General features: G+C 41.1%; 3 pseudogenes, besides 5 other annotated features; all 3 read right to left on the reverse strand.

Annotated features, from left to right (window-relative positions):
• Positions 9,707-12,510, reverse strand: TSPY5P (testis specific protein Y-linked 5, pseudogene; annotated as a pseudogene).
• Positions 14,642-15,232: an enhancer, noted in NCBI's record as "OCT4-NANOG hESC enhancer chrY:9908937-9909527 (GRCh37/hg19 assembly coordinates)". NCBI's record gives its function as "activates a minimal SCP1, AML or CMV promoter by ChIP-STARR-seq in primed H9 embryonic stem cells {active_cell/tissue: H9 hESC(primed)}" and the evidence as "EXISTENCE:reporter gene assay evidence [ECO:0000049][PMID:30033119]".
• Positions 26,624-27,125: an enhancer, noted in NCBI's record as "NANOG hESC enhancer chrY:9920919-9921420 (GRCh37/hg19 assembly coordinates)". NCBI's record gives its function as "activates a minimal SCP1, AML or CMV promoter by ChIP-STARR-seq in naive H9 embryonic stem cells {active_cell/tissue: H9 hESC(naive)}" and the evidence as "EXISTENCE:reporter gene assay evidence [ECO:0000049][PMID:30033119]".
• Positions 29,383-29,979: an enhancer, noted in NCBI's record as "OCT4-NANOG hESC enhancer chrY:9923678-9924274 (GRCh37/hg19 assembly coordinates)". NCBI's record gives its function as "activates a minimal SCP1, AML or CMV promoter by ChIP-STARR-seq in primed H9 embryonic stem cells {active_cell/tissue: H9 hESC(primed)}" and the evidence as "EXISTENCE:reporter gene assay evidence [ECO:0000049][PMID:30033119]".
• Positions 29,980-30,576: an enhancer, noted in NCBI's record as "OCT4-NANOG hESC enhancer chrY:9924275-9924871 (GRCh37/hg19 assembly coordinates)". NCBI's record gives its function as "activates a minimal SCP1, AML or CMV promoter by ChIP-STARR-seq in primed H9 embryonic stem cells {active_cell/tissue: H9 hESC(primed)}" and the evidence as "EXISTENCE:reporter gene assay evidence [ECO:0000049][PMID:30033119]".
• On the reverse strand, positions 33,724-33,842 carry RNA5SP518 (RNA, 5S ribosomal pseudogene 518; annotated as a pseudogene).
• Positions 36,189-36,307, reverse strand: RNA5SP519 (RNA, 5S ribosomal pseudogene 519; annotated as a pseudogene).
• Positions 59,074-59,575: an enhancer, noted in NCBI's record as "NANOG hESC enhancer chrY:9953369-9953870 (GRCh37/hg19 assembly coordinates)". NCBI's record gives its function as "activates a minimal SCP1, AML or CMV promoter by ChIP-STARR-seq in naive H9 embryonic stem cells {active_cell/tissue: H9 hESC(naive)}" and the evidence as "EXISTENCE:reporter gene assay evidence [ECO:0000049][PMID:30033119]".

Here is a 60,948-nt window from a genome sequence, read left to right on the forward strand (position 1 = left end):
CAATTTCCATCTAAGGATTTTACAGTCAGATTCCAGTTCTGGGCAACAGTGATTAACATAATGGTTATTAATGAGAAGAGATTTTGAGACATCCAGGCTTGTTTAGATATCAGTGCCTTGAAGGGATAGGTTTGGCATATTAATAAGAAAGATTGCATTGGACTGGACACTAAGAAATGTATTGAATTGTTTTTTTTTTGTCCTCTATAACATGAAAGGTCAATTAGACATATAGAAACAATGGAACATTTCACAGCATGGCCTGACATTTCACTGCACTTTTATCCTTTTAACCATGTAAAAAGTCTATTAAATATGCAAAGGTAGGACTGCTATAGGAAGAAAGAGGAGGAGTTAGAGGTCACAATCCACAGCAAGGTGACAGTCTGTTGTGGATCACACCCTGAGAGCTAATTAGAGTGAAAATGAACTTTCAGGTTGCCAACAGGGAACAAGGAAAATGAAGCTATCAGCAGTTAACATTATTGGATTAATTGAAATGAATGTTGACAGAGATTTTGTTGTTCTCCATCAAATTGAGTATAAAATAATGTGACCGCTTATCAAATTTCACACATATAAAATTGTGGATTAAAATGTTACATAACCCATACATTATAAGTATATCATATAAATGTATACGTACATGTGCAAACTCACAGTGTGCAAATATGTGTCTATATCTAAATATATACAAATCCATTGACCAACAGTTAGCAAGTTAGAAATTATTCTCCCATTTTACCATTCCCTTTCCTAGAGTTTTGTCACAAATATAATTTTTCCACCTGTTTGAATCCTACTTTATGGAGGTATGTACAGTAAAGCCATGAGATATCGCAGTGTTTGTATCATAGAAAACAATAACACTGGTATTATAAGAGACCCATTGTGAGGAGAAAGTTATACCTCACATTACTACAAATACAGAAGTATGATTTCATCAAAAGCTGAAATCAGACAATATAATTTGTTTTTAATGTTTTATTTAAAATACTTCATTTCAAAAGGATTACTCAAGTAGAAGAGTGGCATTGGTAATAAATAATGATGAAGAATTCCCTTTAATTTGTTGATTATTTAAAATGTAAGTAAAATACTGAAAAGTACTGTACGATGTAGTTTCATGAAGCATTCTTTACGGTTTTTGTAAAATTAATACTCTCAATGGAATATTTTAAGACTGAGAAAGTTCCATATATCATTGTACTATACTTTCACTTTATTACTTGCTTACAGGTCATAATTGATGGAAATAAAAATATTTATATTTACACATATACAGAACATGGATTTTTATGTTTTCTAGTGAGATAAAGTTACCAATAATTTTATTTATATAGGAAAAATTTTACAAGCCCAAAGTTCATAACTTTCTTTTCTTTTGAAGTTTCATATTTCAGTCTAGGTATGAGATAGAATTGACTGTGATCATTCTTTGATTTCACTATGAATACTGAGTTTCTGATACAGTGTTAGGAATGTATAGACTTTAAAGCTTGCTTTCTTCTTCTTCTTCAACTCCCTTTGGACCTGTATATGTGATTTCTCCAGTAACCTGCATCGTTATCTGACATGTGGTTGCTGAAACATATAAGCATAAATAGAATTCTTAGTTTCAGTGAATCATTAGGAACAGACAAGTAAAACAGAAAGATTATTATGAATGTAAGTAAGCAGTTTATCAAAGAGGTACAACAAGTGTGAAAATAAATGTAAAAATATGTGCCCCATCCAAAACATGAGACAGTAAAAATGAAAAATTTAATTTGACATAAAGAACAATTTAAAAGTTATGATTATTTCTGGTGAGAGTAAGAAGCTCAGAAACCATGAAGAAGTCCAGCAAAGCTACATGATAGACTTGCAGGTCAGGATGGGGAGCATGGGAGAGGGTCCCAAGGTCCTGGTCAGGTTGAGGTCATCCTGGGGCATGGGGGTGTCTCAGTGGGAGAGCTGGAAAGGGGAAACGCATGCTTCACCCCAGCTAGCAGGCCACCTCAGCCCACCTAGATGAAATTGTCCCTTGACCATCCTCTTTCTCCTTCTTGGACAGGCAGGTGGAGGAACTCAGCCATCCTGACTACCAGCAGCAGGATGAAGTTTGCCTTTCCTCACAACATTTACTTCCACAATGAAGTGATCATTAAGGAGTATTGTGTTGGCATCCTCAATAAAGAGTGCCTCCCAGCATGGTAGAGGGGGTGGCCTGTGGGAAGCTAGGCCTGGCATGAGCCTTCCTGACTCCTCTCCCTCCAGGATACAGGGCGACTGGCTCCACTGCAGTCCAGTGGTTCTAGGGTCATGCAGGTGAAGGTCCCAGTTTTAGGCAGGGCACCACCTAACTGAGCTTCTTCAGTTGGTTGACTGACGGTGGGTATTGCCCAGGCTATGGCAGGATTGCTGAGGTGGGGTGACTGTGATGTGTCATGTAAAAGGGTCTTGCAGATTGTTCCTTGACATTGGAGGAACTGGCTTTGAACCAGAACCTGACCTGTCATGACCACTTTGCCCAGTCCCCCAGATCATCAGCCAGGGCCTGTGGCTCCATCTCCTGCAGCACTAACCGAGGGAGTTAGGCCCTCAGAGAGGGAAGAGAGAGGAGGCTGGGGAGCACCCCAGGGCTGGGGGCTGAGAGGCCTGTGGGTCCTGGAGCTAGGCCAAGGCTCAGGGAGGAGACTGCAGTAAGAAAACTCAGGCCATCATGGGCTGGTGGAGAAAGACCCAGCAGGGAACTGTAGTACTCACATTTCAGGACTGGGGAACCTTAAGCTGCTTAAGAGGCATAAGTAGCTGAGGTCAATGTGTAAGAAGTCAGGCTCAAGAGATAGCTGCCTCATCATTCCTTGCTACCTCCCTTCCCTGCCCTGAGGCCTGCTTTCACCGGGGGCTCAGTTTGGACTCAACCAGGGTGCTCTCACCCTCCAGGCAGATTCCCTCCTGAGGCCCATCTAGGTCTACATCCTCTCAGAATGGCTCTCTCAGGCCTGTCAAGTTCTGTTTCAATGACCCCAGGCTTCCCTGACATGCTTTTTCCCCTCTGCCATCTTCATTCACCCAGCCTCTGCCCACCCCCAGAAAAGACAGGCCACCACACAGGGAATCTGGAGGACCACAGCGGGCTCACAGGGGAGAAAATGTGAAAAGACAGCAAAACAGAAGGGGACCTTCTGTGTGTGTCCAGGAAGGCAATCTGGCTGGACATTAAGGCCCACCTCACTATTGGTGAAGACACCCAGTGTCTCTTGTCCCTGAGCATGTGCACACAAACACACACATTGTCTAAATGGCATTGACATAAATACTACCTCAGTGATCTACAAAATCTACACAACCCTTGTAAAAATATCAATGACCCATTCTTCATAGAAAACCAACCTGAAAATAATAGATTTGCTATGAAATGGCAAAAGGTCCTGAGGACCCAGAGCAATCCAGTAAAAAGCACAAAGCTGAAGGCATCACACTACCTAACTTCACAATATACTACAAAGTTTTTCATACCAAAATATAACAGCACTGCTAGAAAAGCAGAGACATGAGCTAATGAAAAACAGTAGAGGCTCAGAACTAAGTCACTGCATTTATAGCTCATGACCTTTTCCCAAAGAAGCAAAAACACACAGTGCAAAATCCAGTATCTTCTATAAACTAGGTTGGGGAAAACCTGAATATCCATATACAAGATTTTAAAAGTAGATTATTTCTCACCAAACTCCAATGTCAGACCTGAAACGATAAAAATACCAGAAGAAATCACAAGGAAGAAGTTCCATGACATCGGTGAGGGCAGATGGCCTCAATGGGACTGCAAAAGCACAGTAAACACAATCAAAAATAGAGAATGGTGTTATATCAAACTAAAGTGCTTTGGCACACCACAGGAAACTAAACAGAGGAAAGGGACATTCTACAGGATGGGAGAAATCATTGGCTCACCATACATCTGTTAATGGGTGAATACAGTACTTAAGGAACTCCAACAACTCAATAGCATGAAAACAAATGGGCTAAGGATGTGAATACTCATTTGTGAAACTAAGACATACAGTTGCCCAGCAGACACACTAAAAAGTGCTCATCATCCCTAATCCATCAGGAAAATGCAAATCAAAACCACAATGAGATTTCATCTCATGTCAGTCAGAATGCCTATTTTCCAAAAGCCTGAAACAAAAAACAAATAACAAAAAACAACAACAACAAAAACACACACACACCTCATTTCTGGTGAGGATGCAGAGAAAAGGAAATCCTTGCACACTTTTGGTGGGAATGTAAATTAGTGCAGGATTACAAGAAGCTTTATGGATTTTATTTAATTATAAAGAGTCTTCAGAAATCTACAAGTAGAACCACCCACCATATGATCCAGCAAATCAGAATACCGGGGCACACTCATAAGTATACAAATCAGTATGTTGAAGCAGTGCATGCACCCATGCAATTATTGCTGCATGCTTTACATTTTCACTATAACCAAAATATGGAAGCAACCTGAGTGTCCCTCAGTTGAAGAGTGGACAAAAAAATGGGGCATATATGCACAATGGAAAAATCTGCTGCAATAACAAAGAAGGAAATCCTGCCAGTTGTGACAATACATCTGAATCTGCTGAATGTGTACATGCCACTTTGTTAAGTGACACAAGCCAGGTATCAGAAAGGCAAATAGCACATGACCTCATTCCTATAAAAAATCTAAAAAATGGACCTCACATAGGTAGTGACTCCAGTGGTTGGGGTGGTGTTTAATGGAGAGGGTGCACTGAGGAGACGTTGGATCAAGAACACATATTTCTAGTTAGAAAGGAGGAATGCTTAAAAACCTTTTCTACAGCATGCTGACTATAACTAGTGATTTACATATTCTTTCTCTAAACAATCCTAAGACAATGTATGTCAAGTTTTATCACCACAAAAATGAAAAATATGTGAGGTCATATATGTGCTATTAGCTGGATATATCTAATGCCTAATGTATATGAGTTTTTGAACTTCAACTTTTGAGTTACAAATATGTATCATTTCATAAGAAAATTTTAAAAATAAAATGGTATCTAATTAAACTAAAGAGCTTCTGTACAGCAAAAGAAACCACCGTCAGAGAGAATAGGAAAACTACAGAATGGGAGAAAATTTTTACAATATACCCATCTGACAAAGGGCTAATATCCAAAGTCTACAAAGAACTTAAACAAATTTACAAGAAAAAAATCAAACAACCCCATCAAAAAGTGGACAAAGGGTATGAACAGACACTTCTCAAAAGAAGACATTTATGCAGCCAACAGGCACATGAAAAAATGCTCATCATCACTGGCCATCAGAGAAATGCAAATCAAAACCACAATGAGATACCATCTCACACCAGTTGGAATGGTGATCATTAAAAAGTCAGGAAAGAACACGTGCTGGAGAGGATATGGAGAAACAGGATGCTTTTGCACTGCTGGTGGGACTGTAAACTAGTTCAAATATTGTGGAAGACAGTGTGGCAACTCCTCAAGGATCTAGAACTAGAAATAACATTTGACCCAGCCATCCCATTACTAGGCATATACCCAAAGGATTATAAATCATGCTGCTATAAAGACACAAGCACACGTACGTTTATTGCAGCACTATTCACAATAGCACAGACTTGGAATCAACCCAAATGTCCATCAGTGATAGACTGGATTAAGAAAATGTGGCACATATACACAACAGAATACTATGCAGCCATAAAAAAGGGTAAGTTCACGTCCTTTGTAGGGACATGGATGAAGCTAGAAACCATCATCCTGAGCAAACTATTGCAAGGATAGAAAACCAAACACCACATATTCTCACTCATAGGTGGGAATTGAACAATGAGAGCACCTGGACACAGGGTGGGGAACATCACACACCGGGACCTGTTGTGGGGTGGGGGGAGGGGAGAGGGATTGCCTTAGGAGATATACCTAATGTAAATGATGAGTTAATGGGTGCAGCACACCAACATGGCACATGTATGCATATGTGACAAACCTGCATGTTGTGCACATGTACCCTAGAACATAAAGTGTAATAATAAAAAATTGTAAAAATAAAAAAAATACAATTTTTAAAATTCCTTAAGAGAATAAATGTCTGTGAAGTATTTTCTTATAAAGAAGTGCCAATATATATACATATGTGTGTGTATATATATATGTGTATATATATATATAATATATATATCCCAATGTAAATGATCAATTGAAATATAGAAATTACAGGCCTGGAGACTATAGTCCATGAATTGAAACCTTCACTGCATATTTCAAAAGAAGACATGAGGAGGCAGAAGGAAAAAGAAAACATCTCAAAGCCATTTTGGGGCCCTGGGTCACGCCTGTAATCCCAGCACTTTAAGAGGGTGAGGTGGGAGGACTGCTTGCACTCAAGAGTTCCAGACCAGCCTGGGGCAACATGGGCCCACCTCTAAAAAGTAACTAATTAATTAATTAATATGTAGCTGGGAGGGGTGGCATGCATCTCTAGTGTCAGCTGTGTGAGAGTCTGAGTTGAGAGGATCACATGAGTGTGGGGTGTCCAGGCTGCAGTGGGCTGAGATCATGGTTTTGTTCTCTAACCTAGGATCCAGAGTAAGACCCATTCTCAGAAAACAAAACAACAAAAAAGAGTCAAATTAGGTAAATTAAAACTATGTAGTGTGAAGATAATAAAAATAAACAAAACATCATTAGAGCCTATGTGACCCAATGAAAGAAACCAGCTTTCAAATAACAGCCCCAGTTGGGGAGAACAATAAGAACGGGCAGAGAGAACACTGTAAGTAGTAATACACCTAACTCCTCAAATGAGTTAAAAGACAGGAATGTACAAAGAGTACTTCCTTTGGCCTCAAAGCCCTTAATAACAAGTGTCTTTTTCTGAATCCCTGACATAGATTCAGCTCACCTGAACCTCTTGGTGAGGTTCTCAGTCTATGATCTGCCCTTTCTATATGTTCTCATCTTATTTCACATCACTTATCTATGGCAGTTCATAGTCATTCATGATTCTTTGACATTGTTTGACACAATGAAGAACTCAGATATAAGTTCATTAAACAATAATTTATGACTTCATGAAGAAATTCTGTATACACGATGTTTGTTAAAAGGATAATACAAAATAAAAACGTAGGGAGAAGCACATTTTCTCTGTTTCATCATTGCGCTTGTGTTTACACCACATGTATCTATGAACTACAGCTGCCTCCTGGAAAATGATCTTACACAATGTCTTGAAAGTTCTCTTTCCACTTTAGAGACCATAGGCATAACCCACTTTTTCACTTTTCCACCTTTTGGATATACTGAGTGGTTCAACTGGGGTCCATCTGACTTTTGGCTTTACTGTAATGCCCAGTTATTCTTTTTTTTTTTTAACACTGTCATTCCTAGATAGGCCTGAAATAAACGGTTCATTATGGCTCAAAAAAGAACTCATCTCCTTCACCTGAGATTCTTTATAAGAGGAATTTCATCCAGACATGAAAACAATAATCTGACGCCACTGCCCACAGATTCAGAATTACAAAGTAAATTCAGAAGAGGATAGGAAGATAGATGATGCAGATGGAGAGAGGGGAGTGGGTAAGAAAGGGAAGGAATAAAGGAGGGGTGTAAGGGAAGGAAAAGAACAAAGGAAGGGAGAGAGAGTGATAGATGTCCAAAGACACAAATAGAAAGTCTGTCATGGTTGTAGAGATAGGTGTGTACAAGTTAATACAGGCAGTGTGGAAACATGTCTGACAGACAGAGACATAGGTGGAGTCAGAGGAAAGATCCAAACCCATACAGATATACAGACAAACACTTGGCAGTTTAAACATGAAAAAACTCCAAGACCCTGATGCTAGAAATAACAGAGGTGTTTCAGAGTTACTGAGGCAGAATGCAAATTTGTCAGAGACCTTAGCATCTGTGGCCCATGTGAACAGATATTCAGTGGAAGCAGCATTAGACTGACTGTATAATTCAGCACGATCTCTGATAATGCCTAAACAATGGAGCACATGTGAAATCACTAGACTGAATTGCATGTAGGATATGAGGAAGAAGCCCAGTCAGCAGCGTTCACTCGGTTGGGTGGCCAATATGGCTCAGCCACCAGCTCATGGCAAGCCTATCATTGTAGACAGTTTCTAGTTTGCTGCCTGCCTTGGGAAAAGCTCTTCCCCTACCACCACTTTAAAACAGGCTAGCTCAAAAACTAGCCCTGGCATCTACTTACAGTCTTTTCCTTATCTATTTACCTCCTAGAAAAATCATTGCAAGACCATTTCCTCAACTTTTTCCTATGCATTAAATTTGGTGCAAGACCTTTTCAGACAACCTAATTATAAGCAAGTCCCCAGACATTTCCCAATCTGAGTTGCCCTGAGTGCGCACACCAATCTACTGCCCCACTCCCACTATAGCGTTACTGTAATGGACCACAGTGCCCTTCGACCAGCACACAGTAAGATAGAGGGCAGCTTGAGGGGGCCAAAGAGTTCCCACTGTTTTCAGGAATAATTTGCTGAGAAAACCTGTTTCTCATGTGTTTGTGGGTCATGGGGACAGTAGTCAGAAGAGGTCAAAACTCCTGCTCCAGAGGCCTCAGCTGTCTGCATGAGAGCAGGGGCAAAACTGAGCTATAGATTTTCAAAGCTCATCTGCTGATACCGAGCAGAAGGTGTGGAATGCATACTGAAGGCAGCACAATAGATTCATGAACTTCTGACTGTCAAACCCTCTTTCCTGAAACAATATAGCTCTTCTTACAGAAGCTGGGCTGACCAGTTCATATGGGACAGGAATGTTAGCACTCTATTAGTGTGTCTTTGACAGGGATGCTCATGTTGTATCTGTTTTATCTGGGAATGGGGAAGAAAGTTCTGCACCCAACTCTGAAATCCTCCTCCTCCATCCATGACAGAGGCCACCCCTTGTCCTGTGCATAGACACAGATGTTCCTGGCAAGCAGCCACCCCAGAGTCCATGCATGGATCCTCTGGCAATCTTCTATTACACAAATCCACCAACCTTCCCCTCACTTTTGCATGTTTGTGTTTTCCCATAGTCACCTATGCCAGAAAAAAAAAAATAAGGCGTACCCTGAATGCCTTCCCACATGCCTCTGTCACCTTTCCAATAGTCCCTCCAGACACCTTACATGCCCATTTCTTCTCACATTGATGGTACCCCTGGTCCTGAGAGGCTGATTGTTCCAGAAAAGGATTATGCATTCACCTTTAAAAGCAGAACATGTGATTTCAACATGAAAGTGAACTTTAAGATTTCCATCATCCTGTGCTATCTTAATGTGTTTGATGATACCCAAAATGAAGGATTTTGGAGTTACCTTATCCCAGCAAACTGGGTCCTGGATATCTTAGTGGCCACTAACCCCTTTCAATGAACTACCTCTGCTTCCGTAGGGTGAAGTAAGCCTCCAGGTAAACTGTCTTTTCTTTCTTGTATCTCCCCAACTCTGTATTGTAAGAAGAATCCCCAAACATTCTACACCCATTCACTCTACAACTTTAGAGGCCTAGCTCCAACACAGACTGGTCATTTCCATGAAAAGAATAAAACATATGGATTGATCAATTCATTGTGACACATGAATCCGGGATGAACATACCCACACACACAGATACACAGACACACACACACACACACACACACACACACAGAGTCACACATCCTTAATAGTGTTTATTTTTCATTCCATAAAATCCAAGTTTAACCCCTCTTCCTGTCTGCGTTTTTTTGTGCCTGGATCTGTTTTTCCTTTAGGTCGTGTGCATAAGACCATACTGAGTACTGACATCCTGCATACTGTAGTAACTTTGTAGGAGTTCTGCTGTTTCAGGTAAAGCCTGATGCTCCATCATATTCATCTCAAAATCCAGAAGTCCCCTAGAGAAACACAAACGCATGTCAAAATGCATTTCCTCTGAGCCATAATTTAAAATGTTTTAATTTTAGGTCCTGCTGAGTAAAGACTACCCCTTTCCCACTTTTGATCTCTTAAACTTCGTCCTACCATGTGTTACAAACTGTTCTCTGCAATACCTGCTCCATTCCCAGTATACTCTGTGATGGGATTCAGCTAACAAGATGCATTGTTCACAAAAAGCACACCGAATCATCAGGCAGTAGCTTAAGAAAATCCATCAATCTAAACAGTCTTGTGTGGTTTGTGGCAAGGATGACAAAGAGGCACATTCAGGGAGTTAAATCTTAAGGGGTTGATAGGATGACTGCCAGTGGGGCTGACAGCCATGGAATCAAGTGCCACAAATTGAAGTTAATGATTCAGCTTTACCTCTCAGTGAATCTGGACATGGACTATACTTCTCTGGGCTTAAGACTCCACAGTTATAACCTGCTATGCAGTGTAGTCTCTAAAGTGCCTTTTTCAGCTCAATGCCCTGAATGTCCTGGATTCTGTCCCTCTCTGTCTTCCTCTCAAGGAATTTCCACATTTATGAAATAAGCCTCAATTTCTACATTTCTGAAATGAGAGTCCAGGCTCCCTGAATAGTGAGGGGTGTCAACCCCCTCATAGTGGGCATCAAACAGCTCCAGTTCCAACTGAATGGCTTACCTGAAATCTCTGTTCCCTCTTCAGGTGGCTTCATCCTCTTGTAGTATTGCAGGGGATTGTGCCACAGGTCCTTACATAGGATCTGTCAGGGGAATCAATTGGGAAAGGCCTCATCAGGGCTCAGACTGGTGACCTAAGCAGCTGGGAACACACCAGGTCATTCCTGATGTTTCCCGGTGAGGATGCACCTCAGCAATCCTATTAGGTCCTGTGAAGTTGTGGTCAGAAAACCAGTTGAAGAAGTTAAGGCTGCTATTGTGGTGTCTGGGTCAATAAGTCTCAACTTCATAATCTGGATACTACTGAATTGGAGTGGAATGAGAAGCCCTGTATTCTACAGAGAGGATTTTATGTGAAGAGGGCTGGATCACATTGGCAATTATCCACCCATCATCTTCCTTCCACTACCCATCCTGGAAGCCACTTGTCACCTGTGACATTCCCAAGATATTCCTTGGTCACCATTTTATTCTGGAAGTAGGGGTTACTCCAAAATAACAACATGATCTTGCAGAGATGAATGGGATGTTTCACTTCTTTCACCTGTCAGAACAAGGTGGAGAAAGCTTAAACATCTTTTTGGGTGAGGTGCCCACTGTTGCTTACAGGAATGAATTATTTCCCTTACCCTCCCCCACTAAACCCTCTAGCCTCAGTCTTCCCAGCCTCACCTCCAAGTTGATCACGTAGCTCAGCATGTCTTCATCTTGGTCACTGATCAGGGCTGATATCAAGAGGTGGTTTGCCATCTGCTTTAGGTCAAAGAGCCTTTAGATGCAATGGAAGGAAAAGTTAGAAGCAAGAGGGAAGAAGACCTAGAGCACCCAGAGGCTTGGGTAAGGAATTTCTAAGATCTGCTTCCATGTATGACCTCCCTTTCTACTCTACCTCCCCCTGAATTAAGGCCTCTTGGGCTCATGGAGTGCATATAATTCTGAGGCTGACTGCACTGACACACGGAGGGGTGACTTGGGAAGAGTCGCTGGCGTCTGAGGAGTGGCAGAATATGCTTATAACCGAAGACGCCCATTCCCAGATCGGACTGGCAAGGGGCAGCAATCACACTCCCTTAACAATAGCTTGATTCACAGAAAAACCTGTTCTGGTGAGAACTCGCTTCTGCTCTCCAAAAAGATGCCCCAAACGTCTGCTGCTTGGCATCACGAAGGGTTTCTCTGCCGCATGCAGGAAAATAATACCCACGCCTGCTCCAGTTTACTACAGCCACATTTGTCCACGGCAACTCACTGTTGTTCCCCAAATAATCACATCGACGCCGAGCTGCCCATCAGTTACTTACACTTCCCCAAGAGCACCTCTCAACTAGAAAGGCAGAAGAAATACTGAAAAGGTTACAACATTGGCCCAGCAGCCAGGGATGTTCTGGATGATGGCGCCTGTGCAGTACAGGCGCGGCTTGTGCCTCCTCTCCAGCTTTTCCCACTGCTGAGAAAAGGCCTTCCTGGCTCAGGCATTAACTGGCTCCAGCTCCACCTGAATGGCCAGCAGCTCCTCCAGTGCAGACTCTGGGGTCATGGGCCCAGGGCCAGGCTGTGCCCGCTGGGCCTCCTCCTGCCACTCCACGAGGGCCTCCTCCTGGGCCACCACCTCCACCTCCACCTCCACCTCCACCTCCACCATTATGTCATCCAGCACTAGCACCACCTCCTCCCCGAAGGCCGCCGCCTTGCTCTGAGCCCCGGACGCCTCCTCCTGCAGAGACTCTATCCTGAAAATGGTGCCCTCTTTGGGACTCTCACAGACCACAGCCTGTGCCACCCGACCCACACCACAGGCACCCTGCTGCTGTGCTTACTGGAGCCTGTGGGCGGGTAGGCCCTCAGGGCACATGCCCCGGGCTTCCAGGAGCCCCCTAACGAACTGCACGCAAAGGGCGCTGGGAGCCGCGCCACTACTGCCCACTTCCCGGCAAGACCAATCAGTGCGATGGTGGTGGGCGTCTCCCTGGGTGACACCTCCCCAGGCTGACCTGCATCACCAGCCCCCCGGGGTAAGCCTCCTCTGAGAAGCCCTCGCAGCTTGTGCCAGGTAGCGCTAGGTGCAGGCACAAGTGGGCTGCATGGCCTTTGGCATTGTGGGCATGGAAGCCCAGTGCCCTAACTGATATCCTGAGTATGGCAAGCTATTGACCCACAGGGAACACATGAAAACATCTCACTGCATTAGGCAGGCCAGGTAGGTGGTACAGAATATTGCAGATCCAGAGGAGAACTCTCTCTGGCTGCTGAGGCGAGGGTGGCGGGGGTGGCCTGGGGTAAGTGGGTCGGGGCCAGCTCTTGGGAGGAAAGTCGCCTGGTTGTGCTGAGGTGGAATTCGTCTGCTCCAGAGGTCGGAACCCTGGCAAGCACTCTCGCAGGTCTAGGCAAATACAGGCTCCGAGTACCATGCTTCCTCCTTGAGAATGCTGTACTCCCAGGAGCATTCTAAAAGGCTTCGCATCCTATGTCCCGGGCACACTGGAGGCCAGCCGCCAGGGTTGGCTACCGACAGCCTGCGTGCCTGCTGTTGTGCACTGCCTTGCCGACCCAGAGGCTCCCGCACGTGCAGCAACGTCTGCAGTGCCTGCTGGCGGGGCTCTGAAAGCCCAGGACATGGGCCTCTAGATCCTGAACTCCTGTGCGCAGTTGACCCTGGTGGGGACCTGAGCCCCATGGCGAGAGTGGCGATCTGCGGGCCCAGCGGGGCCCTTCAGGAAACCTGGGTCCATGTAGGTGTGGTACTAGGTTCTCAGCAGGGTGAGGCCCACGGGACTTTCAGGGAGCAGGCCTCTTGTGGAGCAGCCCTCCTGTGGAGCAGCCCCCAGAGCCTAGGGGTGCTGGGGATGCGCTGGGCTGCGCAGGCCGGGGTCTGTCGGAGCACCCAGGAGGACACCATGTTCAGGCTGGAGGCTCTGCTGGAGAGGAAGGCCGGGGTACAGATCAAGGAGGAGGCCTTGGAAAAGGAGAAGGTGCTTATGGTGGAAGACCTAATGGCTGAGGTGGAGGTGGTGGTTGAGGAGGAGACCGATGTGAAGTGGCAGAAGGAGGACCAGTGGGCACAGCCTGGCCCTGGAGGCAGCACACCCAGGCCGTCAATGAGCTCACTGGAGGTCTTCACTTGGAGCTGGGCTCCATGAATGCCTCAGGCCACAGGGCATCTCCAGCTTCTGGGCCAGAGCCATATCCTTGCAGCAGCCCATTTGGGATGGCTGGCAGCAGGGGTTGGGCATCAGGCTTTGGGGGGGTTGTGCGGGATGGGTGGGGGGAGGAGCCAGGAGGGAGGCACATGTGGTCAGCCAGGAGGCAGGGGATGGGGGACAGGTGGGAGCTGAGGTCAGTTTCCTGCAGATAGGAGGGCAGATTGCTGTCAGAGCCCTGGGAGCAGTTGATAGGGATGGGGAGCCAAGCACAGCACTCACAAGAGAGAATCGCGGCTCCAAGGACCCTTCACACACAGCACAAAGTTGAAGGGCATTTTTCCCTGGGAAAGTCCCTGGAGGAAGGGGACTCTGCACACCCATGCCAGGTAGAATCTGAAAGTGGACATTTGGAGCGCTTTGAGGCCTATGGTGAAAGAGGATATATCTTCAGATTAAAACCAGACAGAAGAATTCTGAGAAACTGATTTGCGATGCATGCGTTCATCTCACAGAGTTGAACCTTTCTTTTGATAGAGCAGTTTGGAAACACTCTTTTTGTATAATCTGCAAATGGAGATTTAGAGCGCTTTGTGACCTATGGTAGAAAAGGAGATATCTTCACATAAAATCTAGATACAAGCAATCTGAGAAACTTCTTTGTGATGTATGCATTCACCTGATAGAGATGAAACTTTCTTTTGATGTGCCAGTTTCGAAATACTCTTTTTGTTGAATCTGCAAGTGGACATTTGGAGCTCTTAAATGCCTAAGGTGGAAAAAGAAATATCTTCACATAAAAACTAGACAGAAGAATTCTGAGAACCTTCTTTGTGATGCATGCATTCATCTCACAGAGTTCAGTCTTTTTTTTGATTGAGGAGTTTGGAAGCACTGTTTTTGTAGAATCTGCAAGTGAATATTTGGAGCGCTTGGTGGCCTATGGTAGAAAAGGAAATGTCTTAACATAAAATCTACATGGAAGCAATCTGAGAAACTTCTTTGTGATGTGTGCATTCATCTCACAGAGTTAAACCTTTCTTTTGATTGAGCAGTTTTGAAACTCTCTTTTTGTAGAATCTGCAAGTGGACATTTGGAGTGCTTTGATGCCTATGGTGGAAAAGGAAATATCTTCACATAAAAACTAGATAGAAGAATTCTGAGAAACTTCTTAGTGAAGAGTGGGTTCATTTTACAGAGTTGAAACTTTCTTTTGATTGAGCAGTTTTGAACCTCTCTTTTTCTAGAATCTGCAAGTGGACATTTGGAGAGCTTTGAGGCCTACGGTGGAAAAGGAAATACCTTCAGGTAGAAACTAGACAGAAGAATTCTGAGAATCTTCTTTGTCATGTGTGCGTTCATCTCACAGAGTTAACTTTTTCTTTTGATTGAGCAGTTTGGAAAAACCCTTTTTGTAGAATCTGCAAGTGGACATTTGGAGCGCTTTGCAGCCTATGGTAGAAAAGGAAATATCTTCACATGAAATCTAGACAGAAGCAATCTGAGAAACTTCTTTTTGTTGTCTGCATTCATCTCAGAGAGTTAAACCTTTCCTTTGATGGTGCAGTTTTAAAACTCTCCTTTTGTAGAATCTGAAAGTGGACACTTGGAGCACTTTGAGGCCTGTGGTGGAAGAGGAAATATCTTCAGATTAAAACCAGACAGAAGAATTCTGAGAAACTTATTTGTGATGCGTGCGTTCGTCTCACAGAGTTGAACTTTTCTTTTGATTGAGCAGTTTGGAAACACTCTTCTTGTATAATCTGCAAATGGAGATTTGGAGCACTTTGCAGACTATGGTAGAAAAGGAAATATCTTCACATAAAATCTAGATAGAAGCAACCTGAGAAACTTCTTTGTGATGTGTGCATTCATCTCACAGATTTGAAACTTTCTTTTGATGGACCAGTTTTGAAATGCTCTTTTTGTTGAATCTGCAAGTGGATATTTGGAGCTCTTTCAGGCCTATGGTGGAAAAGGAAATATCTTCACATAAAAACTAGACAGAAGAATTCTGAGAAACTTCTTTGTGATGTGTGCATTCATCTCACAGAGTTCAGTCATTCTTTTGATTGAGCAGTTTGGAAACACTCTTTTTGTAGAATCTGCAAGTGGATATTTGGAGCACTTGGCGGCCTATGGTAGAAAAGGAAATATCTTAACATAAAACCTACACAGAAGCAACCTGAGAAACTTCTTTGTGATGTGTACATTCATCTCCCAAAGTTGAACTTTTCTTTGGAAGGAAGAGTTTTGAAATACACTTTTTGTAGAATCTGCAAGTGGACATTTTGAGCATCTTGAGGCCTATGGTGGAAAAGGAAATATCTTCACATAAAAACTAGACAGAAGAATTCTGAGAAACTTCTTAGTGATGTGTGGGTTCATTTCACAGAGTTGAAGCTTTCTTTTGATTGAGCAGTTTGGAAACACTCTTTGTGTAGAATCTGCAAGTGAATATTTAGAGCGCTATACAGTCTATGATATAAAAGGAAATATCTTCACATAAAATCTAGATAGAAGTAATCTGAGAAACTTCTTTGTGATGTGTGCATTCTTCTCACAGAGTTGAACTTTTCTTTTGGCTCAGCAGTTTTTGACCTCTCTTTTTCTAGAATCTGCAAGTGGACTTTCGGGGCGCTTTGATGCCTATGGTGGAAAAGGAAATATCTTCATGTAAAAACTAGATGGAAGCTTTCTGAGAAATTTATTTGTGATGTGTGCGTTCACCCCAGAGAGATGAACCTTTCTTTTGATTGACCAGTTTGGAAACACTCTTTTTGGAGAATGTGCAAGTGGACATTTGGAGCGCTTTGCGGTCTATGTTAGAAAAGGAAATATCTTCACATAAAATCTAGACAGAAGCATTCTGATAAACTTCTTTGTGATGTGTGCAGTGATCTCACAAATTTAAACCTTTGTTTTGATTGAGTAGTTTTGAAACTCTCTTTTTGAAGAATCCGTAAGTGGACATTTGGAGCGAATTGAAGCCTATGGTGGAAAAGGAAATATCTTTGGATAAATACTAGACAGAATAATTCTGGGAAACATCTTTGAGATGTGTGCATTCATCTCACAGAGTTTAACGTTTCTTTTGTGTGAGCAGTTTGGAAACACTCTTTTCATAGAATCTGCAAGTGGGCATTTGGAGTGCTTTGCAGCCTATGGTAGAGAAGGAAATATCTTCACATAAAATCTAGACAGAAGCATTCTGATAAACTTCTTTGTGATGTGTGCATTCATCTCACAGAGTTGAACCTTTCTTTTGAAGGAGCAGTTTTGAAATATGCTTTTTGTAGAATCTGCAAGTGGACATTTCGAGCTCCTTGAGGCTTATGGTGGAAAAGAAAATATCTTCACACACACAAAAAAAGACAGAAGAATTCTGAGGAACTTTTTTGTGATGTGTGCATTCATCTCAAACAGCTGAACCTTTCTTTTGGTTGAGCAGTTTGGAAACAGTCTTTTTGTAGAATCTGCAAGTGGACATTTGGAGCGCTATGTGGCCTATGGTAGAACAGGAAATATCTTCACATAAAATCTAGACAGAAGCAATCTGAGAAACTTCTGTGGGATGTGTGAATTCATCTCCCAGAGTTAACCCTTTCTTTGGATTGGGCACTTTCGACACTCTCTTTATGCAGAATTTGCAAGTGGACTTTTGGAAGGCTTTGACCCCTATGGTGAAAAAGGAAATAACTTCACGTGAAATCTAAACCAAAGCAATATGAAAAATTTCTTTTTGATGTGTGCATTCATCTCACAGAGTTAAACCTTTCCTTTGATTGTGCAGTTTTGAAAGGCTCTTTTTGTAGAATCTGCAAGTGGATATTTGAAGCACTTTGAGGCCTATGGTGGAAGAGGAAATATCTTCAGATTAAAACTTGACAAGAATTCTGCAAAACTTACTTGTGATGTGTGCGTGCATCTCAAATAGTTGAACCTTTCTTTTGATTGAGCATTAGGAAACACTTTTTTTGTAGAATCTGCAAATTGGGATTTGGAGCGCTCTGCAGCCTGTGGTAAAAAAGGAGATATCTTCACATAAAATACAGACAGAAGCAATCAGAGAAACTTCTTTGTGATGTGTGCATTCATCTCACAGAGTTGAAAATTTCTTTTGATGGACTAGTTTTGAAATACTCTTTTTGTTGAATCTGCAAGTGGACATTTGGAGCTCTTTGAGGCCTATGGTGGAAAAGGAAATCCTTGACATAAAAACTAGACAGAAGTATTCTGAGAAACCACTTTGTGATGTGTGCATTCATCTCACAGAGTTGAGCATTTCTTTTGATTGAGGAGTTTGGAAACACTCTTTTTGTAGAATCTGCAGGTGGACATTTGAAGCTTTTTGTGGCCTATCATAGAAAAGGAAATATTTTAACATAAAATCTAGATAGAGGAAATCTGAGAAACTTCGTTGTGATGTGTGCATTCATCTCCCAGAATTGAAACTTTCTTTTGATTGAGGAGTTTGGAAACAATCTTTTTGTAGAACGTGCAAGTGGACATTTGGAGTGCTTTGTGGCCTATGGTAGAAAAGGGAATACCTTTATATAAGAACTAGACAGAAACATTCTGAGAAACTTATCTGGATGTGTGCATACATCTCCCAGAGTTGAACCTTTCTTGTGATTGTGCAGTTTGGAAACACTCTTTTTGTAAAATCTGCAAGTGGACATTTTGAGCGCTTTGCGGCCTATGGTAAAAAAGGAAATATCTTCACATGAAATCTAGACAGAAGATATCTGAGAAACTTCTTGGTGATGTGTACATTCATCTCACAGAGTTATACTTTTCTTTTCATTGAGTAGTTTTTTAAACTCTCTTTTTGTAGAATCTGCATGTGGACATTTGGAGCGCTTTGAGCCCTGTGTTGGAAAAGGAAATATCTTCACATAAAAACTAGACTAAAGATATCTGAGAAACTTCTTTGTGATGTGTGCATTCATCTCCCAGAGTTCAACCTTTCTTTTGATGGACCAGTATTGAAATATTTTTTTTTTTTTTAGAATCTGCAAGTGGACATTTCGAGCACCTTGAGGACTATGGTAGAAAATGATATATCTTCACATAAAAATTAGACAGAAGAATTATGAGAAACTTCTTCATGATGTGTGCATTCATCTCACAGAGTTGAACCTTCCTTTGACTGAGCAGTTTGGAAACCCTCTTTTTGTAGAATCTGCAAGTGAATATTTTGAGTGCTTTGAGGCTGATGGTAGAAAAGGAAACACCTTCACATAGAATCTCCACAGAAGCAATCTGAGAAACTACTTTGTGATGTGTGCATTCATCCCACAGCTTTAAATGTTTCTTTTGCTTGAGCATTTTTGAAACTCTCTTTTCATAGAATCTGCAAGTGGACATTTGGAGAGCTTTGTGCCCTGCAGTAGAAAAGGAAATATCTTCACATAAAATCTTAACAAAAGCAATCTGAGAAACTTCTTTGAGATGTATGCATTCATCTCACAGAGATAAACCTTTCTTTTGATTGGACAGTTTTGAAATTCTCTTTTTGTAGATTCTGCAATTGGACGTTTGGAGCGTTTTGAGGCCTATGGTGGTAAAGGAAATATCTTCACATATAAACTAGACAGAACAATTCTGGGAAATTCCTTTGTGATGTTTGCATTCATCTCATGGAGTTGAACCTTTCTTTTGATTGAGCAGTTTGGAAACACTCTTTTTGTAGGATCTGGCAATTGGTCATTTCGAGTCCTTTGCAGCCAATGGTAGAAAAGGAAGTATCTTCACACAAAATCTAGACAGAAACAATCTGAGAAACTTGTTTCTGATGTGTGCATTCATCTCACAGAGTCAAACCTTTCTTTTGATTGAGAAGTTCTGAAACTTTCTTTTTGTAGAATCTGCAAGTGGGCATTTGGAGCGCTTTGAGGCCTATGGTGGAAAAGGTAATATCCTCACATAAAAATTACACAGAAGAATTCTGACAAACTTCTTTGTGATGTGTGTGTTCATCTCACAGAGTTGAGCCTTTCTTTTGATTGAACAGTTTGGAAACACTGTTTATGTAGAATCTGCAAGTGGACATTTGGAGCACTTTGAGGCCTGTGGTAGAAAAGGAAATACCTTCACATAAAATCTAGACAGAAGCAATCTGAGAAACTTCTTTCTGATGTGTGCATTCATCCTACAGAGTTAAATGGTTCTTTTGATTGAGCATTTTTGAAACTATCTTTTCGTAGAATCTGCAAGTGGAAATTTGGAGCGCTTTGAGGCTTATGGTGGAAAAGGAAATATCTTCACATAAAAACTAGACAGAAGAATTCTGAGAAACTACTTTGTAATGTGAGCGTTCATCTCACAGAGTTGAATCTTTCTTTTGATTGAGCAGTTTGGAAACATCGTTTTTGTAGAATCTGCAAGTGGACATTTGGAGCTCTTTGCAGCCTATGGTAGAAAAGGAAATATCTTCACATAATATCTAGAAAGAAGCAATCTGAGAAACTTCTTTTTGATGTGTGCATTCATCTCACAGAGTTAAACATTTGTTTTGATTGAGCAGTTTTGAAACTCTCTTTCTGTAAAATCTGCAAGTAGACATTTGAAGCGCTTTGAGGTCTATGTTGGAAAAGGAAATATCTTCTTAGAAAATGTAGACCGAAGAATTCTGAGAAACTCCTTTGTGATGTGTGCATTCATCTCACAAAGTTGAATTTTTCTTTTGATTGAGCAGTTTGGAAACATTCTTTTTGTAGAATCTGCAAGTGGAAGTTTGGAGAGCTTTGCGGCTTATGGTACAGAAGGAAATATCTTCACATGCTATCTATACAGAAGCAATCTGAGAAGCTTCTTTGTGATGTATTTATCTCACAGAGATAAATCTTTCTTTTGACAGAGCAGTTTAGAAACTATCTGTAGAATCTGCAAGTGGACATTTAGAGCGCTTTGTGGCCTATGGTAGAAAAGGTAACATCTTCACATAAAATCTAGACAATAGCAATCTGGGAAACTTCTTTGTGAAGGGTGCATTCATCTCACAGAGTTAACCTTTTCTTTTGATTGAACAGTTTGGAAACTCTCTTGTTGTAGTATCTGCAAGTGGACATTTGGAGCACTTTGATGCCTGTGGTGGAAAAGGAAATATCTTCACATAAAAATAGATAGAAGCATTTTGAGAAACTTCTCTGTGAGGTGTGCGTTCATCTCCCAGAGTTGAACCTTTCTTTTGATGGACTAGTATTGACATACTCTTTTTGTAGAATCTGCAAGTGGACTTTTCTAGCGCCGTGTGGCCTATGGTGGAAAATGATATATCTTCAAATAAAATCTAGACAGAAGAAATCTGAGAAACTTCTTTGTAATGAGTGCATTCGTCTCACTGAGTTAAACATTTCTTTTGATTGAGCAGTTTTGAAACTCTCTTTTTGTAGTATCTGCAAGTGGACATTTGGAATGCTTTGAGGCCTGTGGCGGAAAAGGACACATCTTCACATAAAACCTAGACAGAAGAATTCAGAGTAACTTCTCTGTGATGTGTGGGCACATCTCACAGAGTTGAAAATTTCTTTTGATTGAGCAGTTTGGAAACACTCTTTTTGTAGAATCTGCAAGTGGAGATTTGGAGCGCTTTGTGGTCTATGGTAGAAAAGGAACTATATTCACATAAAATCTAGACAGAAGCAATCTGAGAAACTTCTTCATGATGTATACATTCATGTCACAGAGTTAAACTTTTCTTTTGATTGAGCACTTTGAAACACTCTTTTTGTAGAAGCTGCAAGTGGACATTTGGAGCACTTTCAGGCCTATGGTAGAAAAGGAAATATCTTCACATAAAAACTACACAGAAGAATTATGAGAAACTTCTCTGTGATGCGTGAGTTGATCTCACAGAGTTGAACATTTCTTTTGATTGAGCAGTTTGGAAACACTCTTTTTGTAGAATCTGCAAGTGGACATTTGGAGAGCTTTGCAGCCTATGGCAGAAAAGGAAATGTCTTCACATAATATCTAGACATAAGCAATCTGAGAAACTTCTTTGTGATGTGTGCATTCATCTCACAGAGTTAAAACTTTCTTTTGATTGAGCAGTTTTGAAACTCTCTTTTTGTAGAATCTGAAAGTGGACATTAGTATCGCTTTGAGGCCTATGGTGGAAAAGGAAATATCTTCACATAAAAACTAGTCAGAAGAATTCTTTGTGATGTGTGTGTTCACCTCACAGAGTTGAACCTTTCTTTTGATTGAGAAATTTGGAAACACTCTTTTTGTAGAATCTGCAAGAGGATATTTGGAGCCATTTGCGGCCTAAGTTCGAAAAGGAAATATCTTCACATAAAATCTAGACAGAAGCAATCTGATAAACTTCTTCATGACGTGTGCATTCATCTCACAGAGTTAAACATTTCTTTTGATTGAGCAGTTCTGAAAGTCTCTTTTTGTAGAATCTGCAAGTGGACCTTTGGAGCGCTTTGTGGCCGATGGTAGAAAAGGAAATATCTTCACATAAAATCTAGACAGAAGCAATCTGAGAAAATTCTTTGTGATGAGGGCTTTCATCTCACAGTTAAACCATTCTTTTGATTAACCAGTTTTGAAACTCTCTTTTGGTAGAATCTGCAAGTGGACATTTGGAGCGCTTTGAGGTCTATGGTGGAAAAAGAAATATGTTCACATATAAACCAGACAGAATAATTCTGATAAACTTCTTTGTGATGTGGGCTTTCATCTCACAGAGTTGAACCTTTCTTTTGATTGAGCAGTTTTGAAACACTCTTTTTGTAGGATCTGCATGTGGACATTTGTAGCGCTTTGTGGCCTATGTTAGAAAAGGAAATATCTTCTCATAAATTCTAGACAGCAGCAATCTGAGAAACTTCTTTGCGATGTGTGCATTCATCTCACAGAGTTCAACATTTGTTTTGATTGAGCAGTTTTGAAACTCTCTTTTTGTAGAATGTGCAATTGGAAATTTGGAGCGATTTAAAGCCTATGGTGGAAAAGAAAATATCTTCACATAAAAAGTACACAGAAGCATTCTGAGAAACTTCTTTGTGATGTGTACATTCATCTCACAGTGTTGAACCTTTCTTTTGATTGAGCAGCTTTGAAACACTCTTTTTGTAGTATCTGCTAGTGGATACATGGAGCGATTTGAGGTCTATTGTGGAAAAGGAAATATCTTCACATAAAAACTACAAAGAAGCATTCTTTCAAACTTATTTGTTATGAGTGAATTCATCACACAGAGTGGAAGCTTTATTTTGATTGATCAGTTCTGAAACACTCTTTTTGTCGAATCTGGAAGTGGATATTTGGAGGGCTTTGAGGCTTATTTTGGAAAGGAACTATCTTCACATAAAAACTACACAGAAGCATTATGAGATACTTCTTTGTTATGTGTCTATTCAACTCACAGAGTGGAAACTATCTTTTGATGGGGCACTTTTAAATCTCTCTTTTTGCAGAATCTGCAAGCGGATATTTGGAGCGTTTTGAGGCTTACCGTGGAAAAGCAAATATCTTCACCTAAAAACTACACAGAAACATTCTGAGAAACTTCTTTGTCACGTGTGTATTCAACTCACAAGGTCGAACCTATCTTTTGATTGACCAGTTTTGAATCTCTCTTCTTGCAGAATCTGCAAGTGGATATTTGCAGAGTTTTTAGGCCTATTGTGGAAAAGGAAATGTCTCCACATAAAAACTACACAGAGAAATTCTGAGAAACTTCTTTGTGATGTGTGCATTCAACTCAGAGAGCTGGACCGATCTTTTGATTGAGCAGTTTTGAAACACTCTTTTTGTAGAATCTGCAAGTGGACACTTGGAGCGCTTTGAGGCCTATGGTGGAAAAGGTAGTATTTTCCAATATAAACTATACAGAATAATTCTGAGAAACTTCTTTGTGACATGTGTGTTCATCTCCCAGAGTTGAACCTTTCTTTTCACTGAGCAGCTTGGACACACTCTTTTTGTAGAATCTGCAAGTGGACATTTGGAGCACTTTGCAGCCTAAGGCAGAAAAGGAAATATCTTCATATAGAATCTAGACAGAAGCAATCTGAGAAACTTCTTTGTGATGTGTGCATTCATCTCGAAACAGCTCATTGAAAAGAAAGGTTCAACTCTGTGTGATAGATGCACCCATCACAAAGAAATTTCTCTGAATGTTTCTGTGTAGTTTTTATGTGAAGACATTTGCTTTTCCACAATAGGCCTCAAAACACACCAAATATCCACTTGCAGATTCTACAAAAAGAGTGTTTGATAACTGCTGAATCATAACATAGGTTCAACCCTGTGAGATAAATGTACACATCACAAATAAGTTTCTCATAATGCTTCTCTGTAGTTTTTATTTGAATATATTTCCTTTTCCACCATAGGCCACAAAGGACCCCAAATATCCAATGGCAGTAACTACAAAAAGAGAGATTCAAAACTGCTCAATCAAAAGATAGGTTCAACTTTGTGAGTTGAATGCACACATCACAAAGAAGTTTCTAGGAATTTCTATATGTAGTTTTTATGTGGAGATATTTCCTTTTCCACAATAGGCCTAAAAGCTCTCCAAATATCCACTTACAGATTCTTCAAAAAGAGAGATTCAAAACTGGTCAATCAAAAGATAGGTTCATCCTTGTGTAAGTTGACTGCACACGTGGCAAAGAAATTTCTCAGAATGCTTCTGTGTAGTTTTTATGTGAAGATATTTGCTTTTCCATGGTATGTCTCAAAGTGCTCCAAATATCCACTTGCAGATTCTGCAAAAATGGAGATTCAAAACTGCTCAATCAAAAGATAGTTTCCACTCTGTGGGTTGAATGCACACATAACAAAGAAGTTTCTCAAAATGCTTCTGTGTAGTTTTTATGGGAAGATATTTCCTTTTCCAAAATAAGCCCCAAAGCCCTCCAAATATCCACTTCCAGTTCTACAAAAAGAGTGTTTCTGAACTGCTCAATCGAAAGAAAGGTTGCACTCTGTGTGATGAATTCACTCACCGCAAAGAATTCTGTGAGAATGCTTCTGTGTAGTTTTTATATGAAGATATTTCCTTTTCCACAATAGGCCTCAAATTGCTCCAAATATCCACTAGCAGATTGTACAAAAAGAGTGTTTCAAAACTGCTCAATGAAAAGAAAGATTCAACACTGTGAAATAAATGCACACACCACAAAGAAGTTTCTCAGAATGCTTCTGTGTAGTTTTTATGTGAAGATATTTGCTTTTCCACAGTAGGCCTCAAAGGGCTCCAAATATTCACGTGCAGATTCTACAAAAAGAGAGATTTCAAAACTGCTCAATCAACAGACAGGTTTGACTCTGTGAGTTGAATGCACACATCACAAAGAAGTTTCTCAGAATGCTTCCGTGTAGTATTTGTGTGAAGATATTTGATTTTCCACAGTAGACCTCAAAGCTCTCTAAACATCCCCTTGCAGATTCTGCAAAAAGAGAGATTCAAAACTGCTCAATCAAAAGATAGGTTCAACACTGTGAGTTGAAGACACACATAACAAAGAAGTTTCTCAGAAGATTTCTGTGTAGTTTTTATTTGAAGATATCTTTTTTTCCAAAATTGACCTCCAAGCCCTCCAAATATCCACTTCCAGATTCTACAAAAATAATGTTTAAAAACTGCTCAATCAAAAGAAGAGTTCAATCCTGTGAGAGGAATGCGCACATCAAAAAGGAATTTCTCAGAATGCTTTTGTGTAGTTTTTATGTGAGGATATTTCCTTTTCCACAACAGGCCACAAAGGGCTCCAAATATCCACTTGCAGATTCTACTGAAAGAGTGCTTCTAAACTGCTCAATCAAAAGAAAGTTTCAACTCTCTGAGATGAATGCACACATCACAAATAAGTTTCTTAGAATGCTTCTGTGTAGATTTTATGTGAAGATATTTCCTTTTTCACCATAGGCCACAAAAGACTCCAAATATGCAATTGTAGATTCTACAAAAAGAGAGTTTCAAAACTGCTCAACCAAAAGATAGATTCAACTCTGTGACTTGAATGCACACATCACAAAGAAGCTTCTCAGAATGCTTCTGTGTAGTTTTTATGTGAAGATATTTGATTTTCCACAGTTGGCCTCAAAACCCTCCAAATATCCAGTAACAGATTCTGCAAAAACAGAGATTCGAAACTGCTCAATCAAAATATAGTTTCAACTCTGTGAGTTGAATGCACACATCACAAAGCAGTTTCTCAGAATGCTTCTGTGTAGTTTTTATGTGAAGCTATTTTATTTTCCACAGTAGGCCTCAAAGCACTCCTAATATCCACTTGCAGATTCTGCAAAAAGAGATTCAAAACAGCTCAATCAAAAGATAGTTTCAACTCTGTTAGTTGAATACACACCTCACAAAGAAGTTTCTCAAATTCTTCACTGTAGTTTTTATGTGAAGATATCTTTTTCTCCAATATAGTCCTCAAATCCCTCCAAATAGCCACTTCCAGATTCTACGAAAAGACTGTTTCAAAACTGCTCAATCCAAAGAAAGGTTCAACTCTGTGTGGTGAATGCACTCATCACAAAGAAGTTTCTCTGAACACTTCTGTGTAGTTTTTATTTGAAGATATTTACTTTTCCACCATAGGGTGAAAAGGGCTCCAAATACCCACTTGCAGATTCTACAAGAGAGATGCTAAACTGCTCATTGAAAAGATAGGTTCAACTCTGTGAGTTGAATGCGCACATCACAAATCAGTTTCTCAGAATGCTTCTGTGTAGTTTTTATGTGAAGATATTTCCTTTTCCACTGTAGGCCTCAAATAGCTCCAAAGATACACTTGCAGATCATACAAAAACAGTGTTTCAATACGGCTTAATCAAAAGAAATGTTCAACTCTGTGAAATGAATGCATACATCACAAAGAAGTTTCTCAGAATTTACTTTCAGAATTTTAGGTGAAGATGTTTGCTTTTCCACGTTAGGACTCAAAGCGCTCCAAACATCCACTGGCAGATTCTACAAAAAGAGTGTTTCAAAACTGCTCAATCATAAGATAGGTTCAACCCTGTGAGATGAATGCACACATCAAAGGGAGTTTCTCAGAATGCTTCTCTCAATCAAAAGATAGGTTCAACTCAGTGAGTTGAATGCACACATCACAAAGAAGTTTCTCAGAATGCTTTCGTGTAGTTTTTATGTGAAGATATTTGCTTTTCCACAATAGGCCTCAGATGTCTACAAATATCCACCCTCAGATCCTGCAAAAAGAGAGATTTAAAACTGCTTAATGAAAAGATGGGTTCGACTCTGTGAGTTGAATGCACACATCACAAAGAAGTTTCTCAGAATGCCTCTCTGTAGTTTTTATGTGAGGATATTTGATTTCCCAAGTAGGCCTCAAAGGGCTCCTAATACCCACTTGCAGATTCTGCAAAAAGAGAGATTCATAACGGCTCAATCAAAAGACAGGTTCAACTCTGAGTTGAATGCATACCTCTCAAAGAAGTTTCTAAGAATGCTTCTGTGTAGTTTTTATGTGAAGATATCTCCGTCTCCAAGATAGCAATCAAAGCCCTCCAAATATCCACTTCCAGATTCTATGAAAAGAATGTTTCAAAACTGCACAATCCAAAGAAAGTTTCAACTCTGTTTGAAGAATGCACTCATCCAAAGAAGTTTCTCTGAATGCTTCCGCATAGTTTTTATTTGAACATATTTCCTTTTCTACCATAAGGCGTGAAGGGCTCCAAATATCCACATGCAGATTCTCCAAAAAGAGAGATTCTAAACTGCTCAATCTACAGATAGGTTCAACTCTGTGAGTTGAATGCACACATCACAAAGAAGTTTCTGAGAATGCCTCTGTCTAGTTTTTATGTGAAGATATTTCCTTTTCCACCATAGGCTTCAAATCGCTTCACATATCCACTTGCAGATTCTACAAAAAGAGTGTTTCAAAACTGCTCAATCAAAAGAAAGGTTCAACTCGGTGAGATGAATGCACACATCACAAAGACGTTCCACAGAATCCTACTGTCTAGTTTTTATATGAAGAAATTTGCTTTTACCCCAGAGGCTACAAAGCAATCAAAATATCCACTTGCAGATTGTACAAAAAGAGTGTTTCAAAACTGCTCCATTAAAAGAAATGTTCAACTCTGTGAGCTGAATACACACATCACAAAGTAGTTTCTCAAAATGTTTCTGTCTAGTTTTTATATGAAGATATTACTTTTTCCACTGTGGGCCTCAAACCCCTCCAAATATCGATTTGCAGATACCACAAAAACACAGAGTCCAAATTGTGCAATCCAAAGAAAAAGGTACAACTCTGTGGGATAAATGGACACATCACAAAGCAGTTTCTTAGAATGCTTTTGTGTAGTTTTTATGTGAAGATATTTACTTTTCCCCATTAGGCCTCAAAGCGCTCCAAATATCCTCTTGGAGATTCTACTAAAAGAGTGTGTCAAAGCTGCTCAATCAAAAGTAATGTTGAATTCTGTAAGATGAATGAGCACATCACAAAAAAGTTTCTCAGAATGCTTCTGTGTGGTTCTTATGCGAAGATACTTCCTTCTCCACCATTGGCCTCAAAGCACTCCACATATCCTCTTGCAGATTCTACAAAAAGAGTGTTTGAAAACTGGTGAATGAAAAGAAAGTTTCAATTCTGTGAAATGAATGCACTCATCCAAAGAAGTTTCTCAGAATGCTTCTGTCTAGTTTTTATTTGAAGATACTTCCTTTTCCACCATCGGCCCCAAATCACTCCAAATATCCACTTACAGATTCTTCAAAAAGAGTTTTTCAAAACTGCTCAATCAAAAGAAAGGTTCATCTCTCTGAGATGAATGCACACATCACAAAGAAGTTTCTCAGAATGCTGCTGTATAGTTTTTATTTGAAGATGTTGCCTTTTCCACTAGTGGCCAAAAAGCTCTCCAAATATCCACTTGCAGATTCCACAAAAAGAGTGTTTCATAATTGCTCAATCAAAAGAAAGATTCAACTCTCTGAGTTGAATGCACACATCGCAAAGAAGTTTCTGGGAATGCTTCTGTCCAATTTTAGAGTGAAGATATTTCATTTTCCACAATAGGCCTCAAAGCACTCCAAATATCCACTTCCACATTCTACAAAAAGATTGTTTCAAAACTGCTCAATCAAAAGAAAGTTTCATCTCTGTGACATGAATGCATGCATCACAATGAAGTTTCTCATAATGCTTCCATGTAATTTTTATGGGCAGATATTTCCTTTTCAACCATAGGCCTCAAAGTTCTCCACATATCCAATTGCAGATTCTACAAAAAGAGTTTTTCAAAACTGCTCAATTAGAGGAAAGGTTCAAATCTGTGATATGAATGCACTGATCACAAAGAAGTTTGTCATAATGCTTCTGTGTAGTTTTATGTGAAGATATTTCCTTTTCCACAATAGGCCTCAGTGTGCTCCAAATATCCACTTGCTGATTATATAAAAAGAGTGTTTCAAAACTCCTCAATCAAAAGATAAGTTCAACTCTGTGACTTGAATGCACACATTACAAAGAAGTGTCTCACAATGCTTCTGTGTAGTTTTTATGTGAAGACATTTCCTTTTCCACAAGAAGCCTGAAAGCGCTCCAAATATCCACTTGAAGATCCTACAAAAAGAGTGTTTCAAAATGGTTCAATCAAAAGCAAGGTTCAACTCTGTGAGATGAATGCACACATCACAAAGAAGCTGCTCAGAATGCTTTTGTATAGTTTTTATGTGAAGATATTTCGCTTTCCACCATAGGTCTCAACGGGCTCCAAATATCAACTTGCAGATTCTACAAAAAGAGTGTTTCCAAACTGCTCAATCAAATGACAGTTTCAACACTGTGAGATGAATGCACACATCACAGAGAAGTTTCTCAGAATGGTTCTGTGTAGTTTTTATGTGAAAATATTTCCTTTTCCACAATAGGTCTCAAAGCACTCCAAATATCCACTTGCAGATTCTACAAAAAGAGTGTTTCAAAACTGCTCAATCAAAAGAAAGGTTTGACCCTGTGTGATGAATTTATTCATCACCAAGTAGTTTCTCAGAATGCTTCTGTGTAGTTTTTTTGTGAAGATATTTCCTTTTCCACAATAGGTCTCAAAGGGCTCCAAATATCCACTTGCAGATTGTACAAAAAGAGTGTTTCAAAAGGTCTCAATCAAAAGAAAGTTTCAAATCTCTGAGATAAATACACACATCACAAAGAAGTTTCTCAGAATGCTTCTGTGTAGTTTTATGTGAAGATATTTGCTTTTCCACAGTAGGCCTCTAAGCACTCCATATAACCACTTGCAGAGTCTACCAAAAGGGTGTTTCAAAACTGCTCAGTCATAAGATAGGTTCAACCCTGTGAGATGAATGCACACATCACAAAGAAGTTTCTCAGAATGCTTCTGTGCAGTTTTTATGTGAAGATATTTCCTTTTCCACAATAGGCCTCAGTGTGCTCCAAATATCCACTTGCAGATTCTATAAAAAGAGTGTTTCCAAACTGCTCAATCAAATGAAAGTTTCAACACTGTGAGATGAATGCACACATCACAGAGAAGTTTCTCAGAATGGTTCTGTGTAGTTTTTATGTGAAAATATTTCCTTTTCCACAATAGGCCTCAAAGCGCTCCAAATATCCACTTGTAGATTCTACAAAAAGAGTGTTTCAAAACTGCTCAATCAACAGAAAGGTTCAACTCTGTGTGATCAATTTATTCATCACCAAGTAGTTTCTCAAAATCCTTCTGTGTAGTTTTTAAGTGAAGATATTCCCTTTTCCACAATAGGCCTCAAAGGGCTCCAAATACCCACTTGCAGATTGTACAAAATGAGTGTTTCAAAAAGCCTCAATCAAAAGAAAATTTCAAATCTGTGAGATAAATACACACATCACAAAGAAGTTTCTCAGAATGCTTCTGTGTAGTTTTTATGTGAAAGTATTTCCTTTTCCACAACAGGCCTCAAAGTGCTCCAAATATCCACTTGAAGATTATACAAAAAGAGTGTTTCAAAACTGCTCAATCAAAAGAAAGTTACCACTCTGTGTGATGAATTTATTCATCACAAAGAAGTTTCTCAGAATCCTTCTGTGTAGTTTTTATGTGAAGTCATTGCCTTTTCCTCCATAGGCCTCAAAGGGCTCCAAATACCCACTTCCATATTCTACAAAAAGAGAGTATCAAAACTGCTCAATCAAAAGATAGGTTCAACTCTGTGAGTTGAATGCACACATCACAAAGAAGTTTCTCAGAATGCTTCTATATAGTTTTTATGTGAAGATATTTCCTTTTCCACAATAGGCCTCAAAATGCTCCTAATATCCTCTTGCAGATTCTACAAAAACAGTGTTGCAAAACTGCTCAATCAAAAGAAAGTTTCAACTCTGTGAGATGAATGCACACATCACAAAGAAGTTTCTCAGGATGATGGCTGAATAGGAACAGCTCCAGTGTACAGCTCCCAGCATGAGCGATGCAGAAGAGGGTTGATTTCTGCATTTCCCTGTGATGTACTGGGTTCATCTCACTAGGGAGTGCCAGACAGTGGGCTGAGAAGTCTCTGCACCCCTGAAAGAGTGACTGTGTTGACTGTTTCCTGAGCTCTGTCATGCCCCAGAAACTTCCAGTAATGCGTGGAAGACCAGCATCTTGTTGGTGCTCTCCTTTCCAGTTTTCAAACAGGCTATATTGGAGACTCCCCATTTTGCAGGAAACAGGAATTCTTCATCAAGATGTGATGCATGGGACGTTTCTTTTCTCTGTAGTTTCACTCTCCTTGTCTACATGAAAATAAACAGGATCCACACACCTACCTGTATGAGACTATTACGGCAACTGTGACACCCACGTGCTCACTAAGATTTGGCAGCCTGATCCTGGGACAATGGTACTGATGGTTATCCAGACACACCCCACCACAGTCACTAGCAAACCCACTCCCAAACACACAGACACACACGGGCACAAGCGTGGGAACACAAGCACACACACAGACACACAAAGACACAGACAGCTTGAAGGTGAACAAGGGACAGAGGGATGGAGAGATAGAAAAGGAAGGAGAGTGAGAAACAGTGATAGAGAGAGAGACAGAGAGGAATTGGGGAAATTGAGAGAGACAGAGAGCAAGCAAGCTGGAGTGGGAAGTAGAGAAATGGAGAGGGTGAAGGAGCTAGAGTGGGAGAGCAACAGACTTGGAGAGGGAGACTCTGCTCTGGTAGATAGGGGCCCCTTTGGCGAGGGTAGGGTGGAGGGTGCCTGGGCCGGGCTAGAACAGGGGGACAGGGCCACCCATGCAGGAAAACCAATGGAGCCCTGAGACGTCTTTTTACTTGGATTGGTTAGTTGCTTTGGGGGTGCGTTTTGTAGCGTCATTCCTTTGTTGGCTCCTCCCTGTCCTCTTGGTGCTGTGGGCCCTGAAAATTATGGAGTGCACCGGCCCTGTGGTGGAAGCAGTGGCTTCGAGCCTGCCCATGGGCCGCAGCTTGGGTCTCTCTCACTTTCTGGGTGGTATGGCCATAGACAATGGCAGTGGCATGTGGCTGGCCCAAAAGCACGGTCCAGCTATGTCCACCTGATTCCAGGCATCACCATCAACTCTGGGCTGTGAGGCTGGGATCAGGCACCCCAGAGCTGCTTGCCTGTGGCCGGGCTGCTCTCCCCCTCTACGCCCAAGCACCACTAGGCACCGCGCTGCACTTTCTGCCGACCTCCCACAGTGTCCCCCTGTCGCCGGTGGCTAGACCACATGTGGGACCGCAGAGGTGCCAGAGGCCTCCATCCCCTGCCAGGGCTCTGGACTCCCCAGGCGGCCACCCTCTCACTGACAGTCCAGGCCTTCCCCTGGCTCTTGAGCTCCTGAGCTTCCAATACCTGGGGCCCACTCAGGACAAGATGTGCTCCAAGGCATTAGGGCCCAGGGCCCAGGGTCCTGGGTTCCCCTCTGGCCCTCTGCCTTGCAGTGGAAAAATTGTTTTGGATCCCTCACTGCCCCTCCTGCAAGGCCCCCTCTTGTCTCACACACCCAGAACCACCAGGGCTGCCCGAGTCGAACAGCTGGCCCAGCCCTGCGGGCCCTTTTTCTCACAATGCCCACTCCATCGTCGCTTGTCCCAAGGAAGACCTGGCCCATGGCCAACAGAGCAGGAAGGCCCTACTTTGCCCCGCACTGGCATTAGAGCCCCGGCAGCTTGATCCCAGGAAAGAGGGGCTGACAGACACCCAGAAACACCCCACCACCACCAGGAGCAAACACATCCTCTCACACACAAACAGATACACAGGGGTGCATGCACGCAGGCACACACGCACACGGACACACATGGACACACACACAGACAAAGACACAGACAGCTTGAAGAGAGGGATGGAGAGATAGAAACAAAGGGAGAGATAGAGACAGAGAGGGTGGAGAGACAGGGAGAGAAGGTGACAGAAGAGCGAGAGGTGGAGGGGGAAGAAAAGAGGGTGAGGGAGCCAGAGAGCAAGAGCGATTGAGCCTTGGAGAGGGAGGCTCTTCCCCAGATATACAGGGCCCCTTTGAGCAGGCCAGGGTAGGGTGGAGGGTGCTTGGGCTGGGCCAAACAGGGGGGCAGGGCCGTCCAAGGGAGAGGACCAACTGAGCCCTGAGACGTTTATTCTTGGGTTGGTTGGTTACTTTGGGGATGTGTTCGGTAGGGTCCTTCCTTTGTTTGCTCCTATCTGTCTTCTTGATGCGGTAGGCTCTGAGATTTTCAGAGTGTGCCTGTCCATCTTTCGGGAGCCATAATGCCGAGCATGCTCACAGTGCACAAGACCTGGGTCTCTCTTGTGTCCTCGAGAATGGATTTCACACGAAGTTAGTGGCAGTGGAAATCCAAGTGCACAGGGATGGTTTTCCTGGTGGCTGATGAAGGCAATGTCCCTCCCCCGTGGAAAGCAGCCTATGCGTTGTGGAGCACGGAAAAGTGGAAGTAGAGTCAGGGGGTGGTTGGGAAGCATGGCGACAAAAGGGGGAAAGAGGGAGCGGGGAGCCAAAAGCCTACAGCACTCAGTATTCACAGGGGGTCTCGCATCCAAGTACTAAGCAGGCCCGACTCTGCTTAGCTTCCAAGATCAGTCAAGATCCCATGTGTTCAGGGTGGTATGGCCATAAAGGCCCACAGTGGCACCTGGCTGCCACAGGAGCCCAGCTCAGTCATGTCTGCTCCACTCCAGGCATCACCGCCACCTCGGGGCCAAGGGGCTCAGATCCAGGGCCCCAGAGCTGCTCGCTCGCAGCCGGGCTGCTCTCCCCATCAAGGCCCCAGCACCACTGGCCACCGTGCTGCGCCTTCTGCCGGCCTCCCAGAGCCACCTACCTCGCCTGCGGCCAGACCACGTGCAGGACCGCCATGGTGCTGCCCTGCTGCTGCACGGGAGAGCCAGAGGCCTCAGTCCCCTGCCCAGGTTCCAGGCACACCAGGTGGCCTCCCTTTTTGCAGATGCTCCAGGGGAGCTCCAGAGCTTCCAACACATCGGGCTGGCTCAGGACTGCACGTGCTCTGAGGCATCAGGGCCAAGGGCCCATGGTCCTGGGATCCCCTCCGGTCCTCCTCCTTGCAGCAGAAAAATTGTTTTGGATCCCTCTCCTCCCCTCCTGCAAGGCCCCCTCTTACCCCACACACCCAGAGCTGCCAGTGCTGCCCAGGGGCTAACAGCCGGCCCAGCCCCACGGGCCCTTTATCCCACAACGCCCACACCATTATCGCTTGTCCCGACGAGGACCTGACCTTGGCCAATGGGGAGGGAAGGCTCTGCTTTTCCCCGTGCTGGCACTAGAGCCCCAGCAGCCTGATCCCTAGAAAGAGGAGCTGACAGTCACCAAGACACACCCCACCACCACCACGAGCAAACCCACCCCAACACACACACACAGAGATACACACAGGTGCACGTGCACAGACACACACGGACACACACACCACACCTGGGCACACACACACGGACACACAAAGACACAGACACAGATAGCTTGAAGTAAGGGAGGAGACTACCCCTCATATTGTCTTATGCCCAATTTCTGCCTCCAAAGAAAGAAGAAGTAAAATCTAAAAGGCAGAAATGAAATCCACAGCCAGACAGCCCTGCGCCACACCCTGGGCCTGGTAGTTAAAGATCGACCCCTGACCTACTCTGTTATGTTATCTATAGATTACAGACATCGTATAGAAAAGCACTGTGAAAATCCCTGTCCTGTTTTGTTCTGATATAATTACCGGTGCATGCAGCCACCAGTCACATACCCTCTGCTTCCTCAATCCATCAGGACCTTCTCACGCGGACCCCCTTAGAGTTGTAAGCTCTTAAGAGGGACAGGAATTGCTCACTCAGAGAGCTCGGTTTTTGGAGATGTGAGAGTGCCGATGCTCCCAGCTGAATAAAGCCCTTCCTTCTACAACTCGGTGTCTGAAGGGTTTTGTCTGCGGCTCCTCCTGCTACAGGAGAGCAAGGGAGACAGGAATGGAGAAATAGAACCAGAGGGAGAGCGAGAGAGACAGCGATACAGAGACAGAGAAGGGGGGAGGAGAGAGAGGGGGAGGGAAAGAGAGCCCGACAGTAGAGCGCCAGGTGGAGGGGGAAGTAGAGAAAGGGAGAGGGTGAGGGAGTTGTAGAGGGAGAGGGACAGAGTCATGGAAAGGGAGTCTCTACTCAGGTAGACAGAGCACCTTTGAGCAGGCCGGGGTGGGGTGGAAGGTGCTTGGGCTGGGCTAGAACAGGGGGTCAGGGCCCCCCACGTGGGAAAACCAAAGGAGCCCTGAGACGTGTTTTCTTTTTTCCTTGGATTGGTTGGTTGCTTCAGGGGAGCGTTTCATAGGGTTCTTCCTTTGTTTGTTTCTTTCTATCTCCTTGGTGCAGTGGGCCCCGAGATTTGTAGAGTGTGCTCATCCCTCTGGCTGGAGCCGTGGCGCCAAGCATGTCCACGCAGTGAGGCCTGGGTCTCTCTCCTGTCCTCAGGACTGGAGTTTACACGAAGTCGGTGGCCTTGGGAAACCAGGTGCACAGACACGGATTTCCTCGTGGCTGGCGAAGACAATGTCCTTCCCCTGGGGAAAGCAGCCCACGGGTTCTGGAGCGGAGGTCTTGGCTGGGGTCTGTGGGACCCGCTGCCCCTGCCCGCCCCTTCCCCCGGCTTGGACGATTGCAGCGGCGCTAGATGAATGAATAGAATTTCCTGGGAGTCCAGGAAGCCTGAAGACACCTGCGACCTCAGGAACGCGCGCCTGCGCCCTCGGGGTCGGTCCCGTCCCGCCCGGGTTGTAGCCAGGCTCCTGGTGGGCTGCTGCGAGTCGGAAGAGGTGGGATGCTGCTGCCCGGCTGTGCTGCAGTCGCGGATCTTCAGGAGGAGGTCCCGGGCTTCAGCTGGGACGCGTGGGCTGTCAAGGGGGAGCAGAGGCAGGGCGGGGGCGGGGTTGTGAAGCACTGAGACTAGAGGGGGAAAGAGGGAGGGAGCGGGAAGCCAAAAGCCCAAGGTACCTGCTATTACCAGGCGGAATCCCATCCAAGTACTAACCAGGCCCGACTCTGCTTAGCTTCAACAGATCAGAGGCAAGCGGGTGCGTTCAGGGTGGTGTGGCCTAGACGCTAGCAGCGGCGCCTGGCTGCCCCAAGAGCCCGTCCCAGCCATGCCCGAACGACTCCAGGCGTCACCGCCATCCCGGGGCAGCGGGTCTCGGATCCGGGACCCCCAGAGCCGCTCGCCTCTGCCCCAGGGCAGCTGTCTCCCTCTACACCCGAGTACCGCCGGCCTCCTGGCGAGTCCCGCCGTCACCGGCGGCCAGACCTGGCGCAGGACCAACGTGGCGCCGCCGTGCTGTTGCTGGCGGGCGCCAGAGGCCTCAGTCCCCTGCCCAGGATTCCGGCTCTCGGGGCGGCCTCCTTTCCGCCCACGCTCCAGTTCTTCCTCCAGCTCCCCAGCTCCGGAGCTTCCACCACATCTGCCGGCTCAGGACGGGTCGCGCTCATCCCTTAACTTAACTTTTTGTTGTTTCTGTTTATATTTTATTGTGCTGTGTCTTGAAATGTTGTAGTTATTACTTTTGGATATTATTTAGTATTCCGACTTTGAATAAGAGTAGTTTGCACACCACACAGCTATAGTGTTATAATATTCTGTTTTGTTGTGTATCCTATTAGCAGTGAGGATTTTTTTTTTTATCTTTAGGTGATCATTTATTGCTCGTTAATGTTCTTTTCTTCCTGATTGAAGTACTTCCTTTAGCATTCCTTTAGGACAGGTGTGGTATTCATAAAATACTTCAGCTTTTGTTTGTCTGAAAAAGTTAGTATTTCTTCTTTTTATTTGAAGAATATTTTCACTGTATATTCTATTCTAAGGTAAAAGTTTTTTTTTCCTTTAGTACTTTAAATATTTATTGCTTCTCTCTCCTGACCAGTAGAGTTTCCACCGTAAAGTCTGCTGCCAGACGTGTTGGAGCTCCCCAGTATGTCATTTGTTTCTTTTCTCTTTCTTCCTTTAGAACTTTTCTTTATCTTTGACTTTTGGAAGATCTATTGAATGCTTTGAAGTAGTCTTTTTTGGGTTAAATCTGCTTAATGTTCTATAACATTTTTGTAGTTGGATATTGTTATCTTTCTCTAGGTTTGGAAAGTTCTCTGTGATTATCCCTCTGAATAAATTTTTCTACCCCTGCCTCTTTCTCTACATCTTCTTTAAAGCCAATAACTCTTAGATCTGTCTTTGTGAGGCTCTTTTCTAGATCCTCCCCTGCCTCTTTCCCTACATCTTCTTTAAAACAAATAACTCTTAGATCTGTCTTTGTGAGGCTATATTCTGGATCCTGTTGGCATGACTTGTTGTTTTTATTCTTTCTCTTTTGTCTCTTCTATGTATTTTCAAAGAGCCGTCTTCAAGCTCACTATTTCTTCTGCTTGATCCATTCTGCTATTACATGGCTCTAATGCATTCTTCAACATGCCAATTGCATTTTTCAGCTCAGAATTTCTGCTTAATTTGCTGTAACTATTTCAATCTCTTTGTTGAGTTTAGCTGATAAAATTTGGAATTTCTTTACTTTGTTATCTTAAATTTCTTTCAGTTTTTTTTTTAAAAAAATACAGCTATTTTGAATTCTCTGTCTGAAACGTCACATATCACTTTTTCTCCAGGATTTGTCCACAGTGCCTTATTTAGTTCACTTGGTGAGGTCATGTTTTCCTGGATGGTGTTGATGCTAGTAGATGTTCTTCAGTGTCAGGACATTAAAATCTTGGGCATGCAGCACCATATGAGAGGTTTAAAAAATAAAATTTAAAGAGAGAAAAGGTGAGTATTTATTGTAGTCTTCAATGTCGGGTTTATTTGTAGCTGTCTTTCATGGGAAGGTTTTTCACATATTTGAAAAGAGTTGGGTGTTGTGATCTAAGCCATATCTGCTTTATGGGGCACCTTATACCGAATAATGCTGTACTTCTTCCAGACTCAGAGAAGCACCACCTTGACAGCCTTCAACAAGATCCAGGATAATTTTCTGGATTACTAGCCAGAGACTCTTTTTCCCTACCCTTATTTTCTCTCAAAGATACAGAGTATTTCTCTCTGTTCTAAGCCACCTAAAGCTGGGAGAAGAAAGACACAAGCACCCGTGGCCACCACCACTATGACTGCCCTGGATCAGACCTAAAGCTAGCACAGCATGGGTCTTGCTCAAATCCTGCTGCGTGCACTCTCTGACAACTGACTATGTTCACTCAAGGCCTTTGGTCTCTACAATTATCAGGTGGCAAAGCCAGCCAAGCCTGTGTTCTTTCCTTTAGGGCAGTGAGATCCCTCAGTCCCTGGCTGGGTCCAGAAGTGCCATTCAGAAGTCAGGGCTTTGGCCACTTTTTAATAGGGTTTTTTGTTTTTCTCTCGTAAATTTAAATTCCTTATATTGAATATTAGATCTTTGTCAGATACATAGTTTGTAAATATTTTTTCCTCATTCTATAGGTTGTCTGTTCACTCTATTGATAATTTCTTTTGCTGAGCACAAGCTTTTAAGTTTAATTAGATCCCACTTGTCAATAGTTGTATTTGTTGTTTTTGGTGTCTTTATCATGAAATCTTTGTCTCTTTCTATGTCCAGGATGGTATTGTCTAGGTTGTCTTCCAGGGCTTTTATAGTTTTGGGTTTTACATTTAAGTATTTAATCCATCTTGAGTTGATTTTGGTGTATGGTATAAGGAAGAAGTCCAACTTCAATCAGCATATGGCTAGCCAGTTATCCCAGCACCATTTATTGAATAGGGAATCTTTTCCCCTTTGCTTGTTTTTGCCAGCTTTGTCAAAGCTTAGATAGTTGTAGGTATGTGGTCTTACCTCCAACCTCTCTATTCTGTTCCTCTGGTGTATGTGTCTGTTTTTGTACTACTACCATGCTGTTTTGGTTACTATAGTGCTGTAGTATATTTTGAAGTCAGGTAATATGATGCCTCAAGCTTTGTTCTTTTTGCTTAGGATTGCCTTGGCTACTTAGGTTCTTTCTTGGTTCTATATGAATTTTTAAATAGCTTTTTTCTACTTCTGTGAAGCATGTCATTGGTAGTTTAATAGGAATAGCTTTGGGCAGTACACCATTTAAATGATATTAATTCTTTCTCTGCATTAACATGGAATGATTTTTCATTTATTTGTGTCTTCTCTGACTTCTCTGAGCAGTGTTTTGTAATTTTCATTGTAGAGATTTTTCACCACCCTTGTTAGCTGTATTCGTATGTACTTTATTCTTTTCATGGAATTTGTGAATAAAATTGCCTCTCTGATTTGGTTCTTAGCTTGGCTCTTCTTGGTGTATAGGAATGCTAGCAAGTTTTGTATATTGATTTTGTGTCCTGAAACTTTGTGAAAGTTGTTTATCAGCTTAAGGAGTTTTTGGGTCACAACTATAGGGTTTAGATGGAGAATTATGTTGTCTGCAAACAGAGGTAGTTGGACTTCTCTTTCTATTTAGATACCCTTTATTTCTTTCTCTTGTCTGATTGCTCCAGAAAGGACTTCTAATACTATGTTGAATAGCAGTGGTGAGAGAGGGCATCCTTGTCTTGTGCGGGTTTCAAGGAGGATGCTTCCACATTTTGCCCATTTAGTATAATGTTGGCTGTGAGTTTGTCATAGGTGGCCTTTATTATTTTGAGATATGTTCCTTTGATACCTCATTTATTGAGAATTTTTAACATGAAGTTTTGTTGAATTTTACTGAAAGCTTTTTCTGCATCCGTTGAGACAATCACGTGGTTCTTATCTTTAGTTTTATTTATGTTATGAATCACATTTTATTGATTTGCTCATGGTGGACCAACCTTCCATTCCAGGGAAGAAGCTTACTTCACTATGGTGAATTAGCCTTTTGATATGTTGCTAGATTCAGTTTGCAAGTATTTTGTTGTGGGTTATTGAATGGATATTCAGGAAGGATACTGGCCTGAAGTTTTCTTTTTTTGTTGTGTCACTGCCAGGCTTTGGTATCAGGATGATTCTGGCCTCATAGAACAAGTTGGGGAAGACCCCCTCCTCCTCTATTTCTTGAAATAGTATCAGTAGGACTGGTTCTGGCTCTCCTTTGTACATCTGTTAAAATTTGTTAATCTACCAGGTCCTGGGCTTTTTCGGGGGGTTGGTAGGCTATTTATTACAGATTCAATTTTTGGAGCTCATAATTGGTCTATTCAGAGACTGAATTTCTTCCTGGTTCAGTCTTGAGGAGTATATGTGTCCAGGAATTTATTAATCTCTTCTAGGGTTTCTAGTTTGTGTGTATAGAGGTGCTCGTAGTAGTTGCTGGTTGTTATTTTTATTTCCCTGGGGTCAGTGGTAACATTCCCTTCATCATTTCTAATTTTGTTTATTTGAATCTTCTCTCTTTTCTTCTTTATTAGTCTAGCTAGTGCCCTATCTATCTTATTAATTTTTTCAAAAAACCTTGATTAAGTGATCTCTTGAACAGTTTTTCATGTCTCAATTTCTTTCAATTCAGCTCTGGTTTTAGTTATTTCTTGTCTTCTATAAGCTTTGTGGTTGAGTTCTTCTTGTTTCTCTAATTCTTTCAGTTGTGGTGTTAGGTTGTTAATTTGAGATATTTCTAATTTTTTGATATGGGCATTACTTCTTATGCCCCACTCTAACTTTTGTCCTTCTAGAAAACTCAGAACTATGCCTTCTAAACCAATTGAAACTTTCTCAGTGAATCAACCTGTTCTTCCTGAGGCAAAGTTAGCAATTTTCCGTTACACATGGTTCTTTCTCTGTAAGAATATCTAATGCAACAATGCAAGTGTTTCTTTCCCTCCTGGTAATGTGGGGAACTCCTTTTAGCTAAGACCAAGACTTAAAACCTTGTTCTTTCAACATTAATGAAGATCTATTTAGAAAGCCTCCATTTTTACAGAAAAGATATATAAACACCAATGAAAATGAATATGAAATTATATGACACAATTACATTGTGGAAAGACTGAATAAATAAGTGAACTAAGCTCTAAGAAAAAATATGATGATATAAAAAGATATAGAAGTAAAAACCTGGGCTGGTATAGCATAATTAATGTATCAGTAAAGTATGTACAGTGTAGAAGTGGCAGAAAGACAGCATAGAGAGTAAGACCTGACCAAAAGCTTTAAGAAAAGTTCTATACCCTTAAACGAGATTAAAGTGGACTCAGGAAAACATGGGACACATGAGGGAAAGGACACATGCTCCAGATGGGCCAAAGCTCAGAGCATCTCTACCTTCTCCAGGAGGAAAGGGGAGGCAAAGCAGCAGGCAGAAGACAGCACAGCCAGGTCAGCACAGGGCGAAGCCAGGTGGGCTCCATCATACAGGTAGTGAGGAGCCACTGCCAGGTGGGCTTTATTCATTAGTTGGTTTTGTTTCCTTTAGTAACAAAGAGACATGATCAAAGTTGACCTTTGTAAGTGTTGCTGCAGCTGAACAAAAAGATGGATAAAACCAGTGTTTTAAAAATTATGTTGTATACAGCACTAGCCTCAGTGAGTTATTAGTAGAACACACAGGTACACACATGCACACACATTCACACTGAGCCCAGATTATTCTGGCAAATTCTGGGTTAAGCTAACTAAAAGAAACATCTTTAGTTCTGGACTTCTCAGAACCTGGAATGCGGCTATATGACTCATAAAACAGCAAGGTTAAGACAGAGCATGTCATTTTTTCCAGAATTGTTGAAACATTTTCCTTCCCTTGGCATCAGTGTCACCTTCTTTCTCCTGGTTCTCCATCAACCTCTTTGGCTGCTCCTTCTTGATTTCCTTTTTCACGATCTGCTGCTGCTCAGCCATTCTCTTTTCATTCCCCATGGATTTCTCAAGTGTGTTTCTATTCCTGCATTTTAAACTTTCCTTGTTTTTCCTGACACTTCTCCTTGTCTGACCCTCCCCTGTTCTAAGGCAGGTGTTCCATCTGTGTGTGCTTTTGGCATCCTGGGATGCTCCCAGCATGTTCCCTGACACACTCCATCAGGTTTTCTCTGCAGACTCTGTGAGAGCAGCAGCCTTGTTTCCACCGATCCTTCAATGCTCAGCACATAACACAGAAGCTGACTCCATAACATTTAGTTGGCCAACTGAGACTAAATGTATGTTCCTCTAGATCTTAAAGAGTTACAAAAACATAGCACAATAGTCAAAACAATTCTCTTTAGTCAGGAGTTCTCTATATATGTACGACAGTTTGAAGTCATTATTAAAGCAAAGTGAAAGAGAAACTGTCACAGAATTCCCTAAGATAAATTATTTTGCTTTAATCTTCAATTCATCATGTGAGATAATCAAGACCAAGTGTTATTGTAAATATTTCTTACAACACAATTAACTGATTTTTATTGTTTGAAATAACCACAAAATAAATCAGTCAATTAAAAATTGCATAAATAATCATTTCAAATAAAATTCTGCCTAAATTTTACTCATATGTTCAAATGATAATGAGCTCATAGGTGTTTCCAATACCTCAGTCAAAACATTGTACTGATTCCAGCTGTGGGAATAGTATCTGCAAGTTATTTTACAGATGGGGAAAAGGTACTTATGTGACATTGGCCTTTGCACTACTATGCACTTTTGGGTCAGGAAAAAGCTGTTCCCTTAAAATCCTAAAATCTCTTCTCTCAGGTCTGAATGTGGATGGGAAACAAAGTTTTACAAATTTTAGCCACAGATGTTTTATTCCTTGCTTAAAGCAGTGACTAGATAAAGGCCCCTTGAAGAGCCTCCAATGATTCTTTAGAAGCGTGTGCCTGCGAATATCTTCCTGAAACACTCCCTTGTCTCTGCCCAAAATCACCTTAGGTAGGAAAATCAAAACTCAGCAGTCTGAGGAGATCCAAGGGGATCATTGAGCTCTGAGTCTTATGAGAGAAGAGAGAGAGTTCTAAGACTGTTTGTGTATAAATGTATGGGTTCCAAGTGCAATTTTGCTGTAAGCATGGATGGCATAGTGGTGAACTCAGGGCTTTTAGGTATCCATCACCAGAATAATGCACATTGTACCCATTAAGTAATTTCTCACTGTTCACCCCTTCCATCCCCTCACCCTCCTGAGTCTCCATTATTCCACTCTCTACATCAATATCTACACATCTTTTAGCACCTGCTAATGAGTGATAAAATATGATGTTTACTCTGTGTCTGGCTTGCCTCACTTACAAAAATGGCCTCCAGTTTCATCCATGTGTCTGCAAAAAAGTTATGATTCTATTGTTTTTTATGCCTGAGTAGTATTTCATTGTGTATATTTTCTACATTTTCTTTCTCCAATCATTTGTTGATGGACATTTAGGTTGATTTTATATCTGTGCTACTGTGAATAGTATTGCAACAAATACACAAGTATAGTTATCTTTCTGATAGATTGATTTCTTTTCCTTTGCATAAATACTCAGTGGTGGGATTGCTGAATCAGACAGAGCCAATGGATGATCAGTAATGGTGGCCAATCATCAGCTAGAAACAAAGAACTTAGCAGGGCTTGAAAACACCAAAACTCTGAGACCACTGACCTTCAAAAACTTCAACAGCCCTGAGTGAAAAGTCCAAACACATTTATCTACCATTCAAAGATGCTTTATTGTCTGTCCTCTGTGCATCTCAGTAGCCTCTTTTTACCACACTGTCTCTATACTGCATGAGCCATTTATATGAAACTATCTGACTCTCCATGGCATCTTATACCATGTATTCAACCATGTATCCCTAGTACCTAGCACAGTCTTGGTATATAGTTTGCTACTAAACTTTTGCAGAATGAAGGAATTATCTTGTATCGAGGTTCCAAGTTTTAAGGTGATTCTTCACTAAGAAAAAGTATTACAGTTCACAAATAATCTACTTCCCTTTTTACAGATGGGATCAATTTTAATCTTATCTCCTAATAACATTACTTTCATTTATTCTGATCTAAATATTCTGTCCTAAGAGAGCAATAAGAAAGAGAGTTGAAGCTGGAGTTTGAAGAATTGTACATGGTTCTATGATACCTTACCTTGTTTTAACCTGAGTGACTCTCCCCTAGCAGAGAGAGAGCCAGACAGACTCTATTTTAGTTTCTTCACGTGCAACCCCCTTTACCTCCCTCCCTTAAGGGCATAACTAGTGTAAACTGACTCAAAGCACATCCAGGAATGCACATACTGATAAGATATTGAGGCAAGCTGCACCAGCAGCTCCTAGGGACGTGCTTGGTGAATGTCACCCAAAACCCCTGCATTTCTCTCTTTGTGATAGTTTAAGTCCCTGCACCTGGAACTGTTTCTTTGTTGTGTAACTGCTTTTGTAACCAATTAATTTTTTAACTATTTGCCAGCTCTGCTTCAGTAAAAATTGTTTCAGTTAAACTCCCCCCTCCCCTATTTAGACCACGGAATAAAAACAAAATCAGCCCCTTCCTCGGGGCCAAGAGAATTTTCAGCGTTAGCTGCCTCTCCGTCGCTGGCTAATAAAGGATTCCTTAATTTGTCTCAAAGTGTGGCGTTCCTCTATAACTCGCTTGGTTACAACAGTCCACACTGTGGCCTGAGGTGCATCGCCCACCTGAGCTTCATCTGTTATCTATGTCAGGGAAGATAAGCAGGGTGAGAGTGGCCTCATCAGAAGACCCAAGATCTCTGGCTTCCCCATCTGGCAAGTGCACCTCTGTGAACAAAGACTTCAGAGCCAGATGACAAGAATGGCCCAAGCAGTCCACCAGGGAAACTTGGGCCCAGTGTACATCAATGCAGAGCGTCAAGCATGGCATAACAGGTGGACAGTTGCCTATTCCTGTTCAGAGATGACTGCATCCCACACACTGTAAAATGAAGAAATGCAGAGAAGCAGATGTAACTGAAGCAGACAGCAGGAACAACAAGGAAGGACAACCACGACCTAGGAGGGCACCATGCCAGAGATGCCTGGACCCTATGCTAGGCTCAGTGCCTGTTATACTCTTGGGATCCAGCGCTTTCCCTCTCCATCACAATGCATACTTGGCATTATTTGTTGTTTAAAATATTTTCCTTAGTTTTCACCTTTCCTAGGAGACACAGGCAGACCCTGTGACACTACAGCTTCTGGCACACAGTAGGTGCATCACAAACATCTGTTGAGTTCACACACTCTTGCCTTCTCAAACCTTTTTGTCAAGTCTTCAGTGAAAAGGAATTGCTGATTGAGCAAGAATTAAACTTCTAGAGACTTCTGGATCCACTGAAGTTTAAGACAAGGTGAGATTTGTTTACTGCCATATTCCTAGCTCATAGCATACTGTAGTCACTTAAAAAATGTTTGTTGAATCAGTGACTGAATTGATTCATACGTCATACTTAGCTATATATTTTCTGAGTAAAATTGATGAATTTAATGGTTTAATTCTAGTATAATTTTACTTTCCTTATTCAACGAACCTGACAATTCAACTTGGTGCCAAGCACACGGCTGCTGAAGTAAAGGAGGTATAAGATACAATTTCTGTCTACAAGAAAGCCACAATCTAAAAAGTAGAAACATATGAACAAATTATAATAATAAATAGGCTACATTCAAAATCAGAGGGGTCTGTTTCTATTTTAAACAGCTCTAGTCAGGAAGTGTTAGAAAGTTCTAAACAGGAAATGTTCCAACACACCATCCAAGCATGAAGCAGGAGACACCTATAATTGAGCTTGCTGCCACCAACCCCAACAGCAAGAATTCCAGTCCTGCTGCTGCAAAGTAAGTGTCACTCTGATTTTATTACTGCTGTGTAACCCAGTTTTAGACTCTCTGGTTCTCACTTAATGTTCTAAATAAGTATTAAAGAGAAAATATTATTATGGTTTGAGCCCATCCACGGCAGACATCATAACATCATACTAGTTATAAGGCCTATCATTTAAAAGGAAAATTGTTAGCTTAACTTATTTATCCAAATATCAGTATTAGATAAACATCAGACTTTGTCATCAGACTTTGGATTTATGGGTTAAATAGCATACAAATATGATTAGAGCCTTAAAGTTTACACTTCTCTGGTTTGCTCAAATTTTTTTCAAAATAGCATATGCCTTTCTAAAAAATTGTTAGTATATTTTTAAAAATGAACATAAAAATATATATTTTCTCAAAACAAAATACAGCTCCCATTGGCAAATGATGATGTTGAAATACAACAGACAACTTCTCTTGGGAACCATTTAATCAGTGCTCACTTTTGCACTCTTTCCAGAAATGTCAATGGCTTTAAAATGTAGAAGTATATTATACAACTAAACTTACACTTATTCAGTATTGTGCAATATTTAGTACTTGTTCTAGCTATCTCTTGCTCAATAGTAAGCCATTCCAAAACTTAAGGAATTATTTATTGTTTAATTGTTTCTTGTTATTATTTGTTTAGTGATTTTAAATAATGCTGTTTCTCGTGGTTTTGTGGGTTGATGGGCACTACAAAAGTTCTCTTTTGGAGTCTTTCTTGCGGTTGCAGTTGGTTGGCTGCTGCTGAACTCACCTGAAAGCTCAACTAGGCTAAAGAGCCTAGACAGGTCACTCATATGGCTGGCAGTGCATATTGGCTGCTGAGTGTGATGCCTATCTGACCTCTCTATGTTATCTGGAGTGCTCACAACGTGGTAGTTGGTCCCAAGACACACAGGCAAATACTACAAAGCTTCTTAGGACCTAGCCTTGGAGGTCCTAGAATACAACTTCTGCTCCATCCTATTGATAAAGCAAGTCAGTGTGACCAGCACAGATTCAAGAAATGGGAGATTTGACTCTGTCAATGTAAAGAGCAGCATGTGCATGTAAGGAGGAAAGAAATTGAGGGCATCATCTTGAAGGCTATCATATCACACCATTATTCCAACTAATGAAAATTATGCATTAGATGGGCAGTCTTAGCTACTCATCTCTCCCCCAGAAACCCAAGCTAAGCACGGATATATTGAAGAGAATGTCAGCACCATTAAACAAACTCTAGAAAAATAACATGTGATGACTGAGGTTAATTCAGTCTGTCAATTACATCAATATAATTCCCTTCTTTTAACCCTAAATATGGTGAAGAAGAATTGAATTCTACAAAAGTCTTTCATCCGTTTTCCTATGGAATAATTAACAAACCCAATAAATGTATAAATAGTATGAAGCCCAATTTATTTTAGATTTTTACCTCTTAATTTCAAAGCTTATAGAAATCCAGAGAACTAATCATCATAATCCATAGTGCCTGGACCAGAAGTCTTTGTTCTAAGAGTATCTTCTGACATGCTAAAAATGTATTACTAACTAGGAAATTTAAAACTTTTTGGTTAGTGATTTTAAGAGAGGTGACTAACTCATCACCACAATTCACACAGATTAAGAATGGAGATTACTCTGCTGAGTGGATTCATAGTGATCAGAAAAAAAATCACAAAAGAGGAAAAGAGATAGAGAAGGGGAAACATACTGTCAATCCCTTCAATTAAAGTGATTTTTCAAATGGTTTGATCTTATATTTGCAAAGGAAATGCAGCTTATTGTGATAGAATAAGAATACCACTTCTGTATTTTTTTTTTTTTTTTTTTTTTTTTTTTGTTGAGACGGAGTCTCACTCTGTCATGCAGGCTGGAGTGCAGTGGTGCGATCTTGGCTCACTGCAAGCTCTGCCTCCCAGGTTCATGCCATTCTCCTGCCTCTGCCTCCGGAATAGCTGGGACTACAGGCGCCCGCCGCCACACCCGGCTAATTTTTTTGTATTTTTTGTAGATACAGGGTTTCACCGTGTTAGCCAGCATGGTCTCGATCTCCTGACCTTGTGATCCGCCCACCCCAGCCTCCCAAATTGCTGGGATTATGGGCGTGAGCCACTGTGCCTGGCTCGTCTTCTTTTGAGAAATGTCTCCTTATGTCCCTTGTCAATGTTTTAATGGGGTTGTTTTCTTAATGTTCAACATCACTAATCATCAGAGAAATGCAAATCAATGTGAGATACCATCTGATATTAGTCAGAATGGCTACTATTAAAAAGTAAAAAAAAGACATTCTGTTTAGACTTCAGGGAAAATGAAATGTTTATACACTGTTGGTGAGAATGTAAATTAGTTCAGCCACTGTGAAAAGCAGTCTGGAGATTTTTCAAAGAATTTAAAACAGAAGTACCATTCAACCAGCAATTCCATTACTGAGTATATATCCAAAAGAAAATTTAAAATTCTACAAAAAGAAACCCCACATCCACTTGTATATGCATCATTTTGCTATTCACAATAGGGAAGGCATGGAATTAACTTATCTGTGAATCAATAAATTGGTTAGAAATATGTGTCACATATACACCATAAAATTCTATGCACACATTAAAAAGAATACAATTGTGTCCTGTGCAGCAACATGCATACTTCTGGAGGCCATTATCCTAGGGAAATTAATACAGGAACAGAAAACCAAATACCACATGTTCTTGCCTATAAGTAGGATCTAAACATGGGGTACTCATGAATACAAAGACACCAACAATAGACACTGAAAACTGCTAGATGAAGAAGGGAAGGAGGAGGGCAGGGGGTGAGAAACTATGAGTGTTATGCTTACTGCGTAGGTGATGGGATCAGTAATATCCCACATTGCTCAGCATCACACAATATATCCATGTAACAAACCTGCAAATATACTCCCTGAATCTAAAAAATTTAAGGCAGAGACAGAATAAGAGGGCAGAATAGAGGCCTACATTCCCATCCACCACACAAAAACACCAAATTTTCACAACTCACTACATTCACGAATCAATGTCAAAGGGACCAAAAATTGGGTGAGCAATCCCAGTACCTGGTATTAACTTCAAATCACTGAAACAGACATTGGAGAAGACAAACAAATAAGAGACAGTCTAGAAGCACGGATGCTACCTCTTTTTCAACCACCAGTAGTGACTACATGGTGCCGAGATACTATGTTTGGGAGAGGGAGAGCATAGTTCGTGAGGCTTTGCAAAAAATTCAGTACTACCCCCTCACAGTGAAAAGCAGAACCAGGCTGTACTCAGCTGACATTTGCCAATGGTGGGAGCACTTGTATTGGCCTTAGAAAGAGGAAAACCTCCCATCCTAGTGTTGGGAGCTTGAGTTTTTACAAGTCTTGCCATCATGAGTTGAAGTGCTATTGGACTCTAGGAGAACTTAAGGGGCAGTCTAGGCCACAAGGACTTCAATTATTAGGCAAGTCATATTCCGAGCTGGGCTCAGAGCCAGTGGAATGTGGAGGGTGGGGAAAATGGGGTCTACTGAGACAGCAGCCAGAGCTAAGGGAGTGCTCACAACACCAATCCTCCACTCCCACCTAGCAGCAGCCACACAACACAGAGAAACCAGTGAATTTGGGAGAGGGAGGGCACAGTGACTGGAGGACATTACATTAAACTCAGTGCTGCCATGTCAGTAAAGACCTGGCAGAATTCATCACCTGCTGACTAAAGAACCCCTGTACCCAGAATAAAAAACAGTGACAACCAGGTAATACACCATGGGCATTGGGCTCTGAGAAGCGCTAACTTCAGGTGTGACCCAGTACATTTCCAGCTGTGGTAGCTATGGTGAAAGACTTCTGTTTGAGAAAAGCAGGGGGGAAAGTAAAGGGACCTCTGCATTGCACATGATATGCCAGCTCAACCACAGTGGGGTAGAGCACCAAGCAGATTCTTAGAGTCCCTGAGTCCAGGCCTAGGGTCTTCTTGGTCAACATCTCTGCCCTTGCCCTGGGCCAAAGGTTGAGTCTCAGGCATTGCAGAATTTATCACAAGCTAATTAAAGAGTCCTTGTGCTTTAATTGAGAAAGTGATGATGATTTGGTGGAAATCCCCCATGAGCCAGTAGTGTTGGCAGTCATAAAAGAGGCTCTTCTGCCTGCAGACCGGGGAAGAAAGAGTAGAAAATACTTTGTCTTATTCCCAAAGTGCCAGGTTTGCTACAGTAAAATAGAAGAGAAGGTAAATTTTGAAGATTCTATGCTTTAATCTCTGGCTCCCAAGTAGCATCTGTGGACCCAATCATGGCTAGGTGAAATTGCCACCCTATAGGCAGAGACACAAACCTGGCTGGCTTTGCCACCTATTAATCACAGAGTCCTAGGGCTTTGAATAAACTTATATGGTAGCCAAGTAGTGGTTGCAGTGGGCCTTGCATGAGACCAAGTTCTGTGCCTACTTCAGGTGTGAACCAGCACAGTCTCAGTGGTGGTGGCCACAGGAGTGCTTATGTTACCCCAGCCCCAGCTTCACATGTCTCAGCACAGAAAGAGAGACTGATGATTTGAGAGACAGTAAGGGAAGAGAACAAGAGTCTCTACTTGATAAATCAAGAGAATTTTTCTTGATGTTAATCCAAGGCTACCAAGGCAGTACCTCTATGTGTTTGCATAAACTACCGTGCTATTGGGTTTGGGACCCAAGTTTCTTTGAATACCTGGAAAGTGTTCCCAAAGATAATGGGCACTAACAAACCCAGGCTGTGAAAACTACAATAAAGACTGAACTCTTCAATGCCCAGATACAGATGAACATCTACAAGTATCAAGGCCATCCAGGAAAACATGACCTCACCAAACAAGCTAAATAAAGCATCAGGGACAAATCCTGGAAAAACAGAGATATGTGACTTTTCATACAGGAAATCCAAAATAGCTGGTTGAGGTAATTCAAAGAAATGTACAATATAACACAGAGAAGGAATTCAAAATTCTATCAGATAAATTTAACAATGAGATTGAAATAAAAAGAATAAAGCAGAAATTCTGAAGTTAAAATGCTATTGTCATACTGAAGAATGGATCAGAATTACTTAAAAGAATTGAACAAGGAGAAGATAGATTTAGTGAACTTGAAGTCAGACTATTTAAAAATACAAAGTCAGAGGAGACAAAAAAGAATAAAAAATAAAGCACGTCTGTAGAATTTAAAAAATAGCCTCAAAATAGCAAATCTAAGAGTTATTGGCCTTAAAGAGGAGGTAGAAAAAGAGATGAGTTGAACATTTATTTAAATAAATAATATTAAACAATTCCTCAACATTTGATATCAATATTCGAGTAACAGAAAGTTACAGAACATAAAGCAGATTTAACCTAAAGAAGCCACCTGAAGTCACGTAACTGAACTCCCAAAGATTAAGGATTAAGAAATGATTCTAAAAGCATCGAGAGAAGAGAAAGAAATAACATTCAGTGGAACTCCAATACATCTGACAGCAGACTTTTCAGGGGAAAATTTACAGGCTGGGAGACTGGCATGACGTATTAAAAAAGCTAAAGAAAAAAAGACTTTTACTTTAGAATAATGTATCTGACAAAAACGTCCTTTAATTTGACGGAAAAATAAGAACTTTTCCCGACAGAAAAAAAAAAAAAAAACAGGGATTTCATTAACACCAGACCTGTCCTACAAGAAATGCTAAAGGGATATCTTAACCTAAAAGAAAAAAAGTGAGCAAGAAGAAATCATCTGAAGGTACAGAACTCACTAGCAATAGCACATGGAAAAACACTGAATATTATAACATGGTAATTATGGGGTGCAAAAATCTCAAATAGAAAGAGTAAACATATGAACTTTAAAGTACTTTTTTCCAATTCTGTGAAGAAAGACATTTGTAGCTTGATGGGGATGGCATTGAATCTATAAATTACCTTGGGCAGTATGGCCATTTTCACGATATTGATTCTTCCTACCCATGAGCATGGAATGTTCTTCCATTTGTTTGTATCCTCTTTTATTTCATTGAGCAGTGGTTTGTAACTCTCCCTGAAGAGGTCCTTCACATCCCTTGTAAGTTGGATTCCTAGGCATTTGATTCTCTCTGAAGCAATCGTGAATGGGAATTCACTCATGATTTGGCTCTCTGTTTGTCTGTTATTGGTGTATAAGAATGCTTCTGACTTTTTACATTGATTTTGTATCCTGAGCCTTGGCTGAAGTTGCGATTCAGCTTAAGGAGATTTTGGGCTGAGACAATGGGGCTTTCTAGATATACAATCGTGTCATCTGCAAACAGGGACAATTCGACTTCATCTTTTCCTAATTGAATACCCTTTATTTCCTTCTCCTGCCTGATTGCCCTGGCCAGAACTTCCAACACTATATTGAATAGGAGAGGTGAGAGAGGGCATCCCTATCTTCTGTCGGTTTTCAAAGAGAATGCTTGCAGTATTTGCCCATTCAGTATGACACTGGCTGTGGGTTTGTCATAGATAGCTCTTATTATTTTGAGAAACGTCCCATCAATACCTAATTTATTGAGAGTTTTTAGCATGAATGTTGTTGAATTTTGTCAAAGGCCTTTTCTGCATCTATTGAGATAATCACGTGGTTTTTGTCTTTGGTTCTGTTTATATGCTGGATTACATTTATTGATTTGCCTATGTTGAACCAGTTTGCATCCCAGGGATGAAGCCCACTTGATAATTGTGGATAAGCTTTTTGATGTGCTGCTGGATTCGGGTTGCCAGTATTTTGTTGAGGATTTTTGCATCAATGTTCATCAAGGATATTGGTCTAAAATTCTCTTTTTGTGTTGTGTCTCTGCCCGGCTTTGCTCTCAGGATGATGCTGGCCTCATAAAGTGAGTTAGGGAGGATTCCCTCTTTTTCTATTGATTGGAATAGTTTCAGAAGGAATGGTAATAACTCCTCCTTGTACCTCTGGTAGAATTCGGCTGTGAATCCATCTGGTCCTAGGCTTTTTTGATTCGTAAGCTATTGATTATTGTCTTAATTTCAGAGCCCGTTATTGGTCTATTCAGAGATTCAACTTCTTCCTTGTTTAGTCTTGGGAGGGTGCATGTGTTCAGGAATTTATCCATTTCTTCTAGATTTTCTGGTTTATTTGCATAAAGGTTTCTATAGTATTCACTGGTGGTAGTTTGTATTCCTGTGGGATCAGTGGTGATATCACCTTTATCATTTTTTATTGCATCTGTTTAAGACTTCTCTGTTTTTTTCTTTATGAGTCTGCTAGCAGTCTATCAATTTTGTTGATCTATTCAAAAAACCAGCTCCTGCATTCGTTGACTTTTTGAAGGGGTATTTGTATCTCTATTTCCTTCAGTTCTTCTCTAATTTTAGTTATTTCTTGCGTTCTATGAGCTTCTGAATGTGTTTGCTCTTGCTTCTCTAGTTCTCTTAATCGTGATGTTAGGGTGCCGTATTAGATCTTTCCTGCTTTCTCTTGTGGGCATTTAGTGCTATAAATTTCCCTCTACACACTGCTTTGAATGTGTCCCAAAGATTCTTGTATGTTGTGTCTTTGTTTTCTTTGGTTTCAAAGAACATCTTTATTTCTGCCTTCATTTCGTTATATACCCAGTAGTCATTCAGGAGCAGGTTGTTCAGTTTCCATGTAGTCGAGCAGTTTTGAGTGAGTTTCTTAATCCTGAGTTCTAGTTTGATTGTACTGTGGTCTGAGAGACAGTTTGTTATAATTTCTGCTCTTTTACATTTGCTGAAGAGTGCTTTACTTCCAACTATGTGGTCGACTTTGGAATAGGTGTAGTGAGGTGCTGAAAAGAATGTATATTCTGTTGATTTGGGCTGGAGAGTTCTGTAGATGTCTATTAGGTCCGCTTGGTGCAGAGCTGAGTTCAATTCCTGGATATCCTTGTTAACTTTCCTTCTCATTGATCTGTCTAATATTGACAGTGGGTGTTAAACCCCCCTATTATTATTGTGTGGGAGTCTAAGTCTCTTTGTAGGTCTCTAAGTACTTTCTTTATGAATCTGGGTGCTCCTGTATTGGGTGCATATATATTTAGGATAATTAGCTCTTTTTGTTGGATTGATCCTTTTACCATTATGTCATGGCCTTCATTGTCTCTTTTGATCTTCACTGGTTTAAAATCTGTTTTATCAGAGACTAGGATTGCAACCCCTGCCTTTCTTTGTTTTCCATTTGCTTGGTAGATCTTCCTCCATCCCTTTATTTTGAGCCTGTGTGTGTCTCTGCACATGAGATAGGTTTCCTGAACACAGCACACTGATTGTTCCTGACTCTTTATCCAATTTGACAATCTTTGACTTTTAATTGGAGCATTTAGCCCATTTACATTTGAGGTTGATATTGCTATGTGTGAAATTTATCCTGTCATTATGATATTAGCTGGTTATTTTGTTCATTGGTTGATGCAGTTTCTTCCTAGCATTGATGGTCTTTACAATTTGGTGTTTTTGCAGTGGCTGGTACAGGTTGTTCTTTTCCACTTTTAGTGTTTCCTTCAGGAGCTATTTTAGGGCAGGTCTGGTGGTGACAAAATCTCTCAGCATTTGCTTGTCTGTAAAGGATTTTATTTCTCCTTCACTTACGAAGTTTAGTTTGGCTGTATATGACATTCTGGGTTCAAAATTCTTTTCTTTGAGAATGTTGAATATTGGCCCCCACTCTTCTGGCTTGTAGAGTTTCTGCCAAGAGATCAGCTGTTACTCTGAAGGGCTTCCCTTTGTGGGTAATCTGACATTTCTCTCTGGCTGCCCTTAACATTTTTTCCACATTTCAACTTTGGTGAATCTGACAATTATGTGTCTTGGAGTTTCTCTTCTCGAGGAGTATCTTTCTGGCATTCTCTGTATTTCCTGAATGTGAATGTTGGCCTGCGTTCCTAGATTGGGGAAGTTCTCCTCGATAATATACACAGTGTGTGTTTCAACTTGGTTCTATTCTCCCCATCACTTTCAGATACACCAATCAGACGTAGATTTGGTCTTTTCACATAGTTCTATATTTCTTGGAGGTTTGCTCATTTCTTTTTATTCTTTTTTCTCTAAACTTCTCTTTTCACTTCATTTCATGCCTTTCATCTTCCATCACTGATACCGTTTCTTCCAGTTGATTGAATCATCTACTGAGGCTTGGGCATTCATCACGTGGTTCTCGTGCCATGGTTTTCAGCTCCATCAGGTCCTTTAAGGACTTCTCTGCATTGGTTATTCTACTTAGCCATTCATCTAATTTTTTTTCAAGCTTTTTAACTTCTTTGCCATGGGTTCAAAGTTTCTCCTTTAGCTTGAAGTCATTTGATCATCTGAAGCCTTCTTCTCTCAACTCATCAAAGTCATTCTCCGTCTGGATTTGTCCCATTGCTGGTGAGGAGATGCATTCCTTTGGAGGAAGAGAGGCATTCTCATTTTTAGAGTTTCCATTGTTTCTGCTCTGTTTTTTCCCCATCTTTGTGGTTTTATCTACCTTTGGTCTTTGATGATTTTGATGTACAGATGGATTTTTTGCATGGATGTCCTTTCTGTTTCTTAGTTTTCCTTCTAACAGTCAGGACCCTCAGCTGCAGGTCTGTTGGAGTTTGCTGAAGGTCCACTCCTCACCCTGTTTGCCTGGGTATCAGCAGCAGTGGCTGCAGAACAGCGGATATTGGTGAACCACAAATGCTGCTGCTTGATCATTCCTCTGGAAGTTTTGTCTCACAGGAGTACCCAGCCATGTTAGGTTTCAGTCCGCCCTTACTGGGTGTGCCTCCCAATTGGGCTACTCGGGGTTCAGGGACCCAGTTGAGGAGGCAGTCTGCCCGTTCTCAGATCTCCAGCTGCAGCTGGGAGAATCACTACTCTCTTCAAAGCTGTCAGACAAGGACATTTAAGTCTGCAGAGATTTCTGCTGCCTTTTGTTTGGCTATGTCCTACCCCCAGAGGTAGAGTCTACAGAGGCAGGCAGCCCTCCTTGACCTGAATTGGGCTCCACCGAGTTCGAGCTTCCCAGATGCTTTACCTACTCAAGCCTCAGCAATGGCAGGGGACCCTTCCCCAGCCTTGCTGCCACGTTGCAGTTTGATCTCAGACTGCTGTGCTAGCAATGAGTGAGGTTCTGTGGGCCTAGGACCCTCCAATCCAGGCATGAGATATAATCTCCTGGAGTGACTTTTGCTAAGACAATTGGAAAAGTGTAGTATTAGGATGGGAATGACCCAATTTTCCAGGTGCCATCTGTCACCACTTTCTTTGACTGGGAAAAGGAATTCCCTGACCCCTTGTGCTTCCCAGGTGAGGTGATGTCTCACCCTGCTTCTGCTCATGCTCGGTGCACTGCACCCACTGTGCTGCACCCTCGGTCTGACACTCTCCAGTGAGATGAACCCGGTACCTCATTGGGAAATGCAGAAATCACCCATCTTCTGTGTTGCTCATTCTGGGAGCTGTAGACTGGAGTTGCTGCTATCAGCCATCTTGGCTCCAACCTCCGTTTTGCTTGTTTCTTTGTTTATGCAATCAATGTTAAATTGTCCACAGTCTAAAATAATGTATTATGTTATTTTCAAGCCTCATGATAATTTCAAATCAAAGAGTGTACCACAGATGTACAAAAAGTAAAAAGCAAGAAATTAGATTATAATTCAAGATAAATCACCTTCACTAAAAGGAAGACAGGAAGAAAGGGAAGAAGGAAGAGAGGACAAAAATCAATGAGAAAAAAATAAAAAAATGGCAGGAGTAAGTTCTTATCACTGATAACATTGAATTTAAATGAACTAAATACACCAGTCAAAAGAAAAATAGTGGATGAATAGATAGAGAAGCAGGACAATAATCTGTGACCTACCAAAAAAAAACACACTTTATCTATAAAGATACATTTAGACTGAAAATAGAAGGATGAAAAAAGTTATTCCATGCCAATAGAGACCAAAAAGAGCAGAACTAGCCATACTTATACCAGACAAAAATAGATTTCAACAAAAGACTGTAGGAAGAAATTAAAAGGTCATTATATAATAATAAAGAGATCAATTCATCAAGAGGATATAATAATTGAAAATATATATGCACCCAACACTAAAGCACTTAGATAAATGAAGCAAATATTATAAGAGCTAAAGAAAGAGACCTCAATACAATATTGGCAGGACAATTCAACACCCCACTTTAGTCATTGGACAGACTTTCCAGACAGAAAATAAACAAAGAAACATCAGACTTAATCTGTACTATAGAACAAATGAACCTAATAGATATTTACAGAAAATTTCATCCAACAGCTGCATAATACACATTCTTCTCCTCTGCACATGGGTTATTTTCAAGGATAGACCATATGTTATGTAACAAGTATAAAAACATTCCAAAAAATTGAAGTAATATGAAGCATTTTCTTTGACTACAGGGGATAAAACTAGAAATAATTTAAAAAGGAATTTAAGAAACTATACAAACACATAGACATTAAACAATATGCTCCTGAATGATTAGTAGGCCGATAAAAAAGTTAAAAAGAAAATAGAAAAATTTCTTGAAACAAATGATAATGGAAACATAGCATAGAAAAAGCTATGGAATATAGTAAAAGAGGTACTATTATAAAAGGAAAATTTATAACTGTGTCTACATAAAAAACAGAAAATCTTCAAATACATAACCTAACAATACATTTTAATTAACTAGAATAAAAAGACCAAACCTAACCCAAAATTAGAAGAAAAGAAATAATAAAGATTAGAGCAGAAGTAGATAAATTTAAAATGACGAAAATAATGTAAAGAATTAATGAAAGAAAAAGTTGATTTTTTGAAAAGTAAAACAATTGACAAATATTTAAACAGGCTAACTGAAAAACAAAAAAGATACAGATTAGTAAATCAGAGGTGAAAAAGGAGACATTACAAGTAACGCTTCAGAAAAGCAAAGTTTCATTAATGAATACTCTCAGCAATTTTATGCCAACAAATTAGAAAACCTAGAGGAAATTAATTCTTAGACAAACACAACTTACCAAGATTGAACTAGGAAAAAATCTAAAACCTGAACAGATCAATAACAATTAACAAAATTAATGCCTTAATAAAAGAGTCTGTAGGACCAGACTGAAAACTAGAGAAGGAAAGAACACTTCCAAACTCATTCTTTGAGGCTAGTATTACCCTGATATCAAAACCAGACAAAGACATATTTAAAAAAGCGAACTACAGGCCCATATCTGAGAATATTGGTGCAAAAATTTGCAAAACACCTAGCAAACTGAATTAAACAATACATAAATAAGTAATTCATAATGACCAAGTGGGATTTATCCCAGGGATGCAAGGATGGTTCAACATGCAACTCAATCAATGTGATAGATCACATAAAGAGAATGAAGGGGCCAGGCACAGTGGCTCACATCTGTAATCCCAGCAATTTGGGAAGTCGAGGTGGGTGGATCACCTGAGGTCAGGAGTTTGAAACCAGTCTGTCCAACATGGTGAAGCCCCGTCTCTACTAAAAATACAAAAAATAGCCAGTTATGGTGGTGGGCACCTGTAATCCCAGGTACTTGGGAGGCTGAAGAAGGAGAATCACTTGAACCTGGGAGGCAGAGGTTGCATTGAGCTGAGATCATGCCATTGCACTCCAACCTGGGTGACAGAGGGAGACTTCATCTCAAACAAAACAAAACAAAACAAAACAATAAAACAAGGACAAAATCCATATAATCATTTCAATTATGCTAACAATTTTTGATAAAATTTAATATTCTTTAATAACAAAACACTTTGAAAACTGGGTATGGAATGAACATAACCTCAACATAATAAAAGTCATATATGACAGACCCACAGCTAGCATCACACTAAGTGGGGAAAAACTAAAAGCCTTTACTCTAAAATCTGGAAGATGACAAGAATGTCCACTTTTACCACTGTTATTCAACATAATGCTGAAAGTCCTATCTGGAGCAATCAGACAGGAAGGAGAAAGCAATAAAATGCATCCCAGTTGGAAAAGAAGTCAAATTACCTTTTTTTTTTTGCCAATGATAAAATCTTATATTGGAAAAAGCATAAATACTCCTCTGATAGGGTTTGAATGTGTGTCCCCTCCCCAAATCTCATATTTAAATGTAATTCTGAATGATGGAGATGGGCCTGGTGGAAGGTGATTTAACCATTGGGATGGATTACTCATAAATGGCTTAGCACCATCCCATTTGGTGCTATCCTCATGATAGTGAGTGAGTTCCCATAAGAACTGCTTAGTTAAAACTGTGTAACAACTCTCCCCTCTGTTTTTTGCTCCTGCTTTTTGCCCTGTGATGTGCAAGATTCTGCTTCAACTTCTGCCATGACTGCAAAATTCCAGAGACTTCCCCAGAAACATATTCCAGTACTATGTCTTCTCCTCAGCCTGTAGAATCATAAGCCACTTAAACCTACTATGTAAAAAATAAATTATCTAGTCCCACTCTCATAGTGATGGAAAAATAGCTTAATACAGAAAATTGGCACCAAGGAATGGAAAATGGTTATAAGAATAACCCAAAATGTGGAATCAGCTTCGTAATTGGGTAAACAGATAGAAGTTGGAAGAGTTTGTAGGATTCAGAAGACAGAAAAATGATGGAAAGTTGAGATTTTCTTAGAGACTGGTTGAATGTCTGTGACCAAAATGTGGATAGTGGTCTGGACAGTGAATGCCGGGCTGAGGTCTCAGATGAAAACTAGAAACTTATTGGGACAGAAACAAAAGTCATGCATGTTGTCTTAGCAAAGTGGTTGGCCGAATTTCTGTCATGCCCTAGGGATATAGAAAAGTGTGAATTTGAAATTGATGATCTAGGGTTTCTGTTGGAAAAATATCTAAGCAGCAAAGCATTTGTGATGTGGCCTGGCTGCTTCTAACAACCTATGTTCACATGTTCCAGCAAAAAAAATAAAAATAAAATAAGTAGTAACTTATACTTACAAAAGAAGCATAGTGTAAATGCTTGAAAACTTTGCAGCCTAGTCATGTGGCTGAACTCGAAAAAGCTTTTATAAGAGGAACTCAAGCAGGACATGGGTCAATCACTTGTTAGAGATATTTGTATAACCTAAAAAAAAAGCAAGTCTTGATAGCCAAGACAATGGGAAAGAGGAATTGAAGGCATTTTAGAAATCTAAAAAGCAGCCCCCCATCACAGGCCCTGAGGCCTGAAAGAAGAGAATAGTTTCTGGGATCAGGCCTAGGACCTGCTGCCTTGGGTAGCTTTGGAACAAGGCTCCCTACATCCTGGCCACTGCTTCAGGTCCAGGTGTAGCCCAAATTGACCCATTTAAACTCCAGTCACTGGTTCAGAAGGTGCAAGTCGTAACCTTGGTAGCTTCCATGTGGTGTTAGGCCTGTGGGTTTACAAAAGCAAGTAGTTGAGACTTGGGAGCCTCCACTATTATTTCAGAGGATGTATGAAAAAGCCAGGGTGTGAAGGCAGAAGCATGCTTCAGAGGTGGAGCCCTCATGGAGATCCTCTACTAAAACAATGGAGAAAAGAAATGTAGTGTGACAGTCCCCAGGGAGGCTCCCAACTAGGTCATGGCCTAGTAGATCTGTGAGGAGAGGATCACTGTCCTCCAGACTCCAGAATGGTAGATCTAGCTACAGCCTGCATCTTGCAGCTTGAAAAGCCAGAGGCACAGAATGCCAGCCCATGAGAGCAGCTGTGAGGGCTGAACCATGCAAAGTCACAAGGTAGAATCTTCCCAAGGCATTAGTGTTCCCTGGAAATGGGACAGAGAGTCAAAAATAAGTATTTTGGAGCCTTACAATTCAATAACTGCCCTTCTGGGTTTCAGACTTTCATGGGTCCTGTGGCCCCTTTCTTTTGGCTCATTTCTTCCTTTTAGAATAGGAGTGTTTACCCAATGCCTCTGTCTCATTTGTATCTTGGAAGAACTTAACTTGTTTTTTTATTTTACAGGCTTATAGGAGGAAGAAATTAGCTTTGTCTTAGATGAGACTTTTGACTTTTGAGTTAACGCTGAAATTAGTTAAG

Source organism: Homo sapiens, chromosome Y, assembly GCF_000001405.40.
Source record: "Homo sapiens chromosome Y, GRCh38.p14 Primary Assembly".
Lineage (NCBI taxonomy): Eukaryota > Metazoa > Chordata > Mammalia > Primates > Hominidae > Homo > Homo sapiens.